This window comes from Crinia signifera, chromosome 3 (assembly GCF_055691185.1).
Source record: "Crinia signifera chromosome 3, ASM5569118v1, whole genome shotgun sequence".
Taxonomy (NCBI): Eukaryota; Metazoa; Chordata; class Amphibia; order Anura; family Myobatrachidae; genus Crinia; species Crinia signifera.
Window position 1 is genome coordinate 31485544 of NC_139219.1, and position 72089 is coordinate 31557632.

Below are 72089 nucleotides of genomic sequence, written 5' to 3' on the forward strand. Positions count from 1 at the left end.
ATGCATTGAGCACTTCTCTGGCCATTGTGTAAGGGACACTACTGGTGGCATTATGTGTATAAGCAGGAGTACTTGGGGCATTACACATAGCATAATGTCATATGGGCATTAAAGTGTGCAGCATATTGTATAAGGGGAATTACAGTGTGTGGCATAATGTGAAATAGGCAGTACTGTGTGGCAGTACCATGTGTGCCATAAAGTGTAATGGGCATTACGGTGTTATTGGTACTGTCACGTTGCCACGCCCCTTCTCCCAGTTCTCGCTGTGGTAGTGGGGCAATGACAAATTCACTTTCTGGCACAGGGCAACAAAATGTCTAATTATGGCACTGGTGCTATATAATGTGAATAAGATGGTGTACTGTGCGGCGTAATTTGAAATGAGTGTACTATTGTGTGGCCACGTCCCTTCCTTGTGAGACCACACATCTTTTTTTTGTGTGCGCGGTCCCTTTATAAAGTATGAGGGGGTGCAAATGTAAAGTTTGCAGGAGAGCACCGAACACCGTAGCACCGGCCCTGACCACAAATGTTTTTTCCAATGCATTCCATCCCAGAATCGTAGCGCCGTGCTGCCCCCTCTCCACACAGCATTTTACCACGATTCGATGGCTTGTGAGGTGATAGCAAAACCGACATAATACAATTTAATTGTAATTTAATATGCCTCCTCCTCCCCACATGCCCAAGAATCGTGGTAAAACGCAATGGAGGGGACTAATTATGTCTAGTCACAACACTGAGCAACCACAAATACTGCTGTTGCTTTGCTGCTTTTCAGGCTCTGAGTCCCAATAATTTGATGAATAATTTGTATGAGGCAGCATTTGTATCTACAGATGGTGCCGTTTTCATTCAGCCCAGCAACACACCAAGATGGGGACACGCTAGCATCTCACATGCTTGCATGTCCCATTGCCGCAAATGTGGTGCGTAAGTGTCAAGCATGCATGTCTCAGCTAATGGTGCGTCAAGACGGGCAGACATGCCACATAGTTGGGTTGAATGAAAATGGCTCCAACTGTACTTAAAATAAATATGTATATACTGTATATATAGTGGGGGGTTTTCACCATCTTTAGGGGCAAAGGAATTTGATATAGATAAAGCAGCACCACTCAGTGTACCACGCCACCACCCTGGGTCCACGCCTCTACCATCCTGTGTCCACGCCACCATCTATTACCTTTAGTAAAGTTGTGGCAAGCGAAGGTGGTCTAGTCAGATACCTTAGAAAAGGGTATGAAATCACCCCATTTGTACGCCCTTTAAGGCTTTAGGAGGTGAGCTCAGGAACATGTTCTCCCTCCCTGAGAGGTGCTCTCCCTCCTCCCATTGTTCAGAATTATACATGGGCTGAAAACTTCATATACATATGTTTAAGTATATGTATTCAAAGTAATCAGCCCTGTTTCCTGCAGTGTCCGCGGCTGAATTATTTGGTTCTGTGCAACACCCGTGATTAGGTAGAAACACGTGCATCTTTCAGCTTCAAGTTCGCAGGTATACTGATGTAGTAACCCCGCCTACTGTTATGCTGGCCCTGCCCATTTTGATTTGGTGCTGCCCACATGAGGCCACTTCCAGAAATTTTCCAGGGCCACTTTTGGTCCCCAATCCGCCCCTGGGCACGGTGCCTCGCTGCGCTCGGCAAACTATTTTATTCTCCCACCACGCCCTAGTGGATGGTAGGGCATTAAATACCGCCTGTCAACACATGTCAGATCAAAAAACTGTGAAAAAACCCATGTCGACCTCGCGACCTGTCGACTGAAAGTCATGTTGACTGTTTCACCTGTACATTCTATATGTCGGTATTTTGACCTTGTCGGGATTTAAATGTCCGGATTTTGTCCTTGTCGGGATTTTAAATGTCGGGATTTTGACCTTGTCGGAATTTTGTCCCATTCGGGATTTTGACCGTCGGGATTTTGACTGCATCCCACTTAGACAGTAAAGATGGGCTCTCTTCAGCTCTGGGCCCCATATCAGCTGCACCCCTTGCACCTATGGTAGTTACGCCCTTGTGTACGGCTAGTGAGGACTTCGCAGCCATGCGAAAATGTCCTATTCCCATCAAAAGGTTTATAAGTAGCAGGATTCCATCGCTAGCAGGCATCGCGCATGCGGATTCGGCCCATACTCATGCGCAGTTCATCAAATAGGCCCCTTGTTATGTCCCAATCAGCAGATGAACCCGGAAAGCTGCGTTATTAATATGGGCCACGTAGCTGCTGCAATTGGAGAAGTCTGGTACTTAGGCCCCTGTTGTTTGTGACTAACAGTTATCATCTCTGGGAACCTTTTATTACACTTCCTAGAATATGCACTGAGGAGGGGGAAGGAGACCCTGCTATGTGGGCTGTATGGACAGCAGAGGCATTCAGTGAGGGAGATGGACAAATGGGGTGATTCAAACCCATTTGTTACGGGCTGAATTCATCCCCGTCCCTGATGTTCGGGGTTTGCGCATGTACGATCCCCAAACATCGGATGGGAGAGTGAATTTTTATTTATTTATTATCAGTCTCTTTTATAGCGCAGCATATTCCGTTGCGCTTTACAAAAGGAGACAGTGATACAACAAACAGGGTATTTACAGACAGTCAAAAGGTAGGAGGGCCCTGCTCGCAAGCTTACAATCTATAGGGACATAGGCATTGGTACATAAGGATAAATACCGTAATCTTATTGCATTAATTCCACCAGAATGCAAAGGTTCCTGGCGTGCTGTAAGATGCGGTGACCCAGCAGTTTGGCCAGGGGTCAGGAGGATGGAAAATGTGGAAAAGAAAGAGTCAATGTTTGTGGAATGTACAGTGGGGATGTGATTAGATAGCAACAGTATATACAGTTATATATTAGGGTTCAATCTATTATATATTAGGGTTCAGACTGTCACATTTGGGGTGTGGGCTTGCAATCCGCAGGTTCCTACAGCTCACGGCTTGTGGATTTGCCATTTGAAAAAAACGTAGTTTTTAAAACCATGCGATTTGCAAATGTGCTATTTATGTTCAATACCAGACTTTAGTAAATCTGCCCATAAAGCAGTGGTGGGGAACCTCAGGCCCGGGGGCCGTATGTGGCCCCCGTAGCCGGTCTGAGTGGCCCTCCTACCCACCTGGTAGTTTGGTTGGTAGTTCTTGCGAGATTCCTCTTAATTAACAGCAGCCAGAGACTGTCAGTCCTATTCAGCAGAAGCTGCTGGAGCGTGGGACGGCTGCAGTAGGACAATTTGTAAGAGAAATCTTTACATATCGCCCCCGAAGGATTTTTCCACCATACAATTGGCCCTTGGCACAAAAAAGGTTCCCCGCCCCTACCATAAAGCATCACATTAGTTGGCCATTTCCTTGCTCATACGCTTTCCAATAATACAATCGGTACTCTTTACCTAGCACGGCGCCCATCGCGGGCATCGCGGGTACATTTATGTCTGCCCGCGACGCGACCGACGCGATGCCCACGATTTCCCATTGAAACCCATGTTAAACATGGAAATCGCGTCGGTCGCGGCGCGGCCGGCCATAAATGTGCACACGATGGCCGCGACGCGATGCCCACGATTTGCCATAGGAATTAATGTTAATAGGCCCGATGGACACGATTTTCAGGTTAAATGGCTGAATGGACCCGATTTTACCATAGCAAACAATGTTAAATGGGCTTTACAGCCCAAATACTTACCCTGAACTCTGAAATGGCCCCCCCAATTTTTTACGCCACCCCACGATCAACGTGAACCCGAAGCGTGGCGAGCGCAGCGAGCCCGCGAGGGGCGGCGTTACGCGTCCTCCGACCTTTTCATACCCCCACTATCCACGTCGGCGTGGAGTTGAGAATAGAATAGTGTGGCGAGCGCAGCGAGCCACCGAGCCCGAAGCGTGGCGAGCGCAGCGAGCCCCGCGAGGGGACGCGGATACCTTCACAGGTAAACGCGTCCCCTCGCGGGCTTCACAGGTGTCCGCGTCGCCACGGACACCTGTGAAGCCCGCGAGGGGACGCGTCTAGCTGTGAAGGTATCCGCGTCCCCTCGCGGGGCTCGCTGCGCTCGCCACGCTTCGGGCTCGCCACACTATTCTATTCTCAACTCCACGCCGACGTGGATAGTGGGGGTATGAAAAGGTCGGAGGACGCGTACCGCCGCCCCTCGCGGGCTCGCTGCGCTCGCCACGCTTCGGGTTCACGTTGATCGTGGGGTGGCGTACTAAATTGGGGGGGCCATTTCAGAGTTCAGGGTAAGTATTTGGGCTCTAAGGCCCATTTAACATTGTTTCATATGCTAAAATCGGGTCCATTCAGCCATTTAACCTGAAAATCGTGTCCATCGGGTCTTTTAACATTAATTCCTATGGCAAATCGTGGGCATCGCGTCGCGGCCATCGTGTGCACATTTATAGCCGGCCACGACGCGACCGACATGATGTCCATGTTTAACATGGTTTTCAATGGGAAATCGTGGACATCGCGTCGCGTGCGGGCACCTTTAGCCCGCATACGACGCGACCGACACGATTTTTTACCTCACGATGCCCACGATCAAGATCGTGGGCGCCGTGCTAGGTAAAGAGTACCATACAATCATTATGTAACATACTTGCCTACTTTTGAAAACTAGTTTCAGGGAGATTATAGTTGGTAGTAGAATTTTGCACAGCGCCCCATTGAGGGGACATGTCATGCTCCACTTAAAAGGCGTGTCTAGTTCCATATATGGAGAGATTGTGAAAAGAGATTGTGAACGTGGCACCTAGAAGCGTGAGTGTGTACTGCTACATCTGAGAGGAATCTTTTAAAATGACTTAGACCCAAATGTAGATGAGCCCCAAAGCAGTTAATAAGAGATACTATACTTGCTAAAGTGCTGGGAAATGGTGCTGATGATGCAATGTAAATGTATCTGTCTCTCATTCCTTCCCCCGCCCCCCCCCCCAAAAAAAATGTATCAGTGTAATGTGGGCTAGGTGACATGAGGGAGATTGCTAGACTAATGAGGGAGAGAGGGAGATTGCTGCTATGTCAGGGAGTCTCTAGCAGAATGCAGGAGGGGAGGTAACTATGATGTAACAGTGTAATGGGGGCTAGGTGACATGAGGGAGATTGCTAGACTAATGAGGGAGAGAGGGAGATTGCTGCTATTTCAGGGAGTCTCCTGCAGAATGCAGGAGGGGAGGTAACTATGATGTAACAGTGTAATGGGGGCTAGGTGACATGAGGGAGATTGCTAGACTAATGAGGGAGAGAGGGAGATTGCTGCTATTTCAGGGAGTCTCCTGCAGAATGCAGGAGGGTAGGCAGCTATGTTATGTAACCCTTTTATGTAACGCACGTGTTCTTCAGTAGAATTCCTTCAGCTTTTACTGTATTTGCTTTAACTACAAAAGATTTTTCTATGTTATAATGAGGCCGTAGATTAACTACACAGATGGAGAATGAAAGTATCACTTATCTCCGCTATATTACAATGTTATTTATTAATGTAACGTGTGTGTGAGGATCAATGTGGCCAGGAACAGGCCCGGAGAGATGTCAGAAGATAAAGCATCCGCTATGTACGAATAGGATCTTACTGTTCATTAAAGCGCTGTACGCATGTTCTGCACATGTGTCCTCACTTAGGAGACGCTGCTAAACGCCCGGCACGTGCTCGCGCACAACTAAATTACCGTTATTTATTGGGGGACCAGATGGAAGCGCCGAGTGTCATCAATTCTGATGTGGGAATGGGAAACCGCTAAATGTTGACGGGGCTTAGGTCGACACATAAAATAGGTCGACAGGGCCTGATGGTCGACACAAGCATTAGTTGACAATGAGAAGGTCGACATTCAAAAGGTCGATATGCGTTTTTCACATGTTTTTGTTAGTGTTAAGAGCCAGAGTTATATACAGAGAGCGATACAAAAGCGATGAATGGGATTAAAATATTAAAGGAATAGTGTTAAGCCCCTATGTACACTCAATATCGTTAACGATGCGCGCTCCCGCACATCGTTAATGACCCCCTCCCTTGTGCAGCATGTTTGGGCAAAGGGAGGTCTTCATTAACGACATCCATGCTGCACTTCGGAGCCGGCATTGGGAACCCGCCGCTGGGTCTCCGTTGATACCGGTGTTGGCGGGTCGCCTAGTGTGTATGGGGCTTAAGAGTGGGATGTATTAAAATACATTGGCGCCCCTCACCATGGCCGCAGCGATGCTAGCGCATATGTATTAACATGCGCCTATTATCGCGAAGCGGTGACGGAGGCCCCCACAATACCTGTGATGTGGTGTGCGGGGGGTCTCCATCACATCCCCGGCTCAGCATTGGTCCCCGGCGCCTCCTTCTCCCCCCTGCAGCCAGTAGGACATCCAGCTGTGACATGCTGCTAGGGGGAGGAGGAGTTTCGTGGAGGCTGGGGTGGGGGCTTCGGCACCTGCGGTCTGTGGCGGGCAGCAATAGAAGCCCATAGGCTTCTATAGGGTATCGCCACCTAAAGTTGGTGATACCCTGCCCGGCGACGGGTTGGCCGAGTTTTAGTACATTTGAAAATGCAGGGTTTTACGGCATTTTTACCTTAGTACATCCCGCCCTTAGTGAGATACTAGTAAGAGGGAAGTGTTAAATAGAATGTGCGACCACCTGCTCACAACACACAGACACATATATATATATATATATATATATATATATATATATACTGTATACTGGCAGATGCTCCATTAGTTTAGTGATAGTTCATATCATTCACTCTGCTTTGGGGAACAAAGGGCCTGATTCAGACATAATTATATTCGCTGCCTATCGAGCAGGTAAATTCCTCCTACCGCCCCCGCCGGCAGAAAAACACTGGAGCATAGTTATAGAGGAGGGAACCGAGTGCAGTCTTCCTCTGCCCCGTCCTCTCCATCTGGTGGCACAAGTGTGTAGACTCTGATGTTGTGCCAAGGTCTACTGTGCATGTGCAGGTATGTGCCATAGAAATGCCAGCAATGGCACATCAAATCGCCCCAATTACTAACACCCCACAACAGCTTTGTTTGCAGGCCCATAGGGTTACGTGCATACATTGCTTACAAGTGTGGCATATACCCGTCGTCACTGGCGGACCTCACCATCTTCTGCCGATGTTTATCTGACACATGTAATCTATCCCCACTGTGCATATGCATACTTGCCTACTTTTGAAAACTAGTTTTAGGGAGATTATAGTTGGTAGCAGAATTTTGCCTCGCACCCCATTGAGGGGGTGTGTCATGCTCCACCCAAAGGGCGTGTCTAGCTCCATATATGGAGAGATTGTGAAAAGAGATTGTGAATGTGGCACCTAGAAGCATTAATGTGTACTGCTACATCTGAGAGGAATCTTTTAAAATGACTGATATCCAAATGTAGATGAGACCAAAGCAGTTAGTAAGAGATACTATACTTGGTAACGTGCTGGGAAATGGCGCTGATGATTCAATGTAAATGTATCTGTCTCTCATTCCTTTTTTCCCCAAAAATGTATCAGTGTAATGTGGGCTAGGTGACATGAGGGAGATTGCTAGACTAATGAGGGAGAGAGGGAGATTGCTGCTATTTCAGGGAATCTCCTGCAGAATGCAGGAGGGGAGGTACCTATGATGTAACAGTGTAATGTGGGCTAGATGACATGAGGGAGATTGCTAGACTAATGAGGGAGAGAGGGAGATTGCTGCTATTTCAGGGAGTCTCCTACAGAATGCAGGAGGGGAGGTAACTATGATGTAACAGTGTAATGTGGGCTAGATGACATGAGGGAGATTGCTAGACTACTGAGGGAGAGAGGGAGATTGCTGCTATTTCAGGGAGTCTCCTGCAGAATGCAGGAGGGTAGGCAACTATGTTATGTAACCCTTTTATGTAACGCACGTGTTCTTCGGTAGATTTCCTTCAGCTTTTACTGTATTTGCTTTAACTACAAAAGATTTTTCTATGTTATAATGAGGCCTTAGATTAACTACACAGATGGAGAATGAGAGTATCACTTATCTCCGCTATATTACAATGTTATTTATTAATGTAACGTGTGTGTGAGGATCAATGTGGCCAGGAACAGGCCCGGAGCGATGTCAGAAGATAAAGCATCCGCTATGTACGAATAGGATCTTACTGTTCATTAAAGCGCTGTACGCATGTTCTGCACATGTGTCCTCACTCAGAAGACGCTGCTAAACGCCCGGCACGTGCTCGCGTACAATTACCGTTGTTTATTGGGGGACCAGATGGAAGCGCCAAGTGTCATCAATTCTGATGTGGGAATGGGTAATGGGGTCTGAATGTCAACATACATTAGGTCGACTGCTAAAGGTTGACGGTGCTTAGGTCGACACATGAAATAGGTCGACAGGGTCTGATGGTCGACACAAGCATTAGTTGACAATGAGAAGGTCGACATTCAAAAAGTCGACATGCGTTTTTCACATGTTTTTGTTAGTGTTAAGAGCCAGAGTTATATACAGAAAGTGATACAAAAGTGATGAATGGAATTAAAATAGTAAAGGAATAGTGTTAAGCCCCATACACAATACTATGTACACTCAATATCATTAACGATGCGCGCTCCCGCACATCGTTAATGACCCCCTCCCTTGTGCAGCATGTTTGGTCACGGGAGGTCTTCGTTAACGACATCCATGCTGCACTTCGGAGCCAGCATTGGGAACCCGCCGCTGAGGGAGATTGCTAGACTAATGAGGGAGAGAGGGAGATTGCTGCTATTTCAGGGAGTCTCCTGCAGAATGCAGGAGGGTAGGCAGCTATGGTGAATAGGTGCAGCTTCTAACTAACAAATGTCTCATTAAAGCAACGATATAAAAAGTCAAAGGAAGAATGTTTCTGCCAGATGCAGGTTCCCCATACATTGTGCCACACAGAGCACTTTGCAGCCTCAGGTGGTTCCCATTATTGGGTCTGTCGGGGAGTGGTGTCAGGGGCTGCTGCATATCTGGAAGCAGGGCCAGTCTGGCAGAAATGAGGAAATTCCTGTTAATCGTTAAGAGTATAAGGAACAGCGAGGAGAACGTGAGCAAGTGCAGGGTGCAGGGAGGAAGCAGAGGTAACAAAGATGTGAGGACAATAATTGGAGATGATGGGGAGCAGAGAGTAATGGGGGAGTGGATGGGGCTGGACCACGTCTGGTTTAAGAGACCTCCACACACAATGTGATCGCTATATCTCAGAGGAGATGATGGCATCAGCTCCAGCATCAGGAATGCCCAGGTTGGTGTGGGCAGCCTGGATCAAAAGGAGATATATCACCAGTATCTTCTTCATGCCGGTCTTCCTCCTGCAGCCAGGGGTTCTCGGTCACCCGCAGTGTCTGGATTTTGGGCCTCCTTTCAAACCAACTTTCCACTTAGAATTCTGTTCCCAGTATGATGAGTTTGGCTGCTGCGATCAGGAGAAGGACAATATTATAGCGGAGAGATACTGGTCTATCATGGACAACTATGACTACAAGGAGCAGGAGCTCTGTGGTGGATACGTCAAGGACATTCTGTGCCAGGTAATAAGTCCTAGGCTGGCTATCTATCTATCCAATCAAGCAATCTCATATATATCAATCTATTGCATATCTAGCTATCTATCTAATCAACCAACCAATCAATCTCATATCTATCTATCTATCTATCGACTATCTATCTATCTATCTATCTATCTATCTATCTATCTATCTATCTATCTGTGGATTTATATATCTGTCAATCAATCAATCAATAAATCAATCAATCTGTTATATGCATCTCTTTATCATTCTTTCTTCTTATTTATCCGTCTAGTAATGTTCTGTCTGTCTGTCTATCTATCTATCTAATCAATCTACAGTATGTCAGCTATATCTCTGTATCTTTAATTGTACTTATATATTTATACTTAGATATATTATATATATATTATATATTCTATAATATACTTCTATTGATTTGTTTATTAACAGTTTCTTATATAGTGCACACATATTCCGCAGCGCTTTACAGAGAATCAAAGAACATTCACTTCAGTCCCTGCCCCAGTGGAGCTTACAGTCTATATTCCCTACCACATGTACACGCACACACAGACATTTTTGGATTGTGGGAGGAAACCAGAGTACCCCAAGGAAACCCACGCAAGTACGGGGAGAATATACAAACTCCGCACAATTAGGGCCATGGTGGGTTTCGAACCCATGACCTAAGCGCTGTGAGGCAGTAATGCTAACCACTACACTATCCGTACTGCCATCTATCTCTTTATCTTATCAATCAGTTTATGTCATGTGTATCTCTTTATCTTTATTTTTACTTGTTTATCTATCTATTGACCTATCTATCTATCTATCTATCTATCTATCTATCTATCTCTCTATCTATCTATTGATTTCTATATCTGTCCAATCAATCAATCAATCAATCAATCAATCAATCTGTCATGTGTATCTATTTATCATTCCTTCTTCTTATTTATCTGTCTATTAATGTTCTATCTATCTATCTATCGATCAATCTATCTATAGCCCCGTACACACGGGGGAGATATATTGCTCTGTGTCTCCTGTTCATCAGCGACCAGAGATGGTCGCTGATGAAAAAGAAACTGCCGGGGGAGCCCGGCAGTGGTAATCAGCTGGTCACAGGAGCATGTTCCTGTGACCAGCGATCACCACAGGGGCAAAAACGGGAGCGCGCACCCGGCGATATATTGCCGGTGCACACTCCCATCGCGGGCAATATGGTCGCTCAGTGACCATATTTCCCGCGATATTACACAAAATTGCCCGTGTGTACCACCTTAACTGTTGAATTATATATCTGTCAATCAATCAATCAATCAATCAATCAATCAATCTGTCATATGCATCACTTTATCAGTCTTTCTTCTTATTTAGCTGTCTATTAATGTTCTATCTATCTATCTATCTATCTATCTAAATATCTATCTAGATAATATGTCAGCTGTATCTCTGTATCTTTAATTGTACTTTATCTATCTATCTATCTATCTATCTATCTATCTATCAATCAGTTTATGTCATGTAGTAGTAGTAGTACGTTTATTTATAAGGCGCCGCAAAGTGTCCGCAGCGCCGTACATAGCAAACAAAAAACAAATGACAAGGTAACGTACAGGGTTTGTTGAAAAATACAGTATAAATAGGGATATAGCTGGTAGAAATAAAATCGGCATCAGTTCAGAAGTAGGTGTCAAAATTGTCGAGGAGACTGAAGATGAAGTAGAGGAAGGGAAGAACAGGACAGGAGCACAGGTGAGGTAAAGAGGTAGGGTGAGTACGTGAGGAAGGAGGACCCTACTCATAAGAGCTAACATACTAAAAGGAGGTGGGTGGACGAACGAAAAACAACAGGATAAGTAGGAACGGAGGGGAACGGAGGCAGGATAGGAGGATCAAAAGAGGTTAGGAGGAGGGATAGGCTAGTCGAAAAAAGTGGGTTTTGAGGGAGCGCTTGAAGGAGGTAAGGGAATCAGAAAGCCTGATGGGTGGCGGGAGGTTGTTCCAGTGCAGGGGGGCAGCGCGAGAGAAGTCTTGGACACGGGAGTGGGAGGAGGTGATTAGGTGAGAGGTCAGTCGGCGGTCAGCGATGGAGGGGAGGGAGTGTGGATAGAGATCAGTGAAGAGAGGTAAGGAGCGGTGGAGGAGGAGAGAGCCTTGTAGGTGGTGGTGAGGAGTTTAAAGAGAACTTGTCATGTGTATCACTTTATCTTTATTTTTACTTGTTTATCTATCTATTGATCTTCTATATATCTATTGACTATCTATCTATCTATCTATCTATCTATCTATCTATCTATCTATCTATCTATCTATCTATTGATTTATATATCTGCCTATTTAATCAATCAATCAATCTGTCATATGCATCTCTTTATCATTATTTCTTCTTATTTATCTGTCTATCAAAGATCTTCTATCTACCTACCTGCCAATATATCAATCAATCAATCAATCAATCAATCAATCTATGTCATACAGATTTAAGGAGCCCATACACGCTCCGTTCCTGCTCCGTCCATTCTGTACTATGCGCGCTCCCGCGCATCTCATAGTACAGTACAATAAGTATGTGCTGCACATACTTTTTGTACTAGCTTTACATCGTATCACATCGCATTGCATGCACAATGCATGCACAAGGCATGCGATGCGAAACGATGTGTACTATTAAAGTACAGAACGGACGCCCAGAACGGAGCGTGTATGGGCTCCTTTAGCTATGTTTCTTTATCAGTGTATAAAACATAAAAACATATAAAACAGGTTTCCTTTTGTACACATGGGGGCGATTTCAGCACATATCGCTGAGCGACCATATTGCCAGTGATTTCATGTGCTGTGGGAGATAAATCTCCAGGTGTGCGCTCCCGCTGCCAGCCCTTCATGGTCGCATGCCCCTCCGATTATGGCTAAAAATCGCTGGTTTCTAGTCAAAATGAGGTAGAGACAGAATGAGACAGAATTTCTTGCAATTTTCAGCTAAAATCGCTGGTCACTGATAAAAACCAGCCAAAATCGCTCAGCAACCAAATCGCACCGTGTGTACACAGCTTTAATGTGGGTGTCCTGTGGCTAGGGCTGGGTCTGAGTCTAGTTCTGGGGATCGGGGAGCTGATTCCAGGTCTGCGGGACCGCGGCAGTTGGGATTCCTGGGATCCCCATTTCAAGTTTTCAGTTGCTGAGTTGCACAGAGGAACTCCCAGGGGGTCTATACCCAGAAGTCCCATCATTGGATAGGACAGCTCTTATCAGGAGAGATGACCAATGCATCGCATTGTAAGAACATATGCAAGTAGTCTACATGCGTTCAATGGCAGGTTGTATCGCATGGCAGAAGTGATATTCAATACATTCCACCTGTTGGTTCCTTATTTCCCCTTCGCTGCAATCAGACTTATGGATCCCAAGATGAATCATCCTCATCTGTCCTCTCACATGCCAGTTATATTCCCATCACTTCCCCATGCCCCTTATAATAACCATCACCCTCTCCCCCACATGCCCTCAGACCTCTCACATGCTAATTAGATTCCCATCAGACCCCCATGCCTGTGAACATACCAATCACGCCCCCCCCAACATGCCCTCAGACTTCCCACATGCTATTTATATTTCCAGTAGACCCCCATGCTCCTTATAATGCCTATCAGAACCCCAACATGCTCTCATACATCCTATATCCCCCTTATAATACCCATCATCCCCCCACATGCCCTTAGACCTCTCACATGCTAAATAGATTCCCATCATGTCCCCGTGTCCCTAAGAATGCCAATCAGAACCCCAACATGCTCTCATATATCCTAATATGCCCCTTATAATACCCATCACCCCCCCCCCCCCCCCCCCGCATCAGACCTCTCATATGCTGAATATATTCCCATCAGGCTCCCATGCTGCCTATAATGCCAATCAGAACCCTCAAATGGTCTCAAACACACAGAAGCATTTTACAACTTTTTTTTTTAACGAGGTCTTATAAGATTAATTTGGGTAAAAATTATTATTTTTCACATAAATGAAATAGGAACAAAAAAACAAAAGGAAAATCAGAAATGTTGTATTAGCAAACTGGGCTCACACCAATGTTTCTGGAGAAGCCGGCTAATATGTACCAATCTCTACATACTGTGAAATCAAGTCCATATGGATATATCTATAACCGTTTAGGCAGCGTAAGCTAAATCAACACTCAGACAGATGTTTTTCCATTGACTTGCTTAACTAAAATCATCACTGTTCGGCTCCTTTTTTGTATAGATTGATGTTTCATCAACATAAACCTTCCTCGGCTAATGCTCTATAGCAGTGGTTCCCAACCTTTTTTTTCTCCCGTACCCCTTGATTAGGCTTTGCATTGATGAGTTCCCCCTCCTCTCCATTTAAAATATAGACAGTACTTATGAGTGGAGAGGAAGTGAGCAGCATGCGTGTCCTTATGCATGTCCTTATATTAAGGAGTAGCGGACAGGAATCGTGCCCTTCCGTGTCTGGCTGCTGGTTGTGTATTGTCTCCAGGGTTCCCTCTTACACCTGTAGGATTAATGCTGCTGCTTCTTCCACCCGTGTCAGTGCAGGGCAGATGATCGCTGATGTCTGAGGGCAGCATGGGAAGCTCCCATTGGATTGCTGGTCAGGCAAAAGCACAATGAGATGCTGATGACGCTGAAGACAAAACCATTAGTGACATAACATGGTTCTTCTCCATGGCAATGGGTCTTCTTCTGCCATCAAAATACTTTTTCATCTTCCGCCATTACCAATATTATTTTCAAGTACCCCCAACTGGTCTGCAGAGTACCCCCAGGGGTGCTAGTACCCCAGGTTGGGAACCACTGCTCTATAGAATTGTGAAACCTGCATCAAATGGGATATGGTCATTGGGTCACCAGCAAGTTGTTAGACATTGCTCAAAAAACAGTGAAAAACCCTATGTCGACCTTTTGACTGTCGACCTAACCCATGCCAACCTAATGACCCTGTTGACCTAACCCATGTCAACCTAGGCTCATGTCAACCTTCCTGCATGTCAACCTAGACACATGTGACCTAATGACTGTCTAACAACTTGCTGGTGACCAACTGATCCACAACCCATCAAACTCGGCTCTGGTTGAAAGGCCAACAGTGTCTACGTCGACAGTCAATATGTTGACCACTACTGGTCCACAGGCAATAAGTCAACACATAAAAAGGTCAACATGCACTAAGTCGACATTGACATAAGGCTGACATGCCAATGGTTGACACATGAAAAGGTCAACATGCGTTTTTCAAAAAATTTGAAACTGACTTGTTACGCTTGACGATCCACGTCGACTGCAAGTAAGAACGGTAAAATTCCCTGCGGCCAGCAGTGTCCCGCGGTGAGGGGGGGCTGTTGGGAGTCCCCCCTGTCGGCTTTCTAAGAAGCGGGGAATAAACGCTGTGCGCACGCGCACAGCGTCTATTCCCGCAGCCAGCGGGCTGGGGGCATGGCTAGAGGCTCACAGAGCCTCTGAGTCATGCCCCCATAGCGGCAAAATGGGGGCGTGGCCTCGCGGGAGAGCTGCGAGTATAGGCCACGCCCCGGAATTAGGCCACGCCCCCGGAATTTTCGACGTGCCTCCGGCGCGCAGCAGCTTTGTCCCGGCTCCTGGACATGAAAAGTTGGGAGGTATGCTAACCTTGACACTCCAGCTGTTGTTGAAATACACATCCCAGCATGCCCCTGCATGGGGCCTATGACTATCTAGTTATGCCCCTGTTCTTACTAATATGTCCTGTATGTTGTTTCACCAACACTGTTTGTCTAAAACCACTTGCGTATATTAGGATTTACTGCTTTCCATTGAAAAGGGAATTCTGTGCGATGCCACAAGCCTTCTGTGATGTAACGTTCCCATAATGAGCTGTAAGTGCTCCCAGTCTAAGCCTCTTTGATCCTATATTTATGGCACTAGTAACATGGAAATGCACCAGGAGCTTACACTGTATCATTGTGGTATCTGAGCGCAGATCATGTGTCTCTGATATACAGCCCCCCCTCCCCGCCAGCTACTGTATTGTACAGTGATTATGGAGATTATTCTGGTTGACTCTCACGTCTGCAAATTTGCATGTGCCAATTTGGACCTTCAATCTCGCATCATTGCATACAGAAAAATGCATGGCAGATCCGAAACCAAGGGTTGTTGTAGGTGTCTCTCTGGGCGTGGCCTCGCAGCACTGCAAATTGGGCTGGAAAATCATTCGCAATTCAGAGCGACTCTCTAGGTGTCTCCTGGCCACATTACTGAGCCATACACCATTCAAGTTTGTGTCATCAATTACCTAAGCCAGGGCCAGATTAAGGGGGGCTCAGGTGGTCAGTACCCCTAGGCCCCCCTCTATCTAGGTCCCCCTGTGGCTGGCATGTATTTAAAAAAATAATATATATATATTTTTTTTTTTTTAGCCAAAGGTTTTGTGCATGGGAGAGGGGTAGTGCTGCAGCTTCACCTATCTGCCAATGTGACAATTATTAATGGTGCTGAGCATCGGGAGCCAAGGTACACTGACTGCACAAGTGTCCAGTGCATTACTGGGAGTTGACTTAGTCCCATGAGACTTTGCATAGGAGGTCAGAGGCTGAGAGGCTTGTGCTGAGCTCTAATTGGTGACGCTCACATGCTTCTCAGGCCCATGGAGGACAGCAGCGGCCTCGTCATGGGAGGGTTTTTAATCAGAGACAGCGCTGAGCCTGTGAGGTCTCCTACAGAGTAACTCTGTGTTTTGACAGTGTAATATTCTCCCATGTAGTTTGCAGACAGTAATGACAAGTGGTAGGGGGCCCCCCTGCCTAAAGTGATCCAGGCCCCGCGAAGGCTTAATCCAGCACTGACCTATGCACATCTACACAATGCAGGCCCATGGTAAGGACACTTGTTACCTTACCTAATTACAAGTTTGGTGAATATATTAGCTTTTACAATGAGAACTTACAGAGCCGGCCCTAGCCTAAATGACGCCCTAGGCAAGATTTTGGCTGGTGCCCCCTAGCACCGCCACTAGTTCCGCCTCTGACCAGTGTTCCCTCTAAGCTGTGCGCGCGCGCACACAACTTGTCGAGCGTGCGCACAGACATTACAACAGAGCGCACAAAGCAGCAGTGGTCCCTTTTTGCAGTTGTGGACCCAATTAATGTGTGTTTCACTCATTAACTACATTGTGTGCTGTGTTTTGAATGTTTAAATGTTTACTTTAATTTTGAAGTAAAGTTAACACAAATGCTGAACGTCATTTTCCAGTTATATATATGTGACGCACAAAAAAATTAAATTTCCTTCCAAATCTTTTGCCGCACACAGCCTTCGTAAAATTAGAGGGAACAGTGCCTCTGACCCTGCTCCCCTTTCCCAGCACCACCAACCCTCATCATAGCAGTCATCATTTTGGTGCCCGCAAATTTTAAATAGAAACAGTGCACACATTCGGTGCGCAGCCCAAACAGGGGTGTGTTCTTGCTGGGAAGGGGCATGGCCACACAATAGTACCCCCAATTCAAATTATGCCAAACAGTAGTGCAACTTTATTCACATTATATCATGCGATGGTGTCCCTTATTCACGTTACATCACACAGTAGCACTATACCTTATGTACATTACTCCTCACATTATTCACATTATACCCTTAGAAAAAAATCCTGGGAAAATATTGTATTTTAACCACCTCCATGGCCACACTACAACCCAGCACAAAGCAGTGTGTGCTGGGCAGAGGAGAAGAGCTGCAGCTGCTACTGTCACTTAAGGGGAGGGGGCCCGGGGCCCCCACTGGGCCCTTCCATCACACTTTGGCCTGGGTAATTTGTACCCCCTACCCCTTTCTCTCTGCACCCCTGATAATACCACACAGTAATGCCCCTTACACATGACACACATTATTAATGTCCTTATAACCATAATGCCCCTTACACATTGTGCAAACCTTTATTAATGCCCTTCCTACACATAATGACACACATAATGCCCCTTACACATATGTTGCACATTATTAATGCCCTTATACACATGACACACATAATGCCTGTTACACATATGTCACACATTAAAAATGCGTTTATACATGACACACATAATGCCCCTTACACATATGCCGAACGCTATTGCACAACCAACCCACCTGCAGACAGCACTCGCACAGCCGCTAACACTGTGACCTCTGCTTGACTACAGATGTTTCCTCATACATCTTGCCTCAATTGGCCATGCAGCTCCTGGCTAGTTCTGCTAACGCTAACTGATATGTGGCATGCCTATATTCTGTGTGCGACTGTGACTGTACCTGCATACGGAATGCTATGTTACAGTGATTTCCATGAATACACTATTTCATATGCAGATACAGCCTCACTCACACACAGAATATAGGCATGCTGCATATCATTTTAATCAGCAGAAGCTGCTGATGCCCCTGGGCATTCCAAATGCCCTAGGCCAGTGTTTTTCAACCACTGTGCCGTGGCACACTAGTGTGCCTTGAGCTGCTCTCAAGTGTGCCCCCAGATATAGAGATGCCCAACCCAGTTTACAGCCACCACCAGTTCAACTGTTATTTACTGGTCTCTTTTCATTTAAAGGGCCGACGTATTTTATTTTTGTTATCTGTGGGGATTGTTTTTATATGGGGGCCTATAGGTTTGTGTTTTTTTCCTGTGGGGACCAATGTGTTTTGCACTGTGGGGATCTCATGGTATGCCTTGTCAATTTTAAAATCTTATTTAGTGTGCCACAAGGTAAAAAGGTTGAAAATCACTGCCCTAGGCAATTGCCTAGTTTGCCTATGCCTAAGGCCGGCTCTGAGAACTTACACAATTGATGACATACAAAACATATAACATATGAAGGTCAGTAATGATTATGCACATTAGAAGTATTGTGGAAGCATTTAATGACACATATTCATATAATAAATTCAAATTCATTATTTATTAACAGTTTCTTATATAGCGCAGCATATTCCGTTGTGCTTTACAAAAGGAGACATACAACTGTAACGATCAGATCAGGTGATCGATCAAATTAACGTATGCCTCCTGTTATGATTATCTGTCCGGTCAATGTATGTCTGATATTGGTGTAATAGTTATGTCTCCTGTGAGTATTGGAATCAGGACATGTCTTGTACTGTATGTAAACTGTAGGTGACCCTGGTTTGAGTTTGAGGCCTGTATTTCCTCAGTGTGACATCTGTGGACTCCTCCGGAGTTAGGATGTAAGATAAGATCTGAGCCCTCATAAACCATGGTCCAGAAGAAGAGGTTAGAGTTTGTCCCCTTCCTTCACATCTCTTATCAGTGGGTCTGCTATGCAAGGAAAGAGGATCAATCACTTTGAAAACAGCAGACTGTACATTGCCAGGGACCTTCCACACTCCTTCAGCATGGAAAGAGTGGAATCCCAAGGGTGGGAGGGATGAGGGAGTCTGCAAGGTATAACTAAGACCTTCTCCCTACAGTCAGAGTCACTACCTGGGGGTCTAGCAATCAGGCTGTAGGCGACGAGAGATTTCTTGTGGAGAACCCCCCCACTTCAGGATTGTAAGATACGGTTCTGTCTTTTTTCCCTTTTTATTTTTGAAATTGCATTTAAAAATCGTTGTGTGTACTTTTAAAATCATTGTAAAATCTTGTAATTATTTTCTAAAGCTCTGTAGTATTTCTAGGAATAAATAATACATATTCCCAGTTCTGGTTCTGTGTTCCTAAGACTCATTAGCCTCGGAAGAGAAAGGCTGAAAAACGTTACCATTGTTATCTTGTATTGTGTGGTCAGGGGCGAGCCAAGCCGCCCCTTGCGCAGTTTCAGGCGCTAAAATCAGGTTTTGGCTGGTGGCAGTGTACCTCAAGGAAAGGACCCGAGTGTCCTGAGTGAACCCCAGTCACGGCCGGCGCTGCTCAGATTGACGTATCGGAGCAGGCGACCGGTGGGTCCGTGACATTTGGTGGCAAGCGGTGGGGTGGAGAATTCATTTTTCTCTTTAAGAACTTAAGTGAGTGTTGGTAGAATTTTGTGAGAAATACCCACATCACCAGAATCAGAACTCAGAGCTTTACTATAGTTTTAAAAGTCACACAGTGGATGCAATTTCTGTTCCCTCCCTTCTCTTGTTTTTCTTTCCTATCATTTTATTTGACAAGTGTGAGACTTCGGATGGCTGATTACCAGCAGATGAGGAGAGATGACCTGGCGGTCGTGTGTGTGCAGAGGAATATCCCTTGGTCTGGCCAGAGTAGAAAACGTATGATTCAGGCACTAGTGGATGCCGATCGGACTCTAGCTGCTGGAGGAACCCAGTCCATGGACAATCCTACCCCAGGGGCTCAGTCAGCACTGGACAGTACAAACGATTCCGCGCCAGGGTCAAACACTTCTGCTGGACCCAGCAAGTCTACACTGCAGAGCGGCCTTCTAGCTGCTAGCAGGCAATTGAAGAATGTGAACCCCGTATTCGCTTTGCAGCTGGTGCAGTTCTGCCAAGGCATTGTCGACAGAGAGGCTGCGGAGCGCAAAGCCATTGTCGACAGAGAGGCTGCGGAGCGCAAAGCCACTGTGGACAGAGAGGCTGAGGAGCGCAAAGCTGTACGTGAGGCTGCAGAGCGTCAGGCCCAGCGTGAGTACCATTTGGAACTGGTGAGGCTCAGGGGGCTGATCGCTGTTGGTGAACCAGTGGAGGATGATACAGGGCATCATGATGGCGAACCTTTACGTGGGACTTTATCTGCCGTGGCTACTGAGTTAGCAGGAGATGGGCTTCGTACTGAACTTTTACTGTCTGCGGAAGTAAATAATGTGTTGGATCATGATGTGGACTCTGTTATCAATCATGGGGAGCCTAACAAGGGACAGAGGTCCCAAATCACTGCTGACGCGAGTTTCACCGGACCGTGTCATGCACAGTTCCCTGTCTTGGAAGCAGACAGAGGAAGCCAAGTGAGTGTCAGCTTGGTTGTGAGTAAAGAGCTGGCCCTGGACACTACCACCGATGCTCAGAGAGCTGACATCTCTGCTAGCACCAGGGAGACTGTAGGATGTGTGGCAGTCAGGGAGACTGCAGAGTACAAATCCCCTACAGCACCAGAAGAGCCCAGTGAGTATTCTGACCCATATGGTGATGATTATCCGTTTAGGCTTATGAGCCCAGAGGAACTCACTACAGAATGTCAGCTGCAAGGTATCTCCTGCCCCAACAATTCCCGCTGGGAGATGATCAAGCGGCTCACCCGTGCACGAAATGATGAGCGCAATGTTTTCGGCATGTATCGCGGTGAGTTTCTAACCTGGGGTCCCAATGCGACTCCTTGGTTACTGCTGAGAGACCTGACGGACTGTTTTGAAATAGCGCAGCAATATGCTTATGATTGTAAAAAGCTCGATACTCCATGGTGGAAAGAGCAGTGCCGCTGGGCAGAGGCTGAAAGGAATCGCCTGGAACAGCTTCTATCACCAGCTATGGAACCAACGACACAGCCTACCGGGGTTTCCCTCATGGACATGGTACCCGGGCCTGCTACAATCGGTGTGGAACCTGTTCCAGAGACCTCACATCCCAAGGTCCAGTTTAAACTGCTGGAAGATGTGAGCAGCATGTTCCCTCCCGTTGCTCCACATTTGTTGCCGGAAGCGGCTGGCTGCATAGTGAAAGTATGCAGGGGAGAGACTATGTCGGAAATAGGAATGGGACTTTCTAACTGTATGCACACAAGTATGTGTGGGACTACTGATGTGGGACTTTTATTAACTCCACACATATCTGTCACTAACCCTTCTGAACCATATGATGCATCTCAGGTAGTATGTAACCATGCTGAACATTGCAATGTTGTTATTTTGTGTGAAGCCCCTGGGATGATCTGTGATAGTGCCGTACCTTCGGTAGAGGTGGAGGGTGAGTTAGAGACAGGTATAGTGGGTAATCCTTGCCAGTTTGTGGGGTTAAATGAATGCCCTAATCTAGTTGGGAATGAGACACCCTCACTCACCAGTGGTAGGAGTGCTGCTGGTGATGTCATTAAGGTTGCTGTGCCAGACGTTAACCCTGTTCTTCCAGTGATGTCTGGTTGTGACATGGTGCCATGGGACGCTAACTGCACAAATGGGACCGATCTGAGTTGGTTGCAGGCAGCGCATGTACCTGCCAATAAGTTACTGGTGACAACATGCTCAGATAACCCCATTCCTGCTCAGAGACAATGGGACCCAGATATAGCGTTTTTGCCATGGTGCAATTGTAAGCCAGCAGGATGGGCCCCATGTGTTGTGGAAGATGCACAGGCTAATTTGCAGGTATTGCAGGATGTCTCCCCAGGTTATGATAGTGATGTTGCTGTTGATAATGTGATGTCTTGCGCTACTGTGGGAACTGTGGTACCAGGTATAATAAGTGACCTGGTGGGCCCTGTGTGCACTGTAGACCTGTCAGATAGGGAGAGAGTGTCCCTTACTGCAGCTTTCCCCCCAAACCCCCCTCCTTACTGTAGCCACACAAGAACAGATACAGGAACACAGCAGGGGTTCCCTCCAGACACTGAGAACTCTCCAGAGAGTGCATTTTTCCAGCGTCACTGGATAACGGATGCCTCTCCTGAGAACCTCAGTGGCACCACCCCAGCCACAGAACCTGCGGGTCTGGGAGGGAAGGTCAGGCTCAGGAAGGTGTCCTGGACTGCCATGGAAAGCTTGGCTTTCCACGCAGAACTGAGAATCAACCCTGCACAGGCTGCCCCATACCTGGGAAGTGGGAAAGATACACCTGGGTGCAGTGAGAGGGTTGTTTCAGGAATAGAGCCAGTGGCTAGTAGGGAAGCTGCTGTGTGTAACCAGAAGGGTGGGAGGGCCCGTGAAGAACAGGTAAACTCAGCTCCATTAACCTCAGAAAAGCTGAGCTGGGATGTTCCCAAGACAGGGGACATTGACCTGCTGGTATTCCCCCTTGCAGAAACGTGCCCCCCTTCGCAATTCACACACACAGACAAAGAGGGAGAATCTCCTCACAAAAGGATGAGGTGTGAGGTGTTGAGTGAGTGGACCTTCCCCCCAGTGAAGGGGAGGGGGGGTCAGTCAGCTCAGGAGAGGTGCTGGGAAGACATTTTTAAGTCTGTATATAGTGCTGGGAGAATGCCCCACACCTGTGGTATAGTTAAACGTGCCGAGTTACGAGTCCCAGGGGAATGGCCGTTTGGGGTGTGGAGGAATGGTCTGGTACTGATCTCAGTGAGTAAGGCCAAACTGCCAGCTGCAGGGGAGAATCCGTGCCCAGGAGTACGACGCACAGCTGTGGTGGGCTGTGTCAATATCAGCCGGGATGGACACAGCTCCCACTATATCAGTGTGCTCACAGACTATGGGTTCGAGGACACCTGTGTGCTTTTAGTTTGCCATCTCCTGCGAGAGGGACAGGGACTATGCCCATTGCCCACCCTAGCCACGGCTATGGCGTCCGGTGGTGCCATGACAGACGTCAAGTATAGTGAAGTGTTAGTACAGATCCCGCAGAATCAGTGGCAGTCTGTCTCAGCACAGAGACCACTGCTACCTGTCCAGGTGATGTAGTTAATAGCGCACTGATGAGACGGTGACGTGGGTCACCGCCTCTGTGCGCCATTTTAAAAGGGGGAGGTGTAACGATCAGATCAGGTGATCGATCAAATTAACGTATGCCTCCTGTTATGATTATCTGTCCGGTCAATGTATGTCTGATATTGGTGTAATAGTTATGTCTCCTGTGAGTATTGGAATCAGGACATGTCTTGTATGTAAACTGTAGGTGACCCTGGTTTGAGTTTGAGGCCTGTATTTCCTCAGTGTGACATCTGTGGACTCCTCCGGAGTTAGGATGTAAGATAAGATCTGAGCCCTCATAAACCATGGTCCAGAAGAAGAGGTTAGAGTTTGTCCCCTTCCTTCACATCTCTTATCAGTGGGTCTGCTATGCAAGGAAAGAGGATCAATCACTTTGAAAACAGCAGACTGTACATTGCCAGGGACCTTCAACACTCCTTCAGCATGGAAAGAGTGGAATCCCAAGGGTGGGAGGGATGAGGGAGTCTGCAAGGTATAACTAAGACCTTCTCCCTACAGTCAGAGTCACTACCTGGGGGTCTAGCAATCAGGCTGTAGGCGACGAGAGATTTCTTGTGGAGAACCCCCCCACTTCAGGATTGTAAGATACGGTTCTGTCTTTTTTCCCTTTTTATTTTTGAAATTGCATTTAAAAATCGTTGTGTGTACTTTTAAAATCATTGTAAAATCTTGTAATTATTTTCTAAAGCTCTGTAGTATTTCTAGGAATAAATAATACATATTCCCAGTTCTGGTTCTGTGTTCCTAAGACTCATTAGCCTCGGAAGAGAAAGGCTGAAAAACGTTACCATTGTTATCTTGTATTGTGTGGTCAGGGGCGAGCCAAGCCGCCCCTTGCGCAGTTTCAGGCGCTAAAATCAGGTTTTGGCTGGTGGCAGTGTACCTCAAGGAAAGGACCCGAGTGTCCTGAGTGAACCCCAGTCACGGCCGGCGCTGCTCAGATTGACGTATCGGAGCAGGCGACCGGTGGGTCCGTGACAACAACAATCAGGGTATTTACAGACAGTCAAAAGGTATGAGGGCCCTGCTCGCAAGCTTACAATCTATAGGGAAATAGGCATTGAAACAAGGATTGGCCCGCCTGGAAACCGGGTCATTTTCCGGTGGGCCGGCCCAAAATTCATTAAAAACGGGCCGGCCGCACTCCCCCCTGGGCTGCCTGAGCCGCCGCACTTTCCTCAAATCCAAAATGGCCACGGGAGGGCTGGTGCGCATGCGCACAGCACCTCCCATGAGCCTTCAAGCTGGCTCCCAGGTCCCGTTCCCCCTCCGCCCAGCTACCCGGCTAGCAGAAAGAAGAAGCAGCAGGTGAGCCCCCCCCCCCCCCCTGTGCATTACATATACATACACCACTACCGGCCCCGCCCCCCCACTACTTACACCACCGCCGCCACTCGCACCCCCCCCCCCCCCTGCAGGAAGCTTTTTGGGCCAGATTCAAGTCCCAATTCGCCCCTGACAATGGCCACTAGTTTATTATTAGTGCGAATGGTCGCTCTGTGTACGGATGCGTGCAAACCTGTGAATAAACGGATCAACCAGAATAAGGTCCTTGTCTGTGCAGATCTGGGCTACAGGTCACTGGCTGATAGAGCTGTCAGGGAGAATACTGGCACAGCTGTAATGCTGGGACCGGCAGCTTACTGCCCTCCCCCGGGAGACTTCCTAGAATCCCAGACTTTAGTGTTGCCACTAAGGGCAGTATTCAATGAGAAAAGTTCTCCGTGTTTTGTGGAGAATTTGTGCTTTGTTCGCCTTGGACGGGGCATTTTGCTCTCCAAAAGCGAGCAACCCTATTCAATGTGAAATATTCTCCGTCTTTTTAAGTGATTTTCTCCGTCTCTCTCCGTGTAGCAATTCTCCATCTTTTGATGGAGAGCTGGAATGTGAACTTTTAAACGGAAAGGTTTTTTTTTTTAATTTTGGTGTCAAAAAATCAGGTTTTTTTTCCTGTGAAGGGGCATGTTATTTTTATTCATGTGCTTATAGCACATGAATATATATTTAATTTAAAAAAAAATATTTTTTTTCATTATTTTTTTTTTTTTTTTTTTACACAGTGCAGCCAGCAGGGGGCCCGAGCGCTCGAGCCGCTCATTAGATATTCATATATTCACTGCACCCGATAGTTAATATGCACGTTCCGATGCAGTGAATACTGGGTCCCCCGCTGGCTATAGGGGGGGGCAGCCTGTGCTGCCTGGGTCCAGGGGAGCCCACCACCCCTATACATTCCTCTGGAGCAGCCAGGGAGACTTTAATCTCTCTCTGGCTGCTTCCGTGCTTCCGTCCCCCGGCTCCCTGAAAGCTCCCTGCTGCGGACGCTCGTCCGCTGCAGGGGTTAAGACTCGCCGCGAGTGGCGGCGAGTCTTAAATACATTGAATAGAGGGAGCAGGAGGCTCCGGAACGCGGAGAATCTCCGCAAAAACAGGGAGAGTGCATGGAGAGCGAAATAAAACGCTCTCCATGCACGGAGAACTTTAACATTGAATACTGCCCTTAGAGTCCCAGCTGGCAGTGATTCCGTCTCGTCCATTGTGAGGCAGCAGCTGCTACAGGTACAAGTGGAGTATTTTTTACCAATGAAGAGACACAGAGGAACATTTATTAACATTTTTTTAAGTAACATAATGTGAAAAAGTCCCTTTATGCATTATTTTAGTATCACCTGAAGGCATTAAATGGCTGCTGAATGGGGGGGGCTTGAATCGCAGTAAGGGGGGGTCCGCAAATTGCAGGAGGGGGGTTGTGGGTGTCATTGAATTGCGGGAGGGGGGGTTGTAGGGGTCCGTGAATCGTGGCAGGGGCGCGGGGGGTACCCTGAATCAAGGGTGGGGGGGCATGAATCGCGGGAGGGGGGTTGCGAATCGTGGGAGGTGCCATGGGGGTTCGTGAATCGCGGGAGGGGGCCCGCGAATCGCAGGAGGGGGGGTGCCATGAATCGCGGGAGGGGGCTGTGGTTCGCAAATTGCAGGAGGGGCGCGGCGAATCACGGGAGGGGGGCGCGGGGGTGCCGTGAATCGCGGGGGGCCCGTGAATCGCAGGAGGGGGGATTTCGGGGGCCCGCAAATCACGGGAGGGGTCTGCGGGGGGTGCCGTGAATCGCGGGAGGGGGCTTGGGTCTGCGGGGGGCTCACGGGGGTGCCGCAAATCGCCGGAGAGGGGGGGGTCGCGGGGGGGCCAGTGAATCATGGGAGGGGGTCGCAGGGGTCCCGTGAATCGTGGGAGGGGGGGTTACGGGGGGCCCGCGAATCATGGGAGGGGGCGTCGCGGGTGTCTGGGGGGGGGTGCTGGCAGAGGGGGTGTGTGTGGGAGTAATGGTGGATGGTGGCTGTGGAGAAATGGTGGATGGTGGGCGTGTACTGGAGCCCTGGCTGGGCGGGGGGAGGTGATGTCAAGAGGGTGGGGTAAGTAGAACACTGGTCTTTTCCTTAGGGGGGGCGGGTTTGTGTATAACGCTGGGCGGGAACGTTATACACATAGTACACTGGTCTTTTCCCTAGGGGGACGGGTTTGTGTATCCCGCTGGGCGGGAACGTTATATACACAGGGGATGAGTGACAGATCTGGCTAAATATATAAGAAAATGAGCCTCAATGTCATGTTCTTCCTTCCTTCCAGGAATGTTCTCCGTACGCTGCCCATCTATATGATGCTGAGGATCCAAGAACACCCCTGAGGGTCCTTCCTGGCCTCTGCTTTAACTATTGCTCAGATTTCTATTTCAATTGCCAAAGCACCATCTCCCTCCTGACCGACGACAAGCACATAATGGAGTCTGCCAAGGACAGAGATCTGTTTTGTAACCTGCTTGAATTACCAGATGAAGACTATTGTTTCCCAGAAGTGATACAAAATATGGACCTCAATAACAATCTTGGGGCTGTAGTTGAGGACCAAGAAGGATGCCTTAAGATGTGCTTAGAGGAGGTGGCCAATGGGTTGAGGAACCCGGTCTTGATGATCCATGCAAATGATGGCACACATCGAATGTTCATAGCCGAACAGGTTGGCATCGTCTGGGTCTACATGCCAGATGGTGGACGATTAGAAGAACCCTTTCTATACCTGCAGGAAAGTGTGGCGACGAGTCCATGGCATGGGGATGAGCGGGGTTTCCTTGGAATGGCCTTCCACCCGAAATTCAAGTTTAATGGGAGGTTCTACGTGTACTATAGTATACTGGATGATGAACACAAGGACAAAATCAGAATAAGCGAGTTCCGCGTCATGTATCCGGACATCAATAGGGCGAATCGAATGTCTGAAAGGTGGGCGGGACTACAGAAGCTTATATTGTATATGGAACGCGTATTGTAGCTGAAGTAGTCATCACTTTCATTCCTCAACTCTGAGAATTGGAAAACTAAGGGACTCATTTATCAACAATAAAACTCGTTGCATATGTTAAATAGTGCCCTAGCCAATCAGCTCGTAACATAGTAATTGAGGCTGAAAAAAGACGTTAGTTCCAGTGGCGTAGCTACAGCATAACCCCCCCCCTGATGGAGAATTTCAGCAGTGCCCCCCATCACCCCCCCCTCTCTCTCTCCCCCTTCCCACCAGTAAAGTTTTATCCAACTTTCTCCTCCGGTCCTCCGCTTGCCGGTGCCGGGTCTTGCTTTCAGTCCGGGCGCTCTTCCTGCTGCTACTGTCTAATGCCTCCAACAAAATGTCCGCACCCTTACAGCAGACCATATTAAAGGATGCTAGAGGATGCCGCCTTCTCTAGCATCCTCAAAACCTGTCTGCTATAAGGGGGCGGACATTTTGTTTGAGCCATTTTTCATTAGCAGGAGGAGCACCGGGAGTTGGAACTGCAGGTCCGGGCAGACAGTAGCAGTGCAGCGATAGCAGGGTTGGCGGGGCCATTGGGTTAGTCCATCGAGTTCAACCTATCTGACTTGTAACTACTGACGTATCTATAGGATAACCACCACAACCGGCAATGAGTTCCAGAATGTTACTGCTCTAATGGTGAAGAATCCTCTTCTTAATTCAGTACATAATTTATTTTCCTCAAGCCTCAGTACGGTATCCGGACTCTAGGTTGACAGTCATAAGGTCAACCACTAATGGTCGACAGTGAAAAGGTCGACAGGGCCAAAAGGTCGGCAGAGAAAATTTGGACAAGCTCCAAAGGTCGACAGTCAAAAAGTAGACAGGGTGAAAAGGTCGACAGTCAAAAGGTCAACAGGGCCCAAAGGTCAACAGCCAAAAGGTCAACAGCCAAATGGTCAACATGGTCAAAAGGTCAACATGGAAAATGTCAACATTAAAAAAAGGTCAACGTCATGTGCTGACAGGTCATAACCTATCATCCACTACGGCGTGGAGGGAGAATATAGCCCAAAGCATGGCAAGGGGATGCGGTACACTTAGATGGTGTACATGTCGACCCATGTCGACATAGACACAAAAAAAGGGAAAAAACGCATGTCGACTTTTTCCATGTCTGCCTTTTCCATGTCGAACTTTTGGCCATGCCGACAGTTTGACCCTGTCGACCTTTGGACCCTGTTGACCTTTTGACTGTCAACATTTGGACCCTGTTGACCTTTTGACTGTCGACTATTAGTAGTCGACCATATGTCTGTAGACCTAGATAGGTTATGTGTTCAAAAAATGACAGTTATGAGCTGATAGGCTGGAGCCCCATATAGGCAATGAGTTTCTCATTAACAATGAGTTTTATCACTCATTAACGAATGACCCCCTTAATGGATTTTTTTTGGTAACTGAAAATGGTTATATATTGCTAAAAAAACAATTATTAACTTACTGAGAATATGCAGGTAATCCTCAGTGTATAAGAGTATTCAGAGGGCGCTCCCCAATAAGACAACAATTTTTGTTAAAAACATAAATTTAATAATAATTAAAATAATCCATTGGATCAATATAACTAAGCTTTGTTCACAGTTGTAAGATGTCAAAAAAGAATGTGTCCCAACGCGTTTCGTCACACACGTGACTTCATCAGGGGCAATATGGACAGTAGACATCTTTCTTTTTCTCAAAAATGTTAATAATCACCAATGTACAAGATACACTTTTTCTGAGTTATTAAATATGAGTCACAACACAGACTTTAGCCTTAGTAAGGTGAAGTATGCTATGTGAGATCCAAACCTCAGGGTATGCCTTAGCAACTGTAGGAAAACTTATCGACCTATTGCTTGTGTCGACCTTAGCCATGTCGACATATTTAAGGTGTCAACTTAAGCTCTTTCAACCTTCGGTGGTTGACCCAATGCATATTGACCTAAATAGGGTCCACCAATTGACCATGTCTCATTGTAATGGTCATTACAGTCATCTGGAACCCTTACAAGTGGAGGAGTATTGTGCGGGATGTTGTCCAATAAGGAGTAGTCTGTTGCAGCAGCACACACGGTCATAGAGTCTGGAGACTATAAAGGAGACTATTAGTTGATCCTTTGCAGTGATTTGCAAACTGTTTGAGGACAAAATGAATATATGATGTAGACCAGTGGTGGCTGCAGCTCAGTCACAAATTCAAGTAGCTGAGGAGCCACACCCACTGCCACCTGAACCACTGCCAGAATCACTGGAAGTGGGTGTGGCTCCCAATTTTTATTTTGGACTGCTCTGCAGCCCCTTCCCTTGATCGACCACAGATGTAGACTGTGTGTGTATGATTGTGTTTGCATTAAATATGCACATTGCCTACATGTATCACTTTTGGTGTAAGAGAGGGGCCATTTCTTCTCTGTGCAGTGGATTCTTACATGGAGGCACTGACATCCCCCTAGGTTTTCATGGATGTGCTAACTTCTACTGTAGTGGTATGGCTTCCTCATGCTGTGGTTCTTATGGAGTGGCTTCCTCATGCTGTGGGCATTATGGAAGGGCTTCCTCATGCTGTGGATGTGATGGAGTGGCTTCCTCATGCTATGGTCATTATGGAGGAGCTTCCTCGTGCTGTTGTTGTTGTTATGGAGCAGCTTGTCTCTTGCTGTGGTTGTTATGGAGTGGCTTCCTCATTCTGTGGTCATTATGAAGTGGCTTCTCTCATGCTGTGGTCGTTATGGAGGGGCTTCTCTCATGCTGTGGTCATTATGTGGTTGTTTCGGTGTGTCTTCAGTAGATTAATCATGCTGTGGTTTTATGGAGTGGCTTCATCATGCTGTGGTTGTTATGGAGTGGCTTCCTCATGCTGTGGTTGTTATGTAATGGCTTACTCATGCTGTGGTGGTTATGGAGGGGCTTCATCATGCTGTGGTTGTTATGGAGTGGCTCCATCATAATGTGGTTGTTATGGAGTGGATTTATCATGCTGTGGTTGTTATGGAGTGGCTCCATCATAATGTGGTTATTATGGAGTGGCTTCTGTCATGCTGTGGTCATTATGGAGTAGCTTCTCTCATGCTGTGGTTGTTATGGAAGGACTTCTGTCATGCTGTGATCCTTATGGAGTGGATTCATCATGCTGTGGTTGTTATAGAGGGGCTTCATCATGCTGTGGTTGTTATGGAGTGGATTCATCATGCTGTGGTTGTTATGGAGTGGCTCCATCATAATGTGGTTGTTATGGAGTGGCTTCATCATGCTGTGGTTGTTATGGAGTGGCTTCTTTATGCTGTGGTTGTTATGAAAGGGCTTCATTATGCTGTGGTTGTTATGGAGAGGCTTCATCATGCTGTGGTTGTTATGGAGAAGATTTCTCACATTATGTTATGTATAATAGTATTCTATCCTTGTATATTCTCATTGATAGGATCCTTTTGGAGATCGTAGAACCGGCCAGAAGCCACAATGGGGGACAGATACTGTTTGGTGTTGATGGCTATCTGTACATATTCACAGGAGATGGAGGGCAACTTGGAGATCCAACTGGAGAATTTGGAAATGCCCAGAACCTGTGAGTACCTAGAACTGATCTGGAACTTTCCTAATTATAGTTTATTATTATATAATTGATAATTAATGCGTTCTCCTCTGGACATACACAGTGCCGGATCGGAAAACTCAGTATTAATACTACATTTACATTATTTATACAGCATCACTAAAAGAGCCTACATATTGGGTATGGAGCTTACTATCTAATTTCAGTGAAAACACAGAAAAAAAGGTTATCACTACTTGATAAATTGAGTAATATATTGAAGCAGGGTCACCTGACAGCAGAGAACTGCAAACTTGCCTACTTTTGAAAAACAGTTTTGGTGAGATTATAGTTGGTAGTAGAATTTTGCACAGCACCCCATTGAGGGGCGTGTCATGCTCCACCCAAAGGGCGTGTCAGTGTCTAGTTCCATATATGGGGCGAGATGTATCAAATGGAAAATGCGGTAAAACCCCGGTTTTACCGCATTTTCCAATGTATCAAAAATGATACCGCACTGAAGGGTATCGCCACCTTTGGGTGGCGATACCCTATAGAAGCCTATGGGCTTCTATTCGCCGCCCGCCGACGCAAACCCACCGATTCGCCGACCCCCCCTCTGGCTTACCTTCCTGAAGGGTCCTCCTGGACCCTGGAAGGTAAGCCCTGCCTCCCCCTAGTGAAGCAGCCGGACATCCTTCCGGCTGCAGGGGGGGAGGAGGAAGCGCCAGGGACAGCATTCATAGCTGTCACCGGCGTGAGGGGAGAGCGTGGCGGCAGGGAGGTGACCCCCCGCACACCAGTGTACAGGTATCGCGGGGGGCCTCCGTCACCGCACCGCGATGCCAGCCGCATATGTTAGTACATATGCGGCAGCATCGCGGCGGGGGGGGGGGGGGGGGGGCGGCGATGTATTTTAATACATCCCGCCCATGGAGAGATTGTGAATAGAGATTGTGAACGTGGCACCTAGAAGCGTGGGTGTGTACTGCTACATCTGAGAGGAATCTTGTAAAATGACTTATATCCAAATGTAGATGAGCCCCAAAGCAGTTAGTAAGAGCTACTATACTTGGTAAAGTGCTGGGAAATGGCGCTGATGATTCAATGTAAATGTATCTCTCATTCCTTTTTCCCCCAAAAATGTAACAGTGTAATGTGGGCTAGGTGACATGGGGGAGATTGCTAGACTAATGAGGGAGAGAGGGAGATTTCTGTTATTTCAGGGAGTCTCCTGCAGAATGCAGGAGGGGAGGTAACTATGATGTAACAGTGTAATGTGGTCTAGGTGACATGGGGGAGATTGCTAGACTAATGAGGGAGAGAGGGAGATTGCTGCTATTTCAGGGAGTCTCCTGCAGAATGCAGGAGGGGAGGTAACTATGGAACTGGGGTGTGAGGCTCCTACCAATGTTCCAGAAATGTTGTACATATCCAACCCGCTTACGTTCTGATTCTGTTATCTATTTGCAGAGGTGTCTTGCTGGGTAAAGTTTTGCGCATAGATGTAGATGGGGAAAGAGCTCCTGGAAGACCTTATGGAATCCCACCGGATAACCCATTTCTATCCGTACGTGGGGCCGCACCAGAGGTGTACGCCTACGGCTGTAGGAACATGTGGAGATGTTCCGTAGATCGAGGAGATCTAGTCACTGGAAGAGGGAGAGGACGGATATTTTGTGGGGACGTTGGCCAAAGTCGATATGAAGAAATAGACCTCATTATAAAAGGAGGGAACTACGGCTGGAGGGCCAAGGAGGGCCTGGAATGTTTTGACATAATGCTTTGCCTCAACTCCTCCTTACGTAAGAGACAACATTTTAGAGCCCGCGACATGTAAAACATTCACCTGTCTGCAGTTAATTCCACATTACATGTAGCGCCCACCCCTGCACTGAGCCACACAGCCAATCAGAAATGAGCTTTTCATGTGTCTAGTGCAAATTGAGAGCAATGGGTATATTTACTAAGAGTCCATTTAAAATCGATCTTTAATAATCTATGTTGGACTTCCAGGGCTAGATAACAGAAATATTTCTAGCCCCGGAAGTCCAAAATCGATTCAAGACCGATTTAAAATAGTCCAATATTGACGTTAATAAATTTACCCTAAGCGTTGGATCGGTTGCTGTGACGATGGACGGGAGTCTGTGGCTGGTGTTGCAGGGGAGGGGAGAGGCCAGCATTATACCCTGGACAGTTGGGATATAACATATATTTATTTATATTACATGTAAAATTTGCTATTTACTTACCCTTTTCTGGGGATATGGTCATTGGGTCTACAGCAACTAGGTCAACAGTCATTAGGTCGACACCACTAGGTCGACATGGGTCAAGGTCGACATGGATCTAGGTCGACAGGTCATTAGGTCGACGCAAGCATTAGATTGACATGGGCAAGGTCGACAGTCAAAAGGTCAACATGGGGTTTTTCCGTTTTTTTGTGCTGACAGGCGGTATTTCATGCCCTACCATTCACTAGGGCATGGTGGGAAAATAAAATAGTGTGCCGAGCGCAGTGAGGCACAATGCCCAAAGCATTGCGAGCGAAGAGAGGGGATGCGGTTGATTTTAAAATGTGTCCATGTCGACATTCGGGGGAAAAAAACAGTGAAAAACGACATGTCCACCTTTTGACTGTCGACCTTGCCCATGTCGACCTAATGCTTGTGTCGACCTAATGTCCTGTCGACCTAGACCCATGTCGACCTAGACCCATGTCGACCTTTCTGCATGTCGACTGAGTGGTGTCGACCTAGTTTCTGTAGACCGAACGATCCCAACCCCTTTTCTGCACTTGATATAATAACAAAAATTGAAAACGATTCTTCTTTAACAGATGATGTTCTTCCAATTTTTGCTTATGGGCACAATGTTGGTAAATCAGTTACTGGAGGCTACGTCTACCGAGGGTGCGAATCTCCAAATTTAAATGGCCTGTACATCTTTGGGGACTTCATGAATGGGTAAGAATTAAACAATGCCTACAAATATATACACTTGTTGGCACCCTATGATGAGTGATATTTGGTTTATGTTATTCATGGATCTTGTTCAAACATTTTATTAAATTGATACAGAAGTGTCCTCATGCATCTATCCTCAATCTACCTTGTATCACAAGGTGAGAAGCAAGTTGAGAATCTTTTTCACCCAAAATTGCAGTGAAATGCGACAAGGACACTCCAGGATTCTATGTGACACTAAGGCCACCAGCTCATCTCCATAACACTAACAGTAATTCAGAAGCTCACCTCCTTAACACTGACACTGAGGTCTCCAGCTCATCTCCCTATCACTGACACTAAGGTCACCAGCTCACCTCCTCAACACTGACACTGAGGTCACCAGCTCACCTCCTCAACACTGACACCGAGGTCACCAGCTCATCTCCCTAACACTGACACTGAGGTCACCAGCTCACCTCCTCAACACTGACACTGAGGTCACCAGCTCACCTCCTCAACACTGACAATAAGGTCACCAGCTCATCTCCCTAACACTGACACTAAGGTCACCAGCTTATCTCCCTAACACTGACACTTAGGGTACCAGCTCACCTCCTCAACACTGACAGTAAGGCCACCAGCTCATCTCCACAAGACTAATACAGTAATTCCCAAGCTCACCTCCTCAACACTGACAGTAAGTCCACCAGCTCACCTCCTCAACACTGACAGTAAGGCCACCAGCTCACCTCCTCAACACTGACAGTAAGGCCACCAGCTCACCTCCTCAACACTGACAGTAAGGCCACCAGCTCATCTCCTCAACACTGACAGTAAGGCCACCAGCTCATCTCCATAACACTAACAGTAAAGTCACAGATCACCTCCTCAACACTGACAATAAGGCCACCAGCTCATCTCCCTAAAACACTGACACTAAGGTCACCAGCTCACCTCCTCAACATTGACAGTAAGAACACCAGCTCACCTCCTCAACACTGACAATAAGTTCACCAGCTCATCTCCCTAACACTGACACTAAGGTCACCAGCTCACCTCCTCTACACTGACACTAAGGTCACCAGCTCACCTCCTCAACACTGACAATAAGTTCACCAGCTCATCTCCCTCACACTGACACTAAGGTCTCCAGCTCACCTCCTCAACATTGACAGTAAGGCCACCAGCTCATCTCCATAACACTAACCATAAAGTCACAGATCACCTCCTCAACACTGACACTAAGGCCACCAGCTCATCTCCATAACACTAACAATAATTCCCAAGCTCACCTCCTTAACACTGACACTAAGGTCACCAGCTCACCTCCTCAACACTGACAATAAGGTCACCAGCTCATCTACATAACACTAACAGTAATTCCCAAGCTCACCTCCTCAACACTGACACTAAGGCCACCAGCTCATCTACATAACACTAACAGTAATTCCCAAGCTCACCTCCTTAACACTGACACTAAGGTCACCAGCTCACCTCTTCAACACTGACAGTAAAGTCACAGATCACCTCATCAACACTGACATTAAGGTCACCAGCTCACCTCCTTAACACTGACACTAAGATCTCCAGCTCACCTCCTCGACACTGACAGTAATTCCACCAGCTCATCTCCATAACACTAACAGTAAAGTCACAGATCACCTCCTCAACACTGACACTAAGGCCACCAGCTTATTTCCCCCTAACACTAACAGTAAAGTCACAGATCACTTCCTCAACACTGACACTAAGGCCACCAGCTCATCTCCCTAACACTGACACTAAGGTCACCAGCTCACTTCCTCAACACTGACACTAAGGTCACCAGCTCACCTCTTCAACACTGACAGTAAAGTCACAGATCACCTCATCAACACTGACATTAAGGTCACCAGCTCACCTCCTCAACACTGACACTATGGTCACCAGCTCATCTCCTCAACATTGACACTAAGATCACCAGCTCACCTCATCAACACTGACACTAAGGTCACCAGATCATCCCCTCAACACTGACACTAAGATCCCCAGCTCACCTCATCAACACTGACATTAAGGTTACCAGCTCATGGTCACCTTCCTAACACTGAAACTAAGGTCACCAGCTCACCTCCTCAACACTGACACTAATGTCACCAGCTCACCTCCTCAACACTAACACTAAGGACAACAGGTCACCTCCTCAACACTGACACTAAGGTCACCAGCTCATCTCCTCAAACTGACACTAAGGGAACAGCTCACCCCCTCAGCACTAACACTAAGGTCACCAGCTCATCTCCTCAAACTGACACTAAGGACAACAGCTCACCCCCTCAGCACTAACAATAAGGTCACCAGCTCACCTCCTTAACACTGACACTAAGGTCACCAGCTCACCTCTTCAACACTGACAGTAAAGTCACAGATCACCTCACCAACACTGACATTAAGGTCACCAGCTCACCTCCTCAACACTGACACTAAGATCTCCAGCTCACCTCCTCGACACTGACAGTAATTCCACCAGCTCATCTCCATAACACTAACAGTAAAGTCACAGATCACCTCCTCAACACTGACACTAAGGCCCCCAGCTTCTGGCGCCAACAGTGACACTAAGGTCCCCAACTTGTGGCTCCAACACTGACACTAAGATCGCTAACTCACTTCACTCAAACTTACATTAAGGCCACCAGCTGTCCTACTCTGGCATGGCTGCAAAATGGAGGATAGGCCCTTGTTTTGTAGAACAGTCCCGGTTGGCGAAGCCAGCTATCTTGTGGCTAAGAAGGATTTGTACATGCCAATTAGAATCAGGCTTCAGTGTGTAGCTATCAGTGTATATTGTGCATTATACTGTATTATTGGTGTGTGCTTTATACAACCAACCTTGGCCTAATTTTATATACATTATTCTGCATGAAGCCGGCTGATGGCCCTACATGAGGACGTGACGAGAAATACATGGACCAAGCAGGATATCTGTATGGGAGATACCACAGTTTGTGCTTTTCCAAAGCTTATCAACACATACAGCAAATACATCATCTCCTTTGCAGAAGACGAAGCAGGTGAGTCTGCACAGGTGTCATCTGGGCCGGAGGGGAAGGCTTGGCTTAGTCCTCATGCTCAACCACTCAGTAACGCCAATGAAACCCTACAGTTTTTGTTATAAATGTCAAGGAAAGACTTGGCTTCCGCTGTAGACTTGGAATGAAGAAGGTAATCATGAAGACATGTTACTCTTATTGCTAATTAGTTGTTACTGCGCATAGATCATTTCATTACTTGATTAAAGTGACTTAGCTTGTATTTCAGAGAATATGAATAATGACAATGTTTTAATAATATTCTGGTTATTTTATATTTAAGAGAAGGTGAGATCTGTGAAGTGCTGTTATAGGGCTCAGTCAGAACACAGTGATATGGATGAGCTGGGACAGGAGGGATCCACCACCTCTCCATGTCCACTTTAAGTTGTGCGCTCAAGACATATGGGTATGGGATGAAGGGCTACTTCTACTCCTCCACAGCTGGCCTGGTCACCTGTTGGGCAACAGAGACAAGCCCAGAACGGAATAATTAGTGATCTCCCACCTACTCTCCCCCTCAGCGCAACTCCTTGTCAACATAGACTGAGAGTTGGAATTTATATAGTCGAAGGAGCAGGGTACCCCAGCAGCACAGAGTATATTAGGAGATGAGTGATGTGTCAGTGAGGACAGGGCTACATGTGACAGGGGCAGTGACATGATGTGAGAGGTTAATGGGGGCAGCAGGAAGCCACAGTCTGAGAGTTATATAATGGGAGGAGCAAGGTCCCCAGCAGCACAGAGTATATCAGGAGATGAGTCATGTGTCAGTGAGGACAGAGCTGCATGTGACAGTGGCAGTGACATGATGTGAGGAGGGGAATGGGGACAGGAGGAAGCCACATGGACCAAGTGGTTCTTATCAAGACTGAGCTAGATGGACCAAGTGGTTCTTATCTGCCATCAAATTCTATGTTAGTGGGAGGAGCAAGGTCCACAGCAGCAAAGAGTATATAATGAGAAGGGTTGTTGTGTGAAATGCACATCTACATGGTACAAAATGTATACATTCAACGTAGCTTTAATTTGATTTTACAATAACATAACAGTCCATTCTTCAGTTCATGGCTGTGCCGAGCCTCTTTGGCCAGGAGATGTGTCTACGGAGATGAAAGCACTGAAGTATTAGGTGTCCTAGTGACGTTTCCCAGACATGCAGACTCAGGAGAGGGCTCAGGAGAGGCCGGCAGCTGTATACTGGACATTTATCACAACTGTTTCTCAGATTCTGTAATGACCTCCTCATGTTGCCCTATGTGGATTTAATATATAGTTATGTAACCATTTTCTCCAGAGAAGATAACCCTTTGCTATTCTCCCACCACAAGACGAGTCACCTGTTGGATGTAGTTTATATTTACAGATCCGGAACCATTTCAGTTTTGCAGATCCGAAACGGTCACTAGATCGACATATATTAGGGTTACCACTGAAGGTCGATAGGGCTTAGGTTGACACCTGAAATAGGTTGACATGGCTAAGGTCGACAGGGTCGGACGGTCGACACACGCATTAGGTCAACAATGGGAAGGTCGACGTGAGTTTTTCACATTTTTTGGAGCCGATTTGTGGCAACAGGCGTTATTTCACGCCCTACCATCCAATTCGGCGTTCCCAAAGCATGGCGAGGGGACGTAGTACACTTAGACTGTGTCCATGTCAACTATGTCAACATTCGGGTCAAAAAAATGGGGGAAAACTTATGTCGACCCCATTGTTGACCTAAAGCTTGTGTTGACCTTCCGACCCTATGGATCTTATCCATGACGACCTAAGCCCTATCGACTTCCGGTGGTTGACGTAATGTATGCCGACCCTTATTAAGTCGACCCTATGACCCATATTCAACGAGTCCCAGTGTAAATCTTCCGGCTGTTCTGAATTCAGATTTTAAATCAAAATTTCAGATTGCAAAACGTAACTTGATTTTGGCTGTTTTTAGCCATTTTCAACTCATCTTATATAACAGTTGTCTTTCAGTATATATGACAGTTATAGAAGGTAATAACCCAGTTCTGGGTCACTGGCTGAGGCATTGTGCATGTGACTGTATAATATACAGTACTACTGTTATCTCAGCAAGTCATGGGAGTATAATTAACCCAATATATTTTTTCTCACTTTTTTACATAGGAGAACTGTATTTTCTCTCGACATCTGAACCAACGTCATTGTCTCCGTATGGAACGTTATATCGACTTGTCGACCCCGCCAGGTTGGTACATAGATTACCGGGTATACAGTAATAGTTCCATAGTTAGCCGCTATAGGTGTAACCAGAGCCATAACTACACTTTTCGGTGCCCTGTGCCCAGTGGTGGATTAAGCATGGGGATGACAGGGGCGGTCACCCCGGGGCCCCCACACACTGCATCTCTGCACACGTTACATCTGCCCCACCTGCGGTGCACATGGTTTTGCCCATTTTGAGAACAAATTTGTACTGCGATCAGATCTGAATAAGGGCCTTAGGGGGTTATTCTGATTCACTCGGAAAGGCACAATCACTCTCTAATGGACAAAACCATATGCGCTGCAGGTGGGGCAGATGTAACATCTATAGAGAGTTAGATTTGGGTGAGTTATTTTGTTTCTGTGCAGGGAAAATACTGGCTGCTTTATTTTCACACTGCAATTTAGATTTCAGTTTGAACACGCCCCACCCAAATCTAACTCTCTCTGCACCTGTTACATCTGCCCCCTTGCAGTGCACATAGTTTTGCCCATTTTGAGAACAAATTTATACTGCGATCAGATCTGAATAAGGCCAGGGGGGGGGGGTAATTCTGGTTGGCTCACTAAGCAGCATTTTTTCAATTCTCAGTGAGCCTTAAACATTGGTTCGCAGGAAGCGTGCAGGGCCAAAATCATTCTGATGATCAGTCTGTCAGTCTGGGCTGAACTGACGTCAGCCTCCCGACCTTGGCAGGCAGGCTCCCGCCTGTGTTCGCATGGGGATGCCCTGGGTTTTTCTGGGGGCACCCAGCGTTTTCATGGGTACGCATGTGAATGCCCCCTGCCTGCCTCCATTCTGCCCCCCGCCCTGTGTGAGCGCCGCGCCAACTATGCAAGTCAACGAAGGCGCCTGCACATGCGCATATGAGAATATGCACATGCGCACATCCTAAACATCGGTCCCCCCTGCGAACATGCCAGGGACTGAGCTGACCAGAATCAGGACCTCTATGGGGTGATTCAGCCCGGATCAGTCAGCTCTGAGTTTACCCCCGTTCCACTGATGGGGCTTTGCACATGTGCAAACCCTGGGAGCGGACGGCTTTGGTGAGTTTCACACTCACTGGGCCGTTCACTCCAGGAGGGGCGCGCAGGGGGCGGGAGTAGAGGAATGATGGGTGTTGTCACATGACGTCAGAACCTGCCCCAAATTTAGAGGATAGTGGGCGCTAGAAAAGTGAGTGACCGTCAAATGATTTCCACTCCTTGTGGCTGGATGCGAGGGGATGTGTTTGTCTACATATCCCCTTGCATGTTAGAGAGGGGATTCGATTGGTGGGGGGATTCTGAATCAGGCCCTATATAGAACTACCATATAAGAGTTTTATCACATCCAAATAAGCGCCAGTCACAAAATATTCCATAGAACGCATGCATGGTGCGCTGCGCTGCGCAGCTACATCAATACCGGCATCAGTTTGTGCTCTCTTGACCTGTAGAATTGCTGCAATATTGGCGTTACCATAAAACAATGACACGTGTCGGTTCTAAGCACCAAACACCAAAGCAGAAAGTGATTCTGAGCGTCCGGTGCTGGGAAACGCCACCGAGTGTCACATTACGGTCAGGTGTGGGCGCATAATATAAATCGGAAGAATGATTGATTTTCAAGACACCGACAGAAGCTGGAAGGAGAATGCGTTATAGGACGTTTATAATGTGTGAAATCAGCCTCTGGAATCAGTCCCTGGAGTGATCTGTGCATTATCCAAATATCTGGAGGTGTTTTATGTAACTGTCACAGAGACCTGGTGCAGAGAGACAGAGCCACGTGTTCAGGCGGCAGTAAGCGGCACGAGGATGTACGCAAAGTGTCAGGACAGAGGTCCAGATGCACTAAGCTTTAAAAGTGATAAAATGGAGAGTGATAAATCAGCAGCCAATCAGCTCCTACCTGACATGTCACAGACTGTGTTTGAAAAATGTCAGGCAGGAGCTGAGTGGCTGGTGGTTTATCACTCTCCATTTTATCACTTTATCTCCTTCATGTGGGATCCGGGGCTGCGTATGAGGACCATCGCGTCCAGCGCTGGTCATCGTCATCGTATCTTCTGAGTACCGACCCAATATATGTTGACCTTAATACCCAATGACACATACTCCTGTAGCCTAACCCTAACCCCCCTAACCCTAACCCACCCTGTAAAAATTGAGTCGGACATTGTCATTGAGAGCGATGTTGGGGTTCCAGAGCCAGGATTCTGGCAAAAAGTCCGCCAGGATTTTGACCATCTGCCGATATATTATAGGTAAAGGGTCGATGTCATATAATCAGAGTTGCCCAATCTCCCACATACCTGGGAATCTCCTGAGTTTGGGAAGAGTTTCCTAACTTCTGGTCATCTCACCAGTACAGTCGCTTCTCAGGTGAAGTGAGTGGTTGTGATGACGCATTTCGCTCTGAATCACATAATCATAGCCCCATCCTCAGTGGATCATTGTAAAGCGGTGCCACCATGATGTAATTTGTTGCTCCCTACCTCCGTACCTCCCTAACACTTCATGGTACTCCCAGCGCTCAGCACTCTGCAGTAGGCAGGTATGACCATAGGCGCTTGCAGTTGCGCGCTGCCTGCTGTATTTGCCGACCCTGACTGCAGCGCACCCCAATATGCCACACATAACACGCGCTGGTTGCAGTTGCATGTCAGAGTCAGGTATTTTTGCGCGCTCTTAGTGCCAGTTAGTGCCACAAGTTGCTCCAGTGTATCACAGTTTTCTCTGGCATTAAATCAATGAGTTCTACTTTGGGGGCGATTCAGCCCCGCTTGGTGAATTCACTACCCCGGCCGATTGTTGAGGTTTGCGCATGCGCGAATATGCACATGCGCAATCCCCCAGAGCAAATGCCTTCGCGATTTTCACACTCGCTGCAGCGTTCGCTCCAATTTAGGCGGACAGGGGGCAGACGCAGGGGACCAACCAGCATTTTATGGGCCCGCCCCCATAGAAACGTTGGGTGTACCCCTGAGAAGGCAGGCGTATCCATGATGTCACATGGGCCCTTATTCTGATTGAGTCGGATGGCTCCGAATGCGGACGGACGGTCGATGGTTGGTGTTTGCGCATGTGCGGCGGCGTATCTGAGCATGTGCAAACGCTTCACATGTATGAACACGGCGTGAGTTCCGTACAGAAAATGATCGTATGGAAACATCCGAGCAGGGGGTGGAGAGGGGCGTGAAGGGCTGTTTAGGCTCATTGACATATGTGCACGCCCCGCGTTTTATGGGCGTTCCCATGAAAACGCTGGGCGTACATATGGTAATGCGGCCGTGTGGGGGGCGGACAGCTGACATAGCCGGATGCCAGCTGCCCGCCCATATCCCTGCTTTCATTCGGAAAAATGTCCATGTGGTCTGGAGCACTCGGTGCTGCCTGACCACTCGGTCCATCATTCGATGGTCGGCGACCATCGGAGGATGGGGGAGGTTCCCACAGATGGAGGAGGTGTTCGCATGAAACATCCACTCGCGGTCCATCCGGTCGGCGTCTTACCGCATTCGGACGGTGTGAGCGATCCGTACCTACCGTAGTGGGGCTAAGAACACTCGGTTCCTGTCCGAAATACGCATCCGTCCGATTTAACTAGAATAAGGGCCATGGTGTCAGCGCCCACCCCCCAATCCACCAATCTCTGTGAGGATAAAAGTATACACTTACTTTTATCTGCGGGGCTAATATCTGTTGTTTGAGCATGCGCATTTCTGCACGTATGCATGCACTGGGTGCTGTGGCCACGGCAAACAAACTGTTTGCTTCTGTGCACGCACCCATCCTTGCGAGTGGAGGGTAGGGGGGAAGTGTGGGGTGGCGGGTCGGTCAATTTGCATATCGGAACGCTCAGCAGTTCAAGGGCGTTTCCATGAGAACACTGGGCGTACTCATGCTAATGGGCCGATGACTGGGGGGGGGGGGGCAGTTGACATCACCGGGTGTCAGCTGCCCGCCCACTTCCCTCAGAATGAGCATGCAGATGTAAGGTCGCTCTGAGCAACCTTAGACATGCATGTCCGTTCCACATCATTCGATGGTCGTCGACCATCGAATGATGTGGGTGTTCCCCCGCAGGCTACGAATGAATGCTTATGTAAAACATCCATACGCATCCTGTGCAAATGTGCGTGCCGAGCGTATCAATCAGAATAACCCCCTGTGCTCATGCCTGAGGGTCCAAAATCATCGTATTTACCACAAAGGACCCTCACAATGCATTGATTAGAGGGTACCTTGTAGCTCTGCTAATGAGTTTCACCTGCATCAAGTCCGACCCTTATTAGTGAGCAGTTCTCAGATTCCTAGAGTGGGCAGCGCAGATGTTTTGTATAACCGTTAATTACCGTGGCCGTACTAAGAGGCCTCTTCCTTTGATGGGGGTGATTAACGTTCTCTGAGTTTCTGGCAAGTTGTCCTGTTTTGAATTTGCAATTATTCAGCGTCAATATCACTTTTGTTTCTCTCCATTTTCAGGAGGGCACCCCCAGGAAAATGCAGCTACAAACCTTGGCCGGTCAAAGCCAGGAGTAAAGTGGTTCCCTTAGTTCCACGCGAGAGTAAGTAGACGTTCCCGGCGACGGGAGATTTAAAGGCATAAACTGCATTGTAAGAGACAACTGTGTAGAGTACCAGCAGCTTTTTCTTATCGATCTTCATCACCGTTAATGTGTCCCTGGTTTTACACTGGGCGGGGCTAAACATTGTGTAACCAAAAGGTTCCTCAGAAAGTCACATTATCGCCAAGGGTCGCTTTAGACATGGGGGCCCCCTCCCACTTATCATTACTGGCCGCAAACTGCATGGGAGAATATTACACTGTCAAAACACAGAGTAAAGGCAGTATAAACTTGGTCAATGGGTAACTGCAGGGGGGGGGGGGATTAATAAATTATATATATAATATTACATGAAAAGCCTGTGTTTGTCCCTCTGTACCTTACTCGGCTCAGCGCTGCCTCTGATTAAAAACCCTCCTATGACAAAGCTGCTGCTGCTGCTGTCCTCCATGGGCCTGAGAAGCATATGATGAGCTCCACCAAGCAGAGCTCAGCACAATCCTCTCAGCCTCTGACCTCTTGTGCAAAGCCTTATGAGACTTTTAGTCAACTCCCAGTAATGCACTGGACACTTTTGCAGTCAGTGCATACCTCCCAACAGTCCCGATTTTATCGGGACAGTCCCGATTGTCAGGGACAGTCCCGATGTCCCACCCGCGGGCGGCAGTGCCCCGCGGTGTGGGGGGGGCTGTTGGGAGTCCCCCCTGTCAGCTGCTAAGCAGCGGGGAATAAACGCTGTGCGCATGCGCACAGCGTCTATTCCCGCAGCCAGGGGGCTGGGGGCATGGCTAGAGGCTCACAGAGCCTCTGGGTCATGCCCCCATAGCGGCAAAATGGGGGCGTGGCCTCGCGGAAGAGCCGCGAGTATAGGCCACGCCCCCAAATTAGGCCACGCCCCCCGAAAATTTCGGTGCGCCTCCGGCGCGCAGGAGCATCGTCCCGTCTTCAGAGCTCCAAAGGTTGGGAGGTATGGTCAGTGTAACCTTGGCTTCCGATGCTCAGCACCATTAATCATTGTCACATTGGCAGATAGGTGAAGCTGCATCACTACCCCACTCCCATGCACAAAACCTTAACCTAAACCTTAACCTATATTTTTTTTAAATATATGCCAACCACAGGGGGCCCATAGCTAGAGAGGGGCCCAGGGTTACCCCCTGTGCCCCCCCCCCCCCTTAATCTGGCCCTGGTCTGACCGTTACCTGACTCCCCATCTACTCCACTTATTGTAAGCACAATACGCACAGTTCCAGATTACAGGGTCAATGGTGTCTAGATAGCCAGTCTATAAGTCAACACCAAATATAGACACGCGCAAGGTTGACAGTGACAAAAGGTTGATGTGTGCCATGTCGACGGTAACAATAGATCATAAGCAAAAGGTTGATATGGCAAATGTCGACACAGGAAAAGGTTGACATGAGTGTTTACTTTTTTCCGGATGTCAACATCCACATATGAGCACGTAGACTGCCAAATAATGCGCCGAATATCACGTGGATAATAAAGTAAGAAAAATTAAGAAAACAAACCGTGAAAAAGCCACGTTCACCTTTTCATGTCTCCACCTTTGCTACGTTGAGCTTTTGCTTGTGTCGACCTTTTGTCAACATTAATCTTATCGTGTACGTCAACCTTTTGTCAATGTCAACCTTGTGCATTGGTGTCGACCTATCGTGTGGATACAATACGCACTGGGGATGCTCATCAATGGTTTATAGTTTTTGTATATGGCTGGCATCATTGGAAACCAGACAAGACGTACGTGCACAAGATGGCGGCTGAGCCTGAGCATATCTGCACAAGTGCTGGCCATAGGGTTTGGCCACAGGCTCTGTATTTGGACACCCCCTGTAGATATTCAGGGTTTGCCCCTGTACCCCATGCGTATCCAGAGAGCAGTTGCATCCTTGTGGTGACGGCGGGGGACCACTACTAGACAAGTCCTGTAATGATCTGTCAGAAGCGCAGATCCCAGGAGGAAGCAGATGCTTGCGGGTGATCTGTCAGGAGTCTGCTGTCTTTTCTACCCATTTGTCACGTCCCTCGGTCCTCCTGCGGAATTACAGCAGCTGTGCAGCAGGTGGAATCTATGTCCAAATATGTGGCACATGTGGTCTGGTCATCACTAAATCATCAGAAGCAACATCGGAATCCAAGTTTCTGTTTAGGACCGTGTGGAAGTACATAGGGTGTATGAAATTCTATGCTCCTAACTCACCCTACAAATCTTAGGGCTGCCATCCTCCTGGAGAGAAAATGCAGAGAAAGAGTGGCCCCGAGAGAGGAGGGGGGTACTATTTACCAGGGCCCAGGACTGATGGAGGACCCCCCGTTACCTGGCTGCTCTTCTCAACCCAACACATGCTGCTGTGTGCTGGGCTGCAGTATAGCCAGGGAGATGCTTAAAGTAATATTTTTTCTGTATTTTATTCCAAGGGAGCCTGGCCACACCTCCCATGATTAGGCCACGCCCCCTTAAAAGATTCTGGGCCCGGCCAGGCTCTCTACTGCTCTGCTGTTTGGTTGCATTGTGAGCAGGACAGCCGAGAGGGGGGGTGGATACTAATTTCCTGGGCCCGGGCTTGCTGGAGGGGCCCGACGAGGGCCATGGTCCGACCCCCCCTTCCCCCTCCGTCCCTCCCGGGCAGCACACACCTACAGCATGTGCTGTGCTAAAATCAGGCTCAGCATGAGCGTCTCACCGACAGCGTGAGAGCCTGCTGTCAGCACAGCACATGCTGTAGGTATGTGCTGCTGCTGCTGTTGCTGAGGGGGGGGGGGGGTGACAATAACACTCCCCCCTCGTGTTTAAAGTGTGTTTTCATCCCCTAAACATTTTTGGGGCGTGGCCTAATCGCGGAGGTGACCACCCCTCCCACAATTAGGCCACACCCCCAAATGTTACCGTGGCTCGGCATACCTCTCGGCAGCCCTGATTGTGAGTCAAAGTTATGGTAAGACAGGTGCAGTGGTTTTGGTGCTGCAAGAGTGACCCACCCATCTCCCAGCATGCCCCTTCACCCAAGGCAGTGCACGGTTCCCCCATGGGTGGAGTTGGGACTACGATCTGAATGTTCTTTCTAAGAAACTCCGGCCGAATCAGTAAAGCAAAATAATAAAAAAGTCATTTTGTGTCTGAAACAAACTATGTTGCCGTGCAAGGTTTGCAAATGCAAATACATTTATTTGTTTCTGTGCAGGGTAAATACTGGCAGCTTTTGCATGTAGCCCACAAAGTTATTCTTAGGGGGAAATTTACTAAGATGGGAGTTCTATTTCAGACATGATGTTGCTATGGGCAACCAATCAGATTCTATTTTTTATCTTCTAGAAGGTGCTAAATACATAAACAGTAGATTCTGATTGGTTTCCCATAGCAACATCCCATGTGAAATAGAACTCCCATCTTAGTAAAATTACCCCTTACACTGTGACATTGACCAACCTACATTAATCTTTCATTGTCTTCCAGAGACTGTTCTCGAAATTCTCAGTGAGGAGATCAAATCGGTGAAGAAACCCGTTAAGGTTCTAAGAAAACCTCCAAGAACTACAACGAAAACCCCTGTTAAGACGACGACCCCAAGAGGACCCATCTCATCTCCACCATCAACGACCTCCAGCTATAAACTTCCAACAGGTCCGAATACGCAGCGGCCCACGGCCAAAACCACGGAGACGAGCCTGAAAACGTCCCAACCCAAGAAGCCCACGAAAAAACCAAAGTATGCTAAACCACCGAAGATAAATGTCAAAGACAAAGTCAAAAACTCCAAAAAATCTAAGACTGGCTTCAAAAAAGCCTCATTGACCAAGCCCACGAAGAAGCCAAAGCCTAGCAAGTCACCCAAACTACATGTCAAAGTGAAAAAGTCACAGCAATCGGAGTCCCACACGAAGAAACCAAAGGTTCCTGTTAGAAGCAAAGCGAAAGGTGAGGAACCCAAAACTGCCTCCAAGGAGACCAAGAATAAGAACAAGAAGAAAACGAGGCCGACCCTTGAACCATCTTTGATGCCCCCAAGAAATAGCAACTTATTGTCTTCATCGCACATGAAAAGCAAAAATACAAAGGACGAATAAAAGACTTTAAAGCAAAATAACTTTTTGGTATTCACCAATTTACACTACACCCACATGCATTTTGGGCCTGGTTCCGATCCAATAGTTCTAGTGATTGCTGTTGCGATTATATGCTAATACGGGCAGGAGCTAACCTGAACACACTGTTGTCATGTCTACATCACTGTCCAATTGGCGATACTTCGGTACCATCGACGCATATCGGGTCATGTTGCAGAGTCTGCGTGTCTCTGCCGACGCGCATGCAGTGCTGCTCTCCTGAGACGCAGAGGGCTCCCCGGCAACGAGTAAGATTGCAGCTGCTAATTTATGCAAGCCCAGACAACGGCGTCTGAATGATGACATATATGCGTTTGTCCGACCCCCCCACCCCCATTACCACCCCCAAACAATTATGTCACTCGCTTTGCGACTAATTCCTTGATGGGACGGCGATTGCAATTCACTCAGGGATACGGTCATTGGGTCACCCGCAAGTCGGTCGACAAGCTTTAGCTCGACATGCAGAAAGGTCGACATGATTTAGGGTTGACATGGGTTAGGTCGACAGGGTCATTAGGTCGACATGGTGTTTTTTTTTATTGTTTTTTTGAGCCGACATGTGCCAACAGGTGGGATTTCTTGACCTACCATCCACTAGGGCATGCTGGGAGAATAAAATAGTGCCCGAAACATCGCGAGCGCAGCGAGCCATGCGAGGGGAAGTTGTAGTACGTTTCTGTGTCCATGTCGACACAAAATGTGCTGACAGGCAGTATTTCATGCCCTTCCATCCACTAGGGCATGGAGGGATAATTAAATAGTGTGCCAAGTGTATAGAGGCACCGTGCCTTAAGAATGGCGAGCGTAGCAAGCCATGCGAGGGGACACGCTGCTATGTTTTAGTGTTTTTGTTGACTGTGCCGACATTCGGGTAAAAAAAAGTGAAAAAAACAAAACAAAACCATGTCGACCGAATGACCCTGTTGACATAACCCATGTTGACCGTACTGTATGTCGACCTAGTGGTGTCGACCTACTTGCTGGTGACCTAATGATCTGTACCCTTCACTCACCACGTGCGCACTGCTTCCCAGTAAGAAACCATTGACCGCTTCCCACTGCATCTGAATTAGGCCCGTTGTGCACTGTTTAAGTGACGATATAATAAACAGGGTTTACTATGCAGAACTTTAAAGGTTGAAAACCAAACCACAAGCAATGTAAGGCCGCGTTCTGCCCTATAACGATGATGGTTGGTGCAGGATCGCTGCTATTAGGACAATACATTTGGTAAAATCAGATGTGAAATAATACAGTTTTCTCCGCACTTTAGTTATGTGGGGTACTTGGGGTGAGTCCTTGGGGTGTGTACTCAGCACTTCCAAAAATAAAAACAAATAAAGAATAAAAGCTCCTTAGCCCAATCTGTCCTGTCTTACAGGCTACTGGTTATCACTCATTTACCACCTGGGTATAGGGCCGGCTCCACAGTTAGGCAGTTGCCTAGATGCTCCAGAACCTTGGGGAGGGGGGGGGGGGGGGCATCCATATGTCTATCACATAATGAAGGACTACTCATAAAGGCGGCCTTGTTGAACTTAATGCAGATGGCAGGTGTTGAGCTTCTAGGACTCCACCTCCACACGTTCACCTGGGGTTCTGTAAAGCCGGTATTGGTGTGTGTGTGTGTGTGTGTGTGTGTGTGTGTGTGTGTGTGTGTGTGTGTGTGTGTGTGTGTGTGTGTGTGTGTGTGAAGAGCAGTAAGCTGACGTTTCGCCTAGGGTGCTGACATACCTTGCACTCTCCCTGTCTGGACGCCTGGACACCCACCGTGGCATCCTATTCGTGTTATTAGTACCCACAAAGCCATACATTTCTATAATTGCTGTTAGAATGTTTCACTGCCAACTTCTATAAAGCAATAAATATGCTAGAAATAAGATTACCAAAATGTCACAAGAATAGAACGACTTGTGCACATACCGTACTGATCCTTGGGTCACTTTTCTTATGTCGACAGTCAATAGGTCCGCCACTATTTGCAGACACACATGAGTTCAACATGGACAATAGGTCAACATAAACAAAAAGTATACACTGTAATTGTTGACACATGAAATGGTCTACATGAGTTTTTCATAGTTTTTAATTTTTTTTTATCACATGGATGCCACGTCCGTCATTTTCCCTTACTGAATTATCACCTGGGTGCCACGTCCGTCATTTTCCCTTACTGAATTATCACATGGGTGCCACGTCCGTCATTTTCCCTTACTGAATTATCACATGGGTGCCACTTTTGTCATTTTCCCTCACTTTTTTAAAATGTTTAATTGGGATTAGCAGTTGCTTGCGGTTTATCGCTTTGGGCATTACATTGTTTAAGATGGGGATACCACACATGTGTATGCTGATTTCTTGTAGTTCTCCAGCTGCCTGCATGCAAGAGCAGTCGTGGGCTGCATGCTGGCATTTGTAGTGCCACAACCATGCGTATTGTATTTTCACAGTATTATCTTTGTACCAACCGATCCGGAGAACCAGAAGGGGCCTGATGCTGCTCAGCACATTATCCCGATAATAAATCCAAGGTGTTTGCCACAGGGGAACGGTTACTATTTCCAATCATGCTCCACGTGGACAGTAAATCAACCAAAAGATGCTTGTGATCAAGCAGAAACGCATTGGTGGAGATTTTAAAGGACATAGAGGCCGTTGGACTGAACTTATCACCATACCATCTGAGGCTATTATGGGAGGACTTTTTTCGGTGGAGGCCCGGGATCCCACTGAGAACTATCCCTCTGACTGTCCACTAAGCGACACAAATAGCCTTGATGATAAGGCCAGACACGGTACTATGCCAAAACATTGTGTGTATTTTTGTGTATTGAAATAAATTGTTACAGTTTTACGCTATGTGCAATATTTAAATTTTAAACCGAGGTATACAAGTGAAAGAGAAAGGGAATCGTATTTGGAACATCAAACGACACTATACGAGATATCTTGTGTTGTGGCCTAAGAAAAGGCTCATTTGCGGTACGGGAAAAATTCTTTGACCAGAGAGATTTTAATTATGGGGGAAATTTACCAATATGAAAAACCTAGTTTTTCGTATTAGTATTTCCCCTACGACTGCATACGACTGTTTCAGTCGTATGCAAAGTCGTGTTCCGGAGGGGAATGTACAAAGCAGTCAGATACGACTGCTTTGTAACCCTCCGATGGTGTAACCATTCGTATTAGCTGGCCATATACAGTATACGAGTGTTTCTGGCAGTCTGCACGGATCAGTCAGATCCGTGGAGGCTGCAAGGTGTAAAGAAAAAATAAATAAATAATAAAAAAAAAACAGCGTGGGGTCCCCCCACAGCTGTAACCAGCACCAGGCTGAAGGAGCCGGGGACGGTAATTAAAAATCAGGGAACCTGACAAATAGGGGTTCCCCGATTTTTAACAACCAGCCCCAGGCTCCAGGTCCAGAGCTGGTTCCCAAAATACGGGGGACAAAATGACTAGGGGTCCCCCGTATTTTAAGAACCAGCCCCAGGCTCAACCAGCCAGCAGGGTAATGTCACAGCCGGGGGACACTTATGATATAAGGTCCCGCGGCCAAAACATTAACCCCCTGACCGGTCAGCCTGGCCAGGGGCCCTGGGGGAGTGGGGACCCCCCCAATGAAGGGGTCCCCCCCCCTCCAGGACTTACCTGACCAGGCTGAAGCCTGGTGCTGTCCCCGGTGACCCTGGGCTGTGGTCACCGGGCTGATCTTGGTGTAAAAAAAAGAATAAACTATTGTTTAATACTGGTGAACTATGAGTCCCAGCAAACCTCCCCCGCAAGCTGGGACTTGGAGAACCACAAGTCCCAGCCTGTGGGGCATTAATGCCCCGCAGGCTGGGACTTGTGGTTCTCCAAGTCCCAGTTTGCGGGGGAGGCTTGCTGGGACTCATAGTTCACCAGTATTAAACAATAGTTTATTCTTTTTTTTACACCAAGATCAGCCCGGTGACCACAGCCCAGGGTCACCGGGGACAGCACCAGGCTTCAGCATGGTCAGGTAAGTCCTGGAGGGGGGGGGACCCCTTCATTGGGGGGGTCCCCACTCCCCCAGGGCCCCTGGCCAGGCTGACTGGTCAGGGAGTTAATGTTTTGGCCGCGGGACCTTATATCATAAGTGTCCCCCGGCTGTGACATTACCCTGCTGGCTGGTTTGGCCTGGGGCTGGTTCTTAAAATACGGGGGACCCCTAGTCATTTTGTCCTCCGTATTTTGGGAACCAGCCCCAGACCTGGAGCCTGGGGCTGGTTGTTAAAAATCGGGGAACCCCTATTTGTCGGGTTCCCTGATTTTTAATTACCGGCCCCGGCTCCTTCAGCCTGGTGCTGGTTACAGCTGTGGGGGGGACCCCACGCTGTTTTTATTTTTTTTATTTATTTATTTTTTCTATTTTTTTTTACACCTTGCAGCCTGCACGGATCTGACTGATCCGTGCAGACTGCCAGAAACATTCGTATTAGCGGCCGTATACTGTATATGGCCAGCTAATACGAATGGTTACACCATCGGAGGGTTACAAAGCAGTCGTATCTGACTGATTTGTACATTCCCCTCCGGAACATGACTTTGCATACGACTGAAACAGTTGTATGCAGTCGTAGGGGAAATACTAATACGAAAAACTAGGTTTTTTATATTGGTAAATTTCCCCCGTAATTTCATTAAAATAGTATGAATAGTGAAATAGCAAGATGTGAACACAAGAGGGCACCATTGCCATGTATAGGATGCAATGAAATCAGCTGGATTGAGATTTAAGGTATTTGCTGTGTCCTAAGGGCCTTATTCAGCATCAGCTGCAGTAGTCCGAAAAATGTACACTGGGGATTTTTAGCACACATTGGGTGGGATGCAGTAACATCCGCAGCCCCTCTCCACCACACATCACCGTCTACTGCATAGATAGTATAATCGCATACGCACTAACATATGCGATTATTATCGCAAAGGCATAATTGGCTACTTTTGAAAACTAGTTTCTGGGAGATTATAGTTGGAAATAGAATTTTGCATAGCACCCCATTGAGGGGGCGTGTCATGCTCCACCCAAAGGGAGTGTCTAGTTGCATATATGGAGATATTGTGAACGTGGCACCTAGAAGCGTGGGTGTGTACTGCTACATCTGAGAGGAATCTTTTAAAATGACTTATATACAAACGAAGATGAGCCCCAAAGCAGTTAGTAAGAGCTACTATACTTGGTAAAGTGCAGGGAAATGGTGCTGATGTTTCAGTGTAAATGTATCTATCTGTCATTCTTTTTTTCCAAAAAAATGTACCAGTGTAATGTGGGCTAGGTGACATGAGGGAGATTGCTAGACTAATGAGGGAGAGAGGGAGATTGCTGCTATGTCAGGGAGTCTCCTGCACAATGCAGGAGGGGAGGTAACTATGATGTAACAGTGTAATGTGGGCTAGGTGACATGAGGGATATTAGTAGACTAATGAGGGAGAGAGGGAGATTGCTGCTATGTCAGGGAGTCTCCTGCAGAATGCAGGAGGGTAGGCAACTATGCACAAAGTACAGCTCTTGCTTTATGAGCTGCCCTTTGAGATGCGCCTGGCAATGTGTGAGTGGTCCCCGGCGGCTCTCCCCCCTCCTTTTGCCCGGCAACCCCCTGCTCAGATGGCTGCAGGGCAGGAGGTCACTGGTCCAGGCAGCACAGCAGAATGCTACCCAGACAGAGGTGAAGTAGGGAGGATGGATGGCATGGATCGGTGCGGTGGGGAGCGGCGAGGGGCAGCGGGGAGGGGGGGCTCTGATGCAGAGTTTTGGGGGAGTGGTCTAGACAATGCAGGTCCACACAAAACTCACACAAACTGTAGGCCTTTATTTAGATCTGATCGCAGTACAAATTTATTTGGAAAATGGGCAAAACCATATGCACTGCAGGTGGGGCAGATGTAACGTGCAGAGAGAGTTAGATTTGTGTGAGTTATTTTGTTTCTGTGCAGGATAAATACTGGCTACATTATTTTTGCACTGCAATTTAGATTTCAGTTTCAGCACACCCCACCCAAATTTAACTCTCTCTGCACTTGTTACATCTGCCCCACCTGCAGTGCACATGGGCCCTTATTCAGATCTGATTGCAGTACAAATTTGGTTGGAAAATGAAAAAAACATGTGCACTGCAGGTGGGGCAGATGTAATGGGCAGAGAGCGTTACATTTGGGTGGGCTGTGTTGAAACTGAAATCTAAATTGCAGTGTAAAAATAATGCAGCCAGTATTTACCCTGCACAGAAACAAAATAACCCACCCAAATCTAACTCTCTCTGCCCATGTTACATCTGCCCACCTGCAGTGCACATGGTTTTGCCCCTTTTTCAAACAAATTTGTACTGCGATCAGATCTGAATAAAGGCCATGAGAATGGAAAGATGGCGGCTATGCGCCTATCTGCACAGTAGGCTGTGAATGTGGCGATTCCTGTGCTGTGATTGCAATTAGATTGTGATCACAGTTCAGGATGCACCTTGTCATGCTGGGCAGCCTTGCCCTGAGTCTGAGCCTTAACCATAGATACAGGTCATACATCTCATAGATCTCCTCTGCTAAGGAAATACATTGCATGGCCGGAACGCTGAACCAACGAAACCCTGACTGCGAACAGCCGCGGCGATATGCAGTGTCACCAGGCCATGCGTACGGAGCGGGTCAGGGGCGGTGGGCCAGGGTGTCGCCCATGGGAACTCCAAACATTTCATGGGCGTCCCCATTAGAGCGCTGGACGTTCCCATGCGGGCAGGACGAGGTGTGCCGGGGCGGGTAGCTGACATCTCATGGCGTTCACCCTGTCTTCATCCTGCTCCCTGCAAAGTGGGGGGGGGGGGGTATCCTTTAGAAGGTTCTTAGATGACACCTTTGACACCTGGTCCCGTTGTGAGACTAGCATCTCCTACCACACAGACATTTTGGGAGAACAATAATAATTTAGAACACGGTCACGACCAGGTTATTGCTCACAGGACCATGCACCGTTTACCTTGGGCGCGCAAAACGCACACAATTGTGACTTTAATGGTCTGCCATAATACATGGCGATGGCCACATGCTAAATACCTTAGCATGTGGCCATCATAAATAAGGACAGGCAGCCAATGGAACAACAGCCGCTGAGTGCAGCAGAAAATAGCAGCACTCCTACACCCTCAGTAGCCTTGTTCATATGTACCTGTACTACCAGATGCACCGGCCCCATATGTACCTGTACTACCAGATGCACCGGCCCCATATGTACCTGTACTACCAGATGCATCAGCCCTATGTGTACTACCAGATGCACCGGCCCCATATGTACTACCAGATGCACCGGCCCCATATGTACTACCAGATGCACCGGCCCCATATGTACCTGTACTACCAGATGCACCGGCCCCATATGTACCTGTACTACCAGATGCATCAGCCCTATGTGTACTACCAGATGCACCGGCCCCATATGTACTACCAGATGCACCGGCCCCATATGTACTACCAGATGCACCGGCCCCATATGTACTACCAGATGCACCGGCCCCATATGTACCTGTACTACCAGATGCACCGGCCCCATATGTACTACCAGATGCACCGGCCCCATATGTACTACCAGATGCACCGGCCCCATATGTACGACCAGATGCACCGGCCCCATATGTACTACCAGATGCACCGGCCCCATATGTACGACCAGATGCACCGGCCCCATATGTACTACCCGATGCACCGACCCCATATGTACTACCAGATGCACCGGCCCCATATGTACTACCCGATGCACCGGCCCCATATGTACGACCAGATGCACCGGCCCCATATGTACTACCAGATGCACCGGCCCCATATGTACGACCAGATGCACCGGCCCCATATGTACTACCCGATGCACCGACCCCATATGTACTACCAGATGCACCGGCCCCATATGTACTACCAGATGCACCGGCCCCATATGTACGACCAGATGCACCGGCCCCATATGTACTACCCGATGCACCGGCCCCATATGTACTACCAGATGCACCGGCCCCATATGTACTACCCGATGCACCGGCCCCATATGTACGACCAGATGCACCGGCCCCATATGTACTACCCGATGCACCGACCCCATATGTACTACCAGATGCACCGGCCCCATATGTACTACCCGATGCACCGGCCCCATATGTACGACCAGATGCACCGGCCCCATATGTACTACCCGATGCACCGGCCCCATATGTACTACCCGATGCACCGGCCCCATATGTACTACCCGATGCACCGGCCCCATATGTACTACCAGATGCACCGGCCCCATATGTACTACCAGATGCACCGGCCCCATACGTACTACCAGATGCACCGGCCCCATACGTACTACCAGATGCACCGGCCCCATACGTACGACCAGATGCACCGGCCCCATACGTACGACCAGATGCACCGGCCCCATACGTACTACTAGATGCACCGGCCCCATACGTACTACCAGATGCACCGGCCCCATACGTACTACCAGATGCACCGGCCCCATACGTACTACCAGATGCACCGGCCCCATATGTACGACCAGATGCACCGGCCCCATATGTACTACCAGATGCACTGGCCCCATATGTACTACCCGATGCACCGGCCCCATACGATGCACCGGCCCCATATGTACTACCAGATGCACCGGCCCCATATGTACTACCAGATGCACCGGCCCCATACGTACTACCAGATGCACCGGCCCCATACGTACTACCAGATGCACCGGCCCCATACGTACGACCAGATGCACCGGCCCCATATGTACTACCAGATGCACCGGCCCCATATGTACTACCAGATGCACCGGCCCCATATGTACTACCAGATGCACCGGCCCCATATGTACTACCAGATGCACCGGCCCCATATGTACGACCAGATGCACCGGCCCCATATGTACTACCCGATGCAACGGCCTCATATGTACTACCAGATGCACTGGCCCCATATGTACTACCCGATGCACCGGCCCCATACGTACGACCAGATGCACCGGCCCCATACGTACGACCAGATGCACCGGCCCCATATGTACTACCAGATGCACCGGCCCCATATGTACTACCAGATGCACCGGCCCCATATGTACTACCAGATGCACCGGCCCCATATGTACTACCAGATGCACCGGCCCTATATGTACGACCAGATGCACCGGCCCCATATGTACTACCCGATGCAACGGCCTCATATGTACTACCAGATGCACTGGCCCCATATGTACTACCCGATGCACCGGCCCCATATGTACGACCAGATGCACCGGCCCCATATGTACTACCAGATGCACCGGCCCCATATGTACGACCAGATGCACCGGCCCCATATGTACTACCAGATGCACCGGCCCCATATGTACCTGTACTACCAGATGCACCGGCCCCATATGTACTACCAGATGCACCGGCCCCATATGTACTACCAGATGCACCGGCCCCATATGTACTACCAGATGCACCGGCCCCATATGTATGACCAGATGCACCGGCCCCATATGTACTACCAGATGCACCGGCCCCATATGTTCTACCAGATGCACCGGCCCCATATGTACTACCAGACGCACCGGCCCCATATGTACTACCAGACGCATCGGCCCCATATGTTCTACCACACGCACCGGCCCCATATGTTTTACCAGATGCACCGGCCCCATATGTACTACCAGATGCACCGGCCCCATATGTACTACCAGATGCACCGGCCCCATATGTACGACCAGATGCACCGGCCCCATATGTACGACCAGATGCACCGGCCCCATATGTACTACCAGATGCACCGGCCCCATATGTACCTGTACTACCAGATGCACCGGCCCCATATGTATGACCAGATGCACCGGCCCCATATGTACTACCAGATGCACCGGCCCCATATGTTCTACCAGATGCACCGGCCCCATATGTACTACCAGACGCACCGGCCCCATATGTACTACCAGACGCATCGGCCCCATATGTTCTACCACACGCACCGGCCCCATATGTTTTACCAGATGCACCGGCCCCATATGTACGACCAGATGCACCGGCCCCATATGTACGACCAGATGCACCGGCCCCATATGTACTGCTAGATGCACCGGCCCCATATGTACGACCAGATACACCGGCCCCATATGTACTACCAGACGCATCGGCCCCATATGTTCTACCAGATGCACCGGCCCCATATGTACTACCAGATGCATCAGCCACATATGTACTACCAGATGCACCGGCCCCATATGTACTACCTGATGCACCGGCCCCATATGTACCTGTACTACCTGATGCACCGGCCCCTTCATATGTTACAGACTGAGTTATTACTGTTCAGCAGGGTTCGATTACAAGAACGATGAATACACTTGCGCTGTCTTATGATGAACGTGACTTGTCTCCCCAAGATGGAACTCGCCAGACGTTTCTCCAATCCGTGAACAAAGATAAGGCAGCAACAGTCAGTATTTATCCCACTGACAAATCACACAAGAGGGTATCACCCTCTGCAACTGACCTCTCTGCAGAGCCCTATGGGCACATAAAGGTATCTTTAACAGGTTATATCCAGCCTATCACTCTAATTGGATCAGAGCTCACCTTGTATCTGTGCCCTATAGTCCTTGATAGGTTTCTTTCACACCGATCAGTCGGGAGATAGCCCAGTTATTAGGATCCAGATGGGTGAAAAAACACTTTTATTCGAGTTACAGCAGGTACATATATCCAAGTAACAATAAAACAATTAAAATTGCAAAAAATAAAATAAAAGGTCCATACACTGAGGGGATCCAAGGAAACCAGTCCTCCACCTCTCACTCACCCGGGTCAGAGACGAGAGTGGGTGCCTATCAGATGAAAAAAGTGGACACTGGAAACCCCAAAGTGCTCGGACGCTGTTGGTAGGAGTACCAACGCGTTTTGGGCCTCACATATGGCCCTTTTTCAAGGGATCAGAGCAGGTATATATACCCTATATATATACCTGTTCTGATTTGCATAAAACTTAAGCAGCAGCAAAAACATGTACCGGACTTACCCTAATACATTAGTGCTAAATCTGTGCTATCTCTGACACATTACATCACTGCATAACAGATACATAGATAATCTTAACATTTACTTATGATGCCAAAGCAATGAATGGTTTAATGAGCGGGTATTCTCCGTGTTTTTCAAAGCTCCCAATCAGTCAGGCGCCAGCTGATTCCACAGCGTTAGGTCGTTGCGCTGGAAGCGGATATGACGTATCGGAGTCCCCCTGATGCATCTCACGCCTCCTAGTTTTGAAGGATGTTTTGTCAGTGGAACGCATCCGTAAATGTAGAAATCGCTCATTTTCGGTTCGTTGTCCACTTTTTTCATCTGATACAGAGCCGGCCCTAGCCTAAATGACGCCCTAGGCAAGATTTTGGCTGGTGCCCCCTAGCACCGCCACTAGTTCCGCCTCTGACCCTGCTCCCCTTTTCCAGCACCATCAACCCTCATCATAGCAGTCATCATTTGGGCGCTCCTACAGTGCACACATTCGGTGCGCAGCCCAAACAGGGGTGTGTTCTTGCTGGGAAGGGGCATGGCCACACAATAGTACCCCCAATTCAAATTATGCCACACAGTAGTGCCACTTTATTCACATTATATCATGCGATGGTGTCCCTTATTCACGTTACATCACACAGCAGTACCACTTTACCTTATATACATTACTCCTCACATTATTCACATTATACCTTTAGAAAAAAATCCTGAGAAAATATTGTATTTTAAGCACCTCCATGGCCACACTGCAACCCAGCACAAAGCAGTGTGTGCTGGGCAGAGGAGAAGAGCTACAGCTGCTGTCACTTAATGGGAGGGGGCCCGGGGCCCCCACTGGGCCCTTCCATCAGACTTTGGTCTGGGTAATTTGTACCCCCTACCCCTTTCTCTCGGCACCCCTGATAATACCACACAGTAATGCCCCTAACACATGACACACATTATTATTTTTTTTTTAAATGATTTTTATTACGTTTTTTTATGTAAATAGTACATGGTAAAGATAGACATTCAAGCATCATGTATATATCAATCAATACATCAGACAATATTTCTCTTCCAAAGAAAGATTTGCCATAATAACAGTATGTTTATACTAATATAGTTGTTATCACTAACTTTTTCAAATAGAACCATGATCAGTTCAAACAGCATGAGTCTATATTATATATAGTTATGTAAACCTCTGTTATTCTGGTTTTCATCTATAACATTTTGAGTTGCTATCTTACTATTTCTAAAATTCTAAACATATAACATAAAGACAATAGACCGGGGGGACAAGGTGAGTATGGGAGGAAGAATTAAGGAAGGGGGGGGGGGGGAGGGGGGGGGGTTTAATTACTTGTCCTAGAACCATATAAATTCTCTTATCTCTGTCAGTCGTAAAAGGAGTGAGTTATTCCATTTTTACTTATAGTGGTAGTCATCACTGAAGTAGTACATGCAATATTTGAATTCTTTTTCACAACAAACACAAGATATAGATATTATGTACTGTAGGACATTACATTTTCAAAAGCTATCGCAATTTGGTTTCTTTGAGGTGTATCCAAAGTGTTTATAAAGGGAGTCCATTTCTGGTAAAGGGTTTTTGCACCCCTTACTAAGTCAAGTCTTGCATATCGTCTTTCGAAAGACAGTATCTGTAGTAGCTTTTGTTTAAGTTCAGCGACAGTAGGGGCTGTTTTCTTCGTCCAATGTATAAGGACACATTTTCTTGCCGTGGTTATAATCATAATTAAGAGTGAAAGTGTGTGTTTACTTAGGCCATCGTGTTGCCAGGTTTGATAAGATAGTCCCATACACGCTGCTATGTCCAATGTAAAGGAAAATTGGAATATTGTATTTATATATTGAATAGTCTTGTTCCAAAATCGCTTCAGTTTGTAACAGTCCCACATGCAATGTTGGAAGTCTGCAACTTGTTTTCCACATTTTATACAATCTCCTTTTTCGTCTTGAACCATGTATTTTCGTCTATGTGGGGTTATATATGCTCGATGTAAAGTTCTAACATACACTTCTTGGAGATATACAGATTTTAATGCAGAGATCGATGATTCATGTGAATCTAACATAATAGAGACATTTTTTATCGTTGGTATATCTGAATTCCATTTGGAACACAGTGTTGTCCACTGATCTATCGTCATTAATAGGGTATATAAATATTTAACCTTATATGGTTTTCCTGAAGCATAACTGAGTAATGTATCAATGTTTGTTATTTGTGCTGTTGTTTCTATCTTAGTATTAATTGTTAATGGAGTTTTTAAAGAAAGCAGAAAGTGTCTAACTTGCAAAAACATAAATAAGTGGGTCTTTGGTAAGTCATATTTTAGGGCTAATTGTTCAAAGGTGTAGAGATTTCTTCCAGGGTCGAACATTTTGGAAGAAGTATCCAAGCCTTTCTCTCTCCATAGCTTGAATCCTTTATTTTGAATAGAAGGGATAAAGAGAGGATTACCCCACAGCGGGATATAATGAGTAATGTGAGGGCTTCTCTTAGTCTTCTTGTTGATGTTTGTCCAAGCCACATGTGCATCACGGAGCAAGATGTGTGTTCTAAATTTTTGGGGAACTTTATTCATGTTTGAGTGTATCAGCGCGCTAGGGGAATAGGGGGAGAAGATTGCACAATCAAGACTATAGTCTGTATAATTAGAAGAGGCCGTTATCCAATCAAGGATATATCTAAAAAATATTGCATCTGAGTATGCTGCTAAGTCTGGATAGCCCAGTCCTCCTTGAGATTTTAAAGTTTTTATCTTTCGTTTGGCAATTCTCTGCCTTTTATTCTGCCATATGAATTTAGTAAAAATTGAATCTAGTTTAATAATATCAGAGGAGGTTAAGGCTATGGGGAGCATTTGCATGCTATAAAAATTTTTTGGGAAGATTATAGCCTGAATCACCGCTAATCTACCCAACAGTGACAATGGTAGATCTTTCCATGTTTCCAATTTGGTTGAGATTTGGGCGATAATTGGGGAAAAATTTAAGGAGTATAATTTAGAAAGATTTGCTGGAATTTGAACTCCTAGATATTTAAAGTGAGATGTATTTACCACAAAAGGAGTATTTAAGCTATTAATTAAATTTATGCTAGATTGACCAATTGGGAGAATCTCTGATTTATTTAAGTTAACCCTATATCCGGAGACGGCTCCGAACGAGCGAATGAGATGCATTAGGGCAGGCAAGGAATTAGTAGGGTTAGAAAGAAATATGAGTGTGTCATCAGCAAAGAGGGCGATTTTTAATTCCTCAGTACCTATTTGAATACCCTGTATCAATGGAGAAGTTCTTACCGCAATTGCTAAAGGTTCTATGGCCAGGGCGAAGAGGAGGGGGGAAAGAGGGCATCCCTGCCTCGTGCCTCTGGCCAAAGTAAAAGGTTCAGAAAATATTCCATTACAGGCAATTATTGAGGAAGGGGAATTATATAAAGTTTGAATAATGTTTATAAAAAGGGGAGGGAAACCTAATTTTTTTAACGTTTCAAAAAGGTGGGGCCAAAGCACCATATCAAACGCCTTCTCGGCGTCCAGCGTTAGCACCAAGCTGGACGCCGAGGAGGCAGTCGTCTCAGTTGAGGATTGTGGGATGGCTGCTAATACTCTTCTCACATTGACTACTGAGTGTCGGCCTGTTATGAATCCTGTTTGATTTTCGTGCACAATCAGAGGTAGAATAGGTTTCATTCTTTCTGCTATAATTTTGGTGAAAAGCTTGTAGTTTACGTTGAGCAACGATATAGGTCTGTATGAAGCAGTTAAATTTAGGGGTCTGCCTGGCTTTGGGATTACTTTAATTATTGCATCTGAAAAATGGTCAGGTAGTGTATTTTTGTTTATAATATCATTAAAGCATTTTGTTAAGGGTTCAGCTATTTGTTGTGACATTGCCTTGTAAAACTCATTTGTAAAGCCGTCTGGGCCTGGGGCTTTAGCTAATTTTAATCTTCCTATTGCCCATATCACTTCTTCCTTAGTGACAGGAGATATAAGAGAGTCTAGTAAATGTAGGGGTATTTGAGGGGTCTGAAGTGTGTCCCAATAAGAGTGTCTTACATTTAGGTCAGGGTCAGGGGGAGGGGCAGTTGCATTCATTCGCTCATCCGGGGTCGACCCCGGAGGAGTATAGAGATTCTTATAATAGTCCCTAAAAATCTTAGCTATTTGGGTGTTAGAACTAGTAAGCGTACCATCTGGTTTTAGCAGCGGTTGAATGGTGTTTTGAGTTCTAGATCCCTGTAGTAGGTTGGTCAGAAGTTTTCCCACTCTGTTCCCAAATTTTTAAAATTTTGAATTAATATTAAAGAGATATTTATCACCTTGTAATTGCAAGTAATCTTCAAATCTTTTTTTTGATAAATTATATTGAGATTTAGTTTCAGGTGTAGGGGAAATTTTTTAGGTACTTATGTAGTATCTGGGCTGCCGATTTCTAAATCGGGTCGGATCGGGAGATCGCATCGCATCGCATGCGACCATGCGATTCGATGCGATGCGATGCGATGACCCGATTTTCCCATAGGAATCAATGTTAAAATGGACTGAGTCCATTTTAACATGGAATTCAATGGGAAAAATGGGTCCTTTTCATACCCCTACTATCCAAGTGGGCATGGAGTTGGATATAAACCTGTGGCGAGCGTAGCGAGCCACCGAGCCCGAAGCGTGGCGAGCGAAGCGAGCCCCGCGAGGGGACGAATACCGTCCCCTCGCGGGGCTCGCTTCGCTCGCCACGCTTCGGGCTCGGTGGCTCGCTACGCTCGCCACAGGTTTATATCCAACTCCATGCCCACTTGGATAGTAGGGGTATGAAAAGGACCCATTTTTCCATAGGAATCATTTTAACATTGATTCCTATGGAAAAATCGGGTCATCGCATCCGATATCGGATGCGATGCGATGCGATATCGCATCGCATCTGATTGTATGCCTTAACTTAAGGCATACAATCAAAAAATCGGCAGCCCAGATACTACATAAGTACCATTTTTTATTTGTGAAAATCATTTGTCAATGCCATCTGGAGTTCTTTATAATTTAATTTCTGTTTTTTTCCGAAGTCTAGAGACATGAGAGAGTACTACTCCTCTTATGACTGCTTTGGCTGTTTGCCAAAAAATAATAGGGTTTTCATCAGCATAAGAACTATTTTCAGAGACATAGTTAGTCCAGGTGGTGTTGAGAGCATCCGTCAGGTCTCTAGACTGGGCAAGGTGGGATGGGAATCTCCAGTTTAAGGTTGGTTTTTCTATATCTTGTAGCATCAGGTGTATAGTGATTAGACCGTGGTCAGATAAGTTGGGGGTAGGATATCTACCTTTTTTAGGTTGGGAAGTGAGGGTTCTGGGATCAATATATAATCAATCCTGGACCATGTGCCATGTGTCAAGGACAAACATGTGAAGTCACTCTCTGTCGGATTAAGGGCCTTATTTTGGTTCATTCTTTCTGACAAAATCCTTCTTAGATGGACAAAACCATGTGCACTGCAGAGGGGGCAGATGTAACATGTGCAGAGAGAATTCGATTTGGGTGAGTAATTTTGTTTCTGTGCAGGGAAAATACTGACTGCTTTATTTTTACACTGCAATATAGATCTCACTTTGAAGTAAAACCCCACCCAAATCTAATTCTCTCTGCACAAGTAACACCTGCCCCACCTGCAGTGCACATGGTTTTGCCCATCTAAGAAGGATTTTGTCAGAAAGAATGAACCAAAATAAGGCCCAACGTGATCTCCAAGAGTCCACTAGGTTAAAACATTCTATGATATAGGGTACTCCAATTTTAGGGAGAGTGATTGAGTTTTTTGGTGGGGGGGAACGATCCAACATAACATTGGACATGAGATTTAGATCTCCACAAATAAACAAAGTATTAGGATCGTATGTATACAGTTTAGCTATTATTTGTTTAAAAAAGGTTTTCTTGTATTGTGTAGGGGCATAAATATTACAAATGGTAATGGTCTTGCCCATAACTTCAAGATTCAATATAACGTATCTGCCCTGAGGATCCGCATCCATCGACTGAGTTTTAACGGTACTTCTTTACTTTCACGGCGCCACTAGATTAGGACAGATAGGATATCGCGGTCATCGCGGGCATTGAATGCACTAAAAAATCGGGTGCGACGCGATGCCCACGATTTCCCATAGGGACCAATGTTAAATTTCTCAATTGACACGATTTTTCTGTTAAATGCCTCAATTGACACGATTTTTCCATAGGAATCAATGTTAAATGGCCCACAGAGGCCAAATAGACACCCTGAAGTGTGAAATGGCCCCCACAATTGTTAACGCCACCCCACGATCAACGTGAACCCGAAGCGTGGCGAGCGCAGCGAGCCCGCGAGGGGCGGCGGTACGCGTCCTACGACCTTTTCATACCCCCACTATCCACGTCGGCGTGGAGTTGAGAATAGAATAGTGTGGCGAGCGCAGCGACCCACCGAGCCCGAAGCGTGGCGAGCGCAGCGAGCCCTGCGAGGGGACAAGGATACCTGTGAAGCCCGCGAAGGGACGCGTTTACCTGTGAAGGTATCCGCGTCCCCTCACGGGGCTCGCTGCGCTCGCCACGCTTCGGGCTCGGTGGCTCGCTGCGCTCGCCACACTATTCTATTCTCAACTCCACGCCGACGTGGATAGTTGGGGTATGAAAAGGTCGGAGGGCGCGTACCGCCGCCCCTCGCGGGCTCGCTGCGCTCGCCACGCTTCGGGTTCACGTTGATCGTGGGGTGGCGTTAACAATTGTGGGGGCCATTTCACACTTCAGGGTGGCTATTTGGCCTCTGTGGGCCATTTAACATTGTTTCCTATGGAAAAATCGTGTCAATTGAGGCATTGAACAGTAAAATCGGGTCAATTGAGAAATTTAACATTGGTCCCTATGGGAAATCGCGGGCATCGCGTCGCACCCGATTTTTAGTGCATTCAATGGCCGCGATGCCCGCAATTTCTAGTGGCGCCGTGAAAGTACAGAAGTACCGTTTTAACTTGTAGTTGCTTTTTTGCAAGTATTGCAACTCCGCAAGATTTAGAATTAAGATGAGCTGAGCCTAGTAATTCCCAACTCATCATGGCTAATTTTTTATGCTCAGTTGGCGATAGATGCGTCTCCTGAAGACAGATTAGATCTATGTTCTGCTTATTTAGGTAAGTAAAAAGTTTTCTCCTTTTAGCAGGTGTGTGGATCCCTCTGATATTTAGTGATCCTATCACCACTGACATCTCACGGACATAACATATATATTACTAACCTTGGTTCTTTCGAGGACAAGTAAGGGAGGTGAAACAAAAGGAAAAGCTGACGACATATGACAAAATAGACAACATATATTCTACCTACTAAAATACAAAGAAAAAGAAAATGCAGCATATTTAAGATTTTTAAAGAAAAACTTCCGTTAAAGGACTGCTTAGAAATTTCAAGCGTCCACTAGGATAAAGATGTATGTTATAGCGGCTAGCTTCCGTCGACCGAGTTACTCCTCATTTATTCTCTTTAGGGCTGTCCCAAAGAGAGGTATTTATAATTAAATCCCCATTATTAGATTTGTAATAATATATATAGGGCATGTCGTTGTGATCAAGCTGAAAGTCTCTCTAATATAAAGTCATGTGGTGTTTTGCCCATCAGCAATATCGTCCGGTTCCTGATCCTGTATTATATCAGGGAGTGATTTTAAAGCTTCCTTCGGGTTTAGGTAATCTCTGTGTCCAGAGCACGTAAAGACTCTGAGTCGTGCAGGAAACATCATATGGAATTTAATGCTCCTTTTCACCAGCTCTGAGCACATTGGGGTAAAAGCCTTTCTCTTTTTTGATAAATCTGATGAAAAGTCTTGATATAGGCGCAGGGAGTGCGTTTCCCAAATAAGTGGGTTAATCTTCCGGGATGCCATCCACATTAATTGCTTATGAAGGTAATTAAGCACCTTGAAGATAACTACTCTTGGCTTTGAGTCTGGCTGAGGCTTTTGCGGTCCCATTCTATGGACTCGCTCGATGACCAAATCAGTGCATGCTGATTCTACATTTAGAAGTTTAGGGAGCGTGTTTCTCACAAAAAACTCCAAGTGTGCCCCTTTAAGAGACTCTGGTAAGCCAGTAATTCTTAGATTGCAGCGCCTAGCCCTATTTTCAATGTTTTCAACAGAGTCATTAAGACGTTTGTTTTCTATTTGAAGGCATTTTATTTCATTTTGTAATATGTTTATGCTGTCTGCGTTGTCACTGATCCTCTGTTCTGCTGCAGCTGTGCGTGCAGTGAGAGATTTAAGTTGGTCAGTGATATCTGCTACAGCTTTCTGCAGAAGGGGGGCCATGGCGCTTTGGATAGCTTCTATCAGGTCAGCATAGGGGAGCGCGGAGATACCTGTATGTTGTGTCGGTATAGCTCGTTCTGTGCTCAATTCTCCAGTGGGCTTCTTTGCAAGTGGAGTGCCCTTGGTGTTATCAGGGTTCTGTCCTGTAGCGTGTTCGCCGCGCCTTTTTTCTTGTCTCTGCGGCTGGGGAATCTGCGGCGTCTGCTGCGGCGTCTGCTGCGGAGATTTGGAGGGGTCTGGAACGGGTTTGTTCTTGTCCATGGTGACAAGTGTTTTCCTGGGGGATCTGGAACGATTTCTGCGTGGGGTATTCAGTTTGCGGGTTGAGGAGATATTTCGGGAGACAGAGCGTTGTGAAGTTGCTGCTCACTCCACGCTGCCGGAACCGGAAGTGACATGACACACATTATTAATGTCCTTATAAACATAATGTCCCTTACACATTATGCCAACCTTTATTAATGCCCTTCATACACACAATGACACACATAATGCCCCTTACACATATGTTGCACATTATTAATGCCCTTATACACATGACACACATAATGCCTGTTACACAAATGTCGCACATTATTAATGCATTTATACATGACACACATAATGCCCCTTACACATATGCCGAACATTATTGCACAACCAACCCACCCCCAGACAGCACTCGCACAGCCGCTAACACTGTGACCTCTGCCTCTGCTTTGATACAGATGTTTCCTCATACATCTTGACTCAATAGGCCATGCAGCTCTTGGCCAGTTCTGCTAACGTTGGGTGCATTTTTTGCTGAAAATTTGTATTACAGTATTTGCATTGTTATGACCAGCACACACAAGGAGCGTCCTATGATTAAAATGATATGCGGCATGCCTATATTCTGTTGTAAGACTGTGGCTGTACCTGCATTCTGAATGCTATGTTACAGTGATTTCCATTAATACACTATTTCATATGCAGATACAGCCTCACTCACACACTTAATATAGGCATGCTGCATATCATTTTAATCAGCAGAAGCTGCTGATGCCCCTAGGCATTCCAAATGCCCTAGGCAATTGCCTAGTTTGCCTATGCCTAAGGCCGGCTCTGATCTGAAAGACACCCACTCTCGTCTCTAACCCGGGTGAGTGAGAGGTGGAGGACTGGTTTCCTTGGATCTCCTCAGTGTATGGGCCTTTTATTTTATTTTTTGCAATTTTAATAAGTTTTTTATTGTCATTTTTATTGATACTTGGATATATGTACCAGCTGTCACCCGAATAAAAGTGTTTTTTCACCCATCTGGATCCTAATGACTGGGCTATCTCCCGACTGATCGGTGTGAAAGAAACCTTTCAAGGACTATAGGGCACAGATACAAGGTGAGCTCTGATCCGATTAGAGTGAAAGGCTGGATATAACCTGTTAAAGATACCTTTACGTGCCCATAGGGCTCTGCAGAGAGGTCAGTTGCAGAGGGTGATACCCTCTTGTGTGATTTGTCAGTGGGATAAATACTGACTGTTGCTGCCTTATCTTTGTTCACGGATTGGAGAAACGTCTGGCGAGTTCCATCTTGGGGAGACAAGTCACGTTCATCATAAAACAGCGCAAGTGTATTCATCGTTTTTGTAATCGGAGATTGTGTTTTGGTATTGGTAATCCCTGGTGTATACGGTGCTGCAGTCTTGTGGCGCAGATTACTTAAACAAATTTCTGTATTTGTTCAGTAGGGTTGCCTACTTTTACAGTCTCTTCTCCGGGAGAAGTAGAGATGGCCATCAACTATCGTTGTTCCCGAATATTGATGGTCAGGACCTAGTGCTCGATGTTTTGGGCATCGATAGGGGAGGGTCGAATAGTTTTATGCCATTGATGGATGGCATCCAATGTCGATTTTTTTCCCCTGCAAGTCTGTCCATCTCCTGCCTACCACTGGTCCAGGTCAGGGCCGTCTTAACAATCTACTGGGCCCCTGGGCAAAATAATTTTTAGGGCCCCCCTCCACCCACCTACGTGCAGCAGCAGAGGAGGGCTGGGAGTTGTGTGGCGGGGATCCGGGCAGCAGCTGTCAGCGGCATCTGTCTAGGCGACTCATCGGTGACGGCGGTGATCCAGGCAGCGGGGGGGGGGGGGGGCTGGGAGCTTGATGTAGCGGTGTGTGGTGGGGATCCAGGCAGCAGCTGTCAGCGTTGTCCGTCCAGGCAGCTCGCTCAGAACTTGATGTAGCGCTATTTGCTGCCGGGCAGGAAGCGCTGCAGATTTTGAAAAGAATGGCCGGACACTGATTGGCTGAGCGTCCGGCCAATCAACGTCCAGCCAGAATTTTCAGAATCAGCAGCGCTTCCCGCCCGGCGGCAAATAGCGCTACAGCAAGGTCTGAGTCACCACTGCCTGTATGGACAACGCTGACAGCTGCTGCCCGGAGCATCCCCGACATATGCCGCCCAGATTGCTACATCAAGATCCCAGCCCCCCGCTGCCTGGATCACCGCCGCCACCGCTGAGTCGCCGCTGACAGCCGCTGACCGCATCCCAGCCGCCCACCGCCATTCCCCAGAGCAGTGCCGTCTTCCCCAGTGGGCTGGGCCCCTACAATCCTTGGGCCCCTGGGCAACTGCCCATTCAGCCCAATGGGAAAGACGGCCCTGGTCCAGGTCTCACAGACTGTTTGCGGGTTCTTCGCCCACTGCCGCGGCACTGGACACTGCAGCGGCAGAGGTATTATATATGGGCGGCCAGGCGTGTGTGCAGTGTCGTCCGGGCGTCGCTGGCGGATGCTCGGCTGTATTGTATACATAAACTACACCCCTCGCGGACCCATTGCCTCCCTCCTTGGCTCATCAGATTCAGGTGGCTGCAAGGTGTGCGCAGATGAAACTTTAACTAGATTGATAGCTAGTTAAAGTTGCTTCTGTGCATGCGCGCACCTCTCTGTGGGGTGGCCAGCCCCGTTCTCCTGCGCACTGACAGTGTAAGAGCTGTAGGTGTGCTGCTGCGGGGGGGGGGGGGGGGGGGAATAACACTCCCCCTTGACTTTATGGACTAATCGCAGGCGGTGGCCACGCCTCCCATGATTAGGCCACTTCCCCAAAATGTTACCTCTCAGCGGCCCTGGGCAACCCTGCTGTTCAGTAGAATGAGCAGAAATACTGTAGCCCCCATTTCATGGATTTAGAACATAGTGTTTGTGTTATTTTGTAGCGTCATTTGTCAGATGAGGGATCACACTGAGCGGACGGTCCATAATTACCATGTTCCGCTCCCTGTAACGCGGCCATGGCGGCTGGCGAGAAATCTTACATTATCAATGCAGCCATTTGCAGAGTGTAATTGTTTAGGTCCAAACCTAATGAAGCGAGTGAAGAAAAAGATAAATCCTGTGTGATGCGGGGAGACGTCGGAGAGAAGAGCGACTGCTGAGCTGGGTGTCGAGGAGACGGCGCTGTCACTGAGCATTTACATTGCACGGTTATACTGTATACTATATATTAGATTCATCACTAAAGTATTTCTCAGTTTATTAATTCTGTGATTTTGTACAATTTCTGCTTGCAGATGATGGTGCTGTCCCAGTGTATTCTGCAGGATGTGGTGCTGTCCCTGTGCATTCTGCAGGATGTAATGCTGTCCCTGTGTATTCTGCTGGATGTGGTGCTGTCCTTGTGTATTCTGCAGGATGTGGTGCTGTCCCAGTGTATTCTGCAGGATGTGGTGCTGTCCCAGTGTATTCTGCAGGATGTGGTGCTGTCCCTGTGTATTCTGCAGGATATGGTGCTGTACCTGTGTACTCTGCAGGTCACTATCTGGTGCTCTCCCTGTGTATTCTGCAGGATATGGTGCTGTCCCTGTGTATTCTGCAGGATGTGGTGCTGTCCCTGTGTATTCTGCAGGATATGGTGCTGTACCTGTGTACTCTGCAGGTCAGGATCTGGTGCTCTCCCTGTGTTTTCTGCTGGATGTGGTGCTGTCCCTGTGTATTCTGCAGGATGTGGTGCTGTCCCTGTGTATTCTGCAGGATGTGGTGCTCTCCCTGTGTATTCTGCCGGATGTGGTGCTGTCCCTGTGTATTCTGCAGGATGTGGTGCTGTCCCAGTGTATTCTGCAGGATGTGCTGCTGTTCCTGTGTATTCCTTAGGATATGGTGCTGTCCCTGTGTACTCTGCAGGATATGGTGCTGTACCTGTGTACTCTGCAGGTCAGGATCTGGTGCTCTCCCTGTGTATTCTGCAGGATATGGTGCTGTCCCTGTGTATTCTGCAGGATGTGGTGCTGTCCCTGTGTATTCTGCAGGATATGGTGCTTTCCCTGTGTACTCTGCAGGATATGGTGCTGTACCTGTGTACTCTGCAGGATGTGGTGCTGTCAGGGCCGGTGTGAACTGTCCCAGCACCCTAGGCAAATCTTCAAGCACCCGCCCGCCTGCCCATCGCCAACCGCACCCCCCCCCCCACACACTTCTCTCCGCCGCCCCCTCTCAACATAGCCAGGGAGTGGGACTCCCACCCCCCGGCTTTCTTCAGAGGCTGCTGAAGTCGGCACTTCTCGTCACGTCGGGCAGGCGGGTGTAAGCTCACCCGCAGATAGCCACGGCGCTTACCAGCAAGGGTTGGGGGATTGCGGGAAACACCCGCCAATAGCATCAACGGGCGGGCCAGGCAGGTGTAAACTCACATGTTCCAGCAGAGAGCTGCTGACCAGCACGGGGGTTTGGCGGCAGCACCCGCCGATCACTTCAACGAGCGGGGGGGGGGGAGGGGTGAATGATCGGCAGGGGGGGCAGGGCGGGCGGGTGTAATGTTGTAAGCTCACCTGTTCTGGTGCTTAACAG

The 72089-nt window shown here is 47.5% G+C and overlaps 1 protein-coding gene across 1 annotated transcript; it reads left to right on the top strand.

Annotated features, from left to right (window-relative positions):
- Positions 1–8983: 8983 nt before the first annotated feature.
- HHIPL2 (HHIP like 2) lies at positions 8984–48520 on the top strand. Its single transcript, XM_083174864.1, has 10 exons — positions 8984–9068; positions 9193–9518; positions 26732–27381; positions 30852–30995; positions 32436–32767; positions 33805–33931; positions 36821–36966; positions 39121–39202; positions 43693–43775; positions 47251–48520. Exons 1-10 carry the CDS (start codon positions 8984–8986, stop codon positions 47859–47861), a joined length of 2586 nt encoding a protein of 861 aa, XP_083030990.1. The 3' UTR covers positions 47862–48520.
- Positions 48521–72089: the final 23569 nt, after the last annotated feature.

Coding starts and splice junctions, on each gene's coding strand:
- HHIPL2 (XM_083174864.1), top strand. CDS start 8,984: ATGAGGAAATTCCTGTTAATCGTTAAGAGTATAAGGAACAGCGAGGAG. Junction 39,203..43,692: donor CGACTTGTCGACCCCGCCAG/GTTGGTACATAG, acceptor CTCCATTTTCAG/GAGGGCACCCCCAGGAAAAT. Junction 43,776..47,250: donor TCCCTTAGTTCCACGCGAGA/GTAAGTAGACGT, acceptor ATTGTCTTCCAG/AGACTGTTCTCGAAATTCTC.